The 69,820-nt window shown below is 44.4% G+C and overlaps 4 protein-coding genes across 14 annotated transcripts in view; 2 read left to right on the forward strand and 2 right to left on the reverse strand.

Moving 5' to 3' along the window:
- LRRC40 (leucine rich repeat containing 40) overlaps positions 1–6,485 on the reverse strand; it is a 22,665-nt gene extending 16,180 nt beyond the window's left edge. For 4 of the 6 annotated variants that reach the window (XM_021405213.1, XM_021405211.1, XM_021405210.1 and 1 more), the window contains exons 1-8: positions 6,278–6,484; positions 5,728–5,909; positions 5,081–5,154; positions 4,088–4,217; positions 3,575–3,698; positions 2,605–2,747; positions 1,713–1,885; positions 1,324–1,414 (exon numbers count right to left, since the gene is read on the reverse strand). In XM_021405213.1, coding sequence (XP_021260888.1) covers positions 1,324–1,414; positions 1,713–1,885; positions 2,605–2,747; positions 3,575–3,698; positions 4,088–4,217; positions 5,081–5,154; positions 5,728–5,909; positions 6,278–6,428 — 1,068 coding nt within the window. In that variant the 5' untranslated portion in view covers positions 6,429–6,484. Of the gene's footprint in view, positions 1–1,323; positions 1,415–1,712; positions 1,886–2,604; positions 2,748–3,574; positions 3,699–4,087; positions 4,218–5,080; positions 5,155–5,727; positions 5,910–6,277 lie in introns of all 6 variants that reach the window. The other 2 variants (XM_021405214.1, XM_021405215.1) reach the window with 1 other exon arrangement.
- Positions 7,878–26,572, forward strand: SRSF11 (serine and arginine rich splicing factor 11). 6 transcript variants are annotated; one of them, XM_021405220.1, is made up of 13 exons: positions 7,878–8,376; positions 8,511–8,648; positions 12,707–12,840; positions 16,845–16,954; positions 17,847–17,939; positions 19,235–19,284; positions 20,554–20,681; positions 21,410–21,491; positions 22,463–22,594; positions 22,768–22,857; positions 23,526–23,621; positions 24,234–24,372; positions 24,480–26,572. In XM_021405220.1, exons 1-13 carry the CDS (start codon positions 8,135–8,137, stop codon positions 24,675–24,677), a joined length of 1,632 nt encoding a protein of 543 aa, XP_021260895.1. In that variant the 5' UTR covers positions 7,878–8,134; the 3' UTR covers positions 24,678–26,572. The 6 variants fall into 6 exon arrangements, with proteins under 6 accessions (XP_021260895.1, XP_021260891.1, XP_021260892.1 ...); XM_021405216.1 differs by having other exon boundaries at positions 24,483–26,572; XM_021405219.1 differs by having other exon boundaries at positions 8,199–8,291.
- Positions 28,649–51,948, reverse strand: ANKRD13C (ankyrin repeat domain 13C). Its single transcript, XM_021405223.1, has 13 exons — positions 51,349–51,948; positions 45,060–45,101; positions 42,438–42,542; positions 42,009–42,094; positions 41,093–41,138; positions 39,918–39,984; positions 38,251–38,395; positions 37,373–37,504; positions 36,274–36,435; positions 35,486–35,565; positions 34,615–34,713; positions 33,890–33,990; positions 28,649–32,935 (listed from the first exon to the last, which is right to left on the reverse strand). The coding sequence occupies exons 1-13, from the start codon at positions 51,704–51,706 to the stop codon at positions 32,805–32,807; spliced, it is 1,554 nt and encodes a 517-aa protein (XP_021260898.1). The 5' UTR covers positions 51,707–51,948; the 3' UTR covers positions 28,649–32,804.
- The window catches only part of CTH (cystathionine gamma-lyase), a 16,217-nt gene continuing 2,443 nt past the window's right edge, over positions 56,047–69,820 (forward strand). The window contains exons 1-10 of the mRNA XM_021405224.1: positions 56,047–56,297; positions 58,712–58,793; positions 59,299–59,394; positions 61,240–61,349; positions 62,732–62,863; positions 64,578–64,635; positions 65,563–65,640; positions 66,530–66,682; positions 66,916–67,037; positions 68,782–68,834. Of these exons, the coding sequence (XP_021260899.1) occupies positions 56,148–56,297; positions 58,712–58,793; positions 59,299–59,394; positions 61,240–61,349; positions 62,732–62,863; positions 64,578–64,635; positions 65,563–65,640; positions 66,530–66,682; positions 66,916–67,037; positions 68,782–68,834 (1,034 nt within the window). The 5' untranslated portion in view covers positions 56,047–56,147. The remainder of the gene's footprint in view (positions 56,298–58,711; positions 58,794–59,298; positions 59,395–61,239; positions 61,350–62,731; positions 62,864–64,577; positions 64,636–65,562; positions 65,641–66,529; positions 66,683–66,915; positions 67,038–68,781; positions 68,835–69,820) is intronic.

Here is a 69,820-nt window from a genome sequence, read left to right on the forward strand (position 1 = left end):
CATCTAAAGTAATTTGGCCAGCTCCAAGAGCAAGGAAGAACTGTTCAAATGAATTCAGCCTTCTCTTAAATAAATCTCTAGCACAATTATGCTTTGAAGAAGAAATCTACTATTTGTCATTGAAATCGACAGTTCAGTGCTTTGGATTATCCTAAAATTTGACTGGCAATCCTCTCACAGCAACTTCTACTGGTCAAACCCAGTTACTATCTGCATGATCTCCAGGTAATTATACATAATCTCATCCTAGTTTTATCCTAAAACAAATGGGCTGGACTTCCTTACGATACTGCGCATTTCTCCTTCAAGTTTTAGAAGGAGAGACTGAACTAAAGCAGTGAGTATGAACATTTCTCCTTCTAGCTGACATTTACACTACATGTGAGACTGATCTGAATGCAGAGGGGATGAAGAGAATGTGGAGGAAGGAAAGAAAGGAACTCTTGTGAGGAAATGTGGTGAAACTGGACAAAAACAGAGGAAAGAAGATAGAAGAAGAGAGGCTGCAGTGCATACAGCGCTCACTTAATCAGATACACATTTTCTCCCTTACTTCTAACACAGATTACAAAATTTCATTTTAATAGAGGACAGTCAATGCTGTTTATTTTTAGAGAATTTGAGTGCTTTGTAAACATTTATTTTATAGCACTAGCAAAAGACAGAATTAATATATACCACTATTGAGAAGGGCCTGCTGGGATAAAAATAAAAGAATTCTATAGCAGCAGTGGTGCCCGAGATCCAGCCTCCCTGCTGCCCATGGACTTGTTCCTAATGCATAATTCCCACCTTCACTTTGTAGGTTATCCATAAAAAAAACACTGTACATGATACTGTCATTGCTCAAAACACACTTGTCAGCAAATACTCTTTGGAAACTGAATCCTAGATCTTTAATTCAGGCAAGCAGGAAATGAGAAACAAAAATCCATGCTCATCTAGGAAAACCTTCACATAACGTATCTGCCTAGCACTGCAATGGGCTGTGACTTGCAGCGGGATTAGGCAGCAGACAGCTGCTGGATCCTTCTTTCCCCAGACATCTGCTGTTTCATTTGTAATATATATCACAACATCTGTAGCAAATCAGAAACAGGTCTTAGGAAGTGACGACCTGCTTTATTCCACAGTGCTCACGATGTTATGCATCGCATCAGAACCCGTGGGAACAGCAACAGAATCACACAAACAAAAGTGACGGATTGAAGCTGAACAGGCTACTTCGACTCGACGTGTTTTCTAACCACGTTTTCCTACACCACTTAAATAATGTACGTCTGCATCACCACCAGCTTTTGTGTACTATCTAAACGTGCTTACTTGCAGAAGGTCTCTTCGAATGGTTCTCAAAGGATTTCCCTCTAATGCCAGGAATTTCAACTGAGAAAGGTTCCCCAACGTGTAAGGCAATCTGCAAATGGAAACAACCCATTTCAGACCAGAGCTGCTTCAATACAAATCCCCAAGCACTGGCAATTGTTTGCCAGATGGCCTGGTATTCTGAAGCTTGGATTCCAACAAAAAGATACAGAATATATCACATTTAAGAAAGGCATAGTGCAACCGTAACATTTACAAAACACAAAAACAGATCCTTCATTTCACAGTCCAGGCCTTTTTTAATTACTGAAATACATCACCTATAGAACCAGCCATCCACAGAAGCCATGAGCAAGGCCTCATCACAGACACGTGCATTTTTTTCTTACCTACTGATATCATTGTTGGCAAGGTCGAGTCGCTCCAATTTCTGAAGTAGAGTAATTTCGTCAGGAACTGATTTTATCTTGTTGTCTCGGAGTTCCAGCACTGAGAGGGAATTCAGATGCTTAAGACTTTCTGCATTTAATATTTCAATCTGATTTTCACCAGCATGTAATTCCTATGGAGACAAAGATCACTCACAGTTCCAAATGGCTTTTTAAATCAAGAAGAGACATTTGCTGCTGGATGTGCTATATAAATACAGAGCTTCACACACCAGCAGGAATTGTGGAAGAAAATGCTGGAACAGCTTGGGACTTTAAGTGCCAAGTTCAGAGCTATGCTGAACTACAGAATCCACATTCTGTGATGGATTTGGTTATTGATCATGTACCCAGTGACATCATTAGGCCAATCGAATGTTTCTATTCAATGAGTAACACATTTCTGATATTTTCAGACAAGCAATTTGCAATTGTAAACATAAGGAAAATGAAGGCTACAAAATATCTGAAGGCTGTGACTCTTTTGAATGCTTACTTTCTCTGCAGGTACAAAAAAAAAAAGTGAATTTATTCATAAAATGTTCCTAGAGATACAACACAACTGTTGCAGGCGATATTACACCTAATATTTGAGTCATTCTTCTCCTTGAATGCCTTTTTTACTTTCCAAATCTGAATACTGCTATAAAGTTGTCTTCCAAATGCCATTAAGACAGATCATTATGGACAGTAGGAATAAATGCAAATGGGTTATGTGTTAAACAGAGCTCTACACACAGATTTATTAACTTCTGGTCACAGCAATTCACGATAACTTGTATGTGAGCTAACAACCATTATTCCAGAAGCTCACTGCAAACACATTTACATAGCCCCACTATTCAAACCTTACCTTCAGTAATTTGCACGAAGGAAATTCTGGCAAGGAACGCAATTTGTTTTTTCTCAGATACAGCTGTTCCAAAGATGCCATACTTGCCAATTCAGAAGGTACAGTTTCCAGGTAGTTTTTAGTACAATCCAGTTGTCTTAAGCCTACAGAATAACAAAAGAAAATAAAAATAGTATTCTGCCAAACTATTGATACTTTTTTTTTTTTTTTTAAGTAAGCCTAAGAACATATTGTCACATCCAAACTTTGGAAGAAATCAAATCATTTGGCATCAGCACTGCTGAAAGCAAGACATTTGCTTTTCATTTCTTCTTCACAAGACATTCTGGAATGCCTTCCATGACACTGCCAAATACTAGCTCTTGTTTGGAGTACAGGACTGCAGGTAACAGGAAAGGTTAGGGCTAATGTCACAGACCATCAGAAAGCTCTGCAGATAGTTTCTGTAGCACTTCCAAAAGCTGGCAGCCTACGACCTGTTCCTACAGATCTGCCACAGCTATTAGAATACGTACTGAAACTGATGTGAACATCAACATCAGCAAGCTTGGTATTACAATAACAAAAGTTAACTTCTATCACTGACCTTCACCCTGCCCTCTCTTTCTAACGAATCCAACTAGCTCTTATTTATGCTTTATTTTCCACTTAAAATATGCACTAAACACTTGTCAAAGTGCTCACTGCAGTTCTAAGGTTAATAACTTCAAAGCAGAACAGTAATCCTTACATTTTTCTAATAGCTCCCTGAGCGTTTGTCAAGTAATATGAACCACAGGAGGACTTAAGTTTGATACATGGGAGCTGTAGTAACTATTTTTTTTTTAAATAATTCTAAGCTAGTCCTCTTGAGAATACTTTAAATTCTTCAGAACCTACTTTCTTAACCTGGAATAATATGCAACGTATTTCTGAATGTAACTACAGAACTGGCTGGCTGACATTTAACAAGCCAAGGAAACAAATTTACGTTTCATTGCACTGATATCTGCAGGCAGGCTCTTGAGTTGATTAGAGGCCAAATTGAGTCGCACCAAGTTAATGAGCAAAGCAAAACTTGTTGGAATGTCTGTAAGATGATTGTTGGACAGATCCTGAAGGGTAAAAAAAGAGAAAGAGGTTATAAATAGAGATGTTTAAAATATCCCATGGGTACTGTTGGTGCAAAGTTAATTACTGGCAGAAGATTCAAACTAGATTGCTGACATCTTCAGGATTTCCCTGGTAGAAATGCGAATGGAAGAGACAAGTCTCCCATGACAGGCAGATCACAAGGGACTTGATTTTTCTAATAATATTTGGAAAATCCAAATCAAAACTTGGTTGCAAGCAAACACACAAAAACATAATAGCTGATAAGCTCTGTAAATTATTAAAATATTCATATGGTTCTAAGACTTTTTTTTTTTAATTAGCAGTAGCGAAACATAGATAGCTTGATGTTTCTGAACAAGTAAGTATTTTTCAAGAAGTTATAATTTACCAATTCTTCTAAACTGACAAGCTGCCCAAATCCATCCGGCAGGTGGCTCAGCTCGTTGTGTTGAAGAAGAAGGCTCTTCAAATGGGACAACTGCATCAGCTCCTCTGGGATACTCTTCAGTTTGTTGTGGCTAGCATTAAAACGTGGAAAACAAAGGGAAATAACAATTGGTAAGAAGTTTTAAAGAATATAACCAGAAATAGAAACTTCTGCTACACATGATGCCGTCCAAACTAGAGCTACAACATGCACAACCATTTGAGATGCAAACTCTTTAGACCCCAGAACAAATATGAAGCATATCCAGCAACAGATGCACCTGATATTCTGCTGTTGGCACAGACCAACTGTTCACTACATCTACAAAACATTTCCACATCACAGCGTGCATGTAGGTATGCTGTCCAGGACACCATCACCTTTAAGAAAATCTCTCTCTTACAACTATTACAGCCCTTTGGAATGGATTAGCTGCCTAAGAGAAAATAAATTTCTTTGTTAAAGAACACTTTTCATCCTCATCTGAATCTACAATATTCCAGCTGCATCTAATATTTGTTTATGATATAGTTCACAGACAAAAAAGAAACATACTCTCTCCCCGTGCAAACTCATAACATTACTCCTGTAAACAGAACAACATGAACCTTCCAACCTGAATGGTATCTACAGCTATTCCCAACATATATTATTCATGAAAAAAGCATTTTGACTCCTTCAAAACAAAGCTTCCATACTGAAGAAAACGAATACTGATACTACTTTTGTGAGTATTCAAAGTATCAGTATTCAGCTTCCAAGTAAGGCTGTGACTTGAGTATTAGTCAAAATTATCTTAACCTAAGACCATCAATTTTGATCTAAAACATATAATGCTCAAAACATTAATACTCCCTATTTAAAAAAAAATTAACTTTTCCAAAATAAAATTTGTTTTACTACAATCTCTCATTCACACCTTGAAAATCAGTGCTCTAATCTTGTAACACGTACCTAACATCAAGCTTCTGAAGATTTTCTAATTGTCCTAAAGCAGAAGGAAGGGAAGTCAGCTGATTATCATGAACCTGGAAAATAAAAGTTTTGGAATACTTACTGAGTTGCACCTTGTAGGTTTTCTTCCACCCACTCTACAACAAACCAAGCAGAACTAATGCACAGAATTATTACACCTGTGTATGTCCTCAGTACCATTCAGTCCACAACCAACACCTGTGTATGCTCCTCAGTACTACTCAGTCCACTACCAACACCTGTGTACATTCCTCAGTACAATTACCAACAGCAGCACTGCAGCTGCTAATCTAGGAAGGTTCTAGTCAATTGAGAGTAAGCACTGAGAGACTAAATTATTTGATATGATGTGTGCAGAAGCATTTTAAACATGGCTGCATCCAGCAACAGTTCTTTCAGTGCCTGTGATGAAACTCCCTAGATCTTTCTACACAACAATACCCATTGCCTGTGTATAAACCAGTGTACCATCAGGGAGACGTGGAACAGCCCTTTAACCTGAGAATGCACCAATGCTGCTTCTACACATCCACCACTGCAGGAAACGGAAAACAAGGATCTAGAACTATGTTGTCCCACATCCTACAGCGAGACTGATCTCATTGTAATGGGATCCTGGTACATACATCGAGATGGGTGAGCGCGGGCAGCAGCCTGACGTCCTCAGACAGGCACTGCAGCTGGTTGGAGGCCAGGATCAGCTTGGTGAGGTCTGTCTGCTCCCACCAGCGGTCTGCAGCACCGAAGGAGAGGTTCTGGTGGGCTTCCTCCGGGGTGTCCAGGTTGATCCGCCACACATGCTGGGGCACTGCAAGACAAAACACGGGGCTCAGCCAAAAGCTTCTTACACTGATAGTCAAACCGCCAGTATCAGCAGTTTTCAGATATAAACACACACAGTTACTTTTACAGAGAGGTTTTCCCAAAGCTGACAATTCTAAGTGCATGTAAGCAGCGATTACAAGGTGGAGATCGGCCAGCAACAGCAAAAACAAAGTGGGCAGGGAATATTCATCGCAGCCCTTTTTTTCCGTTTATCAAAGAAAGCGAAAAGCACCGAGCCCACTTCCGAGCACCCTCAGCCGGGACACAGAGAGCAGCCTGCCACAGGCTCCCCGGCTCCCCCAGCCCCGCCCGCAGCACGCCGCCTCCACACGCCGGACTCCCCACGCTCACCCTCGCCGAGGCCGCGGCCCGCCAGGTTGAGCTGCCCGCTCTTCCTGGCCGCCCGGATCAGGCCCTGAGGCACGGCGGGGCTCTGCTCCTCCGCCGCCCGCCTGAAGCCGGCACGAGGATCCGCCGCCCGCCCTCTCCGAGCCGCCGCCATCCCGCGCCGCAGCCCTGAGCCCGGCTGGCACCGCCCCGTCGCGGGCAGAGCGGGCGGGGCTCCTCAGCGGGGCCGGGCGCCTGCTGGTGGGGCTCCGTGCCGGGCGCGGCCCGCCCGCTGCCGCCATTTCCCGGCCGAAATGGCCACGCCGAAATGGTGTCACGGCGACGGACGGGGAGAGCCGAGCCGGGGAGCAAAGCCGGCTTGTGGCAGAGACTGAGGGAGCTGGGGCTGTGCAGGCTGCAGAACACGAGGCTGGAGAGACCTCACTGCTCTCTGTAGCTCCCTGAAAGGAGTGAATCCAGAAATATCATAGAATGGCTTGGGTTGGAAGGGACCCCAAGGATCATTAAGTTCCAGCCCCCCTGCCACTGGCAGGGCCACCAACCTCCAGATCTGGTGCTAGACCAGGCTGCCCAGGACCCCATCCAGCCTGGCCTTGAACTCAGGGCATGCACAGCTTCTCTGGGCAGCCTGTTCCAGCACCTCACCATTCTCTCTGAGAACTTCCCCCTGACTCCCAATCTAAACCTTCCCTCCTTGAGCTTAAGAAAAACATTTTAAACATACGCATAAGGGATACCGAATAAAAAGGCACTTTTACTTAAACTCGTCGTTTGTTTTACTACTTCCCTTTAGCCCAGAGTTTGCAAAAATTCTGTCTGCTTCCTAGTGCTGGCAGTTACCAGGGAGCGGGCAGCCCAGGCACCACGGCCAGTCACCATCAGCCCTGTGCTATCAGCAGTGCCTTGCAAGAAGTGAGAAAGGCTGCGCTTCCCCATCATGAAGGATGTAACCTTCAGCTCCAGGTTTTCAAACACAACCCTTCTGGAAAAACAAGCTTTTTCTAGTAAGTTCCACTGGACTCAAAAGCAGTGAGTTTGGTGCTGAATACCAGCACGGGTCAATAAGCACACATGTGAGAACCCACCACCCGTCAGGCACTCGGTTCTGATAGATTTGGTCTTTTAATTTTTACCCACTGCTGTTTTCCTCTTTCTTTGGCATCACGGGGCAATATTCCACAGGAAAACGTGGGGCTTCTCCCAAGTGTTTCCAAAAGCCTGCTGAGCCCTTCGACTTTGCACAAAGTGCTCCAGTAATGCACAAATTTGTTGCCATGAGAGGATGGTGCACCTGCGGGGCAGGAGCAAAGCTGAAGCCGACTGACTCCACGATCTTGCCAACGGATGGGAAAGGCCCTGGGGAGGGGCAAACTTCCTGGAGTTATTAACAATCATTACTGCTAGAGCACCTTCATGCATTTTGGGAAATAACTGGTGGCTTTGCTTAGTGTGTAACCGAGTACTAAACATTCCCCTGCAGCACTCAGCACGTTCACCACAGTGAGCACACACGATGAAGCAGCTCATCCCTGTGGGACAGAACCCACTCACACAGCAGCTGACCCGGCCGACCAGAACCGGCGCAGCGCTGTGCTTACAGCAGCTCAGCGGGTGCCACTACCGAGCTCCATCAGAACACCTCGAGCAAGGCCCCAACGCGCCGGCCAAGCTCGGGCTGAGGCGCCGACACCCATCCACCCTTTTAGGGACCGAGCAGAGTCTGGAAGGTGCACAGAGGACGCTTGGGGCTCAGCAGCACCACTAAAGTCTTCAGAGCCGCTCCTCTACCCCGAGGACACGACCACGAGGCCGATCCCCTCACGGCCAACGGCCGCCGCCAGCCCGCCCCCCGCTCTGCGCATGCGCGGCGTGTCCCGCGCGCCCCCGGGAGGCCGGCGCGCGTGCGCGGAGGCGGAGCGGCGCCCTCCGCTCGGCTGCGCAGGCGCCGTCTCCGCGCCTTCCCGGGAGGGGCAGGGGACACGCGCATGCGCAGGCGTCGGCGCTCCGCGCCGTGAGGGTGCGTGGGTCGGCGGGGCGCGCGCGCTGCGCCTGCGCGGGGGCGGCGGCGGGGGATTGTGGGATACTGCGGCCCAGGCAGGCTGGTGAGGCGGCCGTGCTGCGCGGCGGAGCTTCTGCGTCAGGCCGCTGTCTGCGGGAGGCCCGCCCGGCCCGGAGGGCGCAGCCGGGGACCGCTCGGGCCTTGACGCGCTCTTCTCCCCCCCCGATGTGTTTGTAGCTCCGGCGCGATGGCCTCGAGCAGCGGCACCGACGTGATCCAGGTCACCAACGTCTCCCCCAGCGCCAGCTCCGAGCAGATGCGGACGCTCTTCGGCTTCCTCGGAAAGATCGAGGAGCTGCGCCTCTTCCCCCCCGAGTGAGTCCGCGGCTCTCGCCGTCCCGCGGGCCCGCGCCTCCGCCCGCCGCGGCCTCCGCCCCCTCCCCCAGCGCCCGCCTCCTCCTCCATGGCCGCGGCCCCGCGCCCGAGGGCCGCTCCCGCCGCGCTCCGCAGCCGCCCTCCTCGGGGAGCTGCCGGCGCTGGGAGCTGCCGGGCGATGGCAGCGTACGTGGGGGCGGCGGTCTCTGCGGAACTCCGCCTGTCAGAGGCGCGTTTTTGGTCGGGTCCCCTTGCTGTGGGGCTGACCACCAGAGCTGAAGGCAAGTTTAGGAGGGCGAGCCTTAAAACGAGCGTTTGCCATATAAATACGCAATCCTTGCGAGAAGTTCTGTGCAAAACGGGCAGCCGATCGCTAAAATACAAGTGATGTACGTTTAATTTTAGTGGGGTAACCTACTGCAAAGCGTTCTTGTTTTGCATCGTTCAGTCTTCAATCCCTCTTAGCTCAGAACCCCAGGAAAACGTGCCCGTCGTGCTTTGCAGACTGGGAGTGTTCCACGTGTCCGGGTTGGCTGCTGGAAATTTCGTGTTGGAGATGAAAATGTGGAAGGAAGTGGAGTGTGTAAGTGAAGCGGAGGGGCAGTGCCGGATGTGAGCGCTGCTTTGTTACGAGCCAGGGTAGCAGTGCGTGATGGCAGAGCCAGTGGTACCTAGCAGCCCACAGCCAACTGCCTTTAAGCACATGCAGTCACTGAATGTGCTGCTTGATATTTCCACGTGCTTGATTTTAAGGAGAGGTTATTATCGGCAAATCCTGTTTCTGAAGCTTGGCACTGTTTTAGGTACATATTAACTTAATACGTTAAGGGATCGCTTCTGTGGTTTCAGAACGGAACAAAGCTCAGCCCAGCAATTCTTTTTTTTTTTTTTTACTGGGGTGAGGCTGTCAGTGCGTGCTTGATTTAGCTCCTTTGCACAGACGTGTTGTGAAATGCTGGCACCATAGGACCTTGCTCAGTGCAGCTGAAGGATCTGCCCGGGGTTGCATTGAAGGGAAGTCTAGCATGGATATAGCCTAGGGTTGGGTTGCAGGAGGGTCGAGGTGGCTTTGGAGAGCTCTGAGCTGTATCCTTGTGTCTGTTTGATGCTAGTTAGATACTGGGGATGGCTGGTATCTTCAGGACAGCCCTCTGGCCTGTATCCTGGTGTAAAGCTGTTTGTGCACGGCTGAGCTCCTGCTCTTCCCAGCTCACTTCTGCCTCCTTTGTTGTGGCGCTGGTATTGTGGCTTTCCCAGCTGTGTCGGTGAGGGCTCTGTGCTGATGGAGGAAAAGGCAACGTGGTGCAAATAACCTGAGATTCCAGGTGTCTCAAAACACTTAACGGTCACTGAGAACGGTTGGCCTACGTTCCTTTTGTGTTTCAGATCTCTAAATGAAGGAGGATAATGCAACATCATCCTGTAGGGTTATTGTGAAGATTTTAGCCTTTGTGAAGAAGCTGTAACTATAGAAAAACCACTGAGGAGGTCGGTAGAGAACAGGAAATGTAGCATAACGAAGTGGGTTTTGCTCAGAAGATGCAGAAAATATTGACTAGCTGTTGGAGTGAACTTTATTGTATCTTAGTGGAAAACTGGCATTTTTCCAAACTGTGTATGCTGCTTAAATCAGCTAAAAGTTGCACAATTGAAGCTGGAAAAGGCTTTTTCTTCAAGCTGGGACTGCGTTTTTAACTTTATAGTTGTAAGTATTCTTCCTGCTCTTCCCTCTGTGCCTCTGTCCGTGCGGAGGTGCCGTGGTCCGAGCCGGGATGAGCGCCTGGCAGGGTGCAGCGGCAGAGGGCAGTGCTCGGCTGTGCCGGGAGGAGTGGCCGTGCTGGCTGATTGATGGCAGGAGGAGATGCTTCGGAGTCTCCGGTTTCATTTCACGCTGAAGGGAGGTGTGTTTTCCAATGCGAGTAGGTTCTTTCCTCTGTGCTGAAGGCTTTTCTGTTCCTTCTCCTTTAAACTTGAGGTCCTGACTCCGTGGCTCTGAAACGTGGATGCAGAAGCCAATGTGAATTCTGGTCCTGTTTGTGGATGAGAATGATCTGATCCAATTGTTACGAACAGAGAAGTTTATCAGGAAGGAAGCCTATCTGCTTGAAAACTTAATTGAGAGAGTTAAAGCTTAATAAAATTTGGAACGTGTGTTCCAATTTCCTAAGTTGGATGATGTGGTAATTGGCAAGATCTTTTGCCTTCTCTGTAATAATTGCAAATGACAGACATCAGAAGAGCAGCTCTGCTCGCTGTTGCCAGCGCTACATGGTTACGCTGCTGAGGAAAGGATGACAACTTTTCAATTGCAAAGTAGTGAGCACAGGTGGGTGTTCTTACTCTGGTTCTTCCCACTCCAGTATGAATATGGTAATGTTGAAAGACATCTACTTGCACAGTCTGTTCGTTACAGACCGATCCATGCTTGATGTTACAGCAGCAGTAGTGTTTGTGTAAGCGGCAGGAATATCCCTTCCAAAATAAGATGTAACGTTTGAAATGCAGACTGTAACATGGGGGAGCTTGGAAGGAGGCATGTAGGGGTTGGGAGGAGAGGGCTGGAATGCCTTGTTGACCTGATGTGTTTCAGAATTGATGTGTTGTTGAGGCACAGTAAATCGTTGTGTGTCTCAGCATTCCTTGGCGTGACTCCTCTGTGGCTGTTGACTTAGAGTGGCCTTCTCTTGGTAGCGCTTGTCAACGTTCTTTTCTCCGGGAATTTTGCTTGGCCACGGCTTGGGTATACACTTTGGGAAGATGTTTTTAAAAATGAGGTGCACCCATTTATATTCCATCGTGCTGCACAAGCATAGCCTTACACGTTGTTGGTTCGTTTGTGGATTCAGCTAGTTGTGCAGTGAGATACAAAGGTGCATGCCTGGTGTGTGCATCTAGGCGGTATCTGCCTTGTTTCATCCTCCCGTGCTAGCACAGGTGTTCCAAGGACAAGTTTGAAAATACTGTTCTGCATGTATATAGTAAAGTGTTTATTTTTATAACTTAGATTAGTTTGTCATTTGGGTATGCCCCAGCTCCTTCATTTATTTTTCTTTAAGCTTTACTCCTGTGATTTTTACTCAGTGATGGTGAAGGTTAGCTAGTTTAAAAAAAAAAAAAAAAAAGTATTAGATGCCATTTTTATGAATTCTCCTGAATTGTGGTAGTCCCTATTTTCAAGTTTTCCAGATAAAACAGTTTGGCAGTGGGATGCATTTCCAAAACTTAACAGTTTCTGGATGTTGGTTAGTAAAGACAAGTCAGTGTCGTGAAGACTTGGGACTATTTTCCAGAGCCAGCTCCTCGGGCTGATCTGTGTCTGATACTTGGGAGCAGCCTCTCTTGGATTTTCCATACCTGGAGATTTTTGCCTGGCCCTGCTGAGGTGCTCAGAGCTGTGCAGTAGGCAGGGGCTCATCTTTTGGTTACAGATTGGTTGTCCAGAAACTCTTCTCCCTTTTGCACGATTTCAGCTGCAGTGTTGCCTACATGACATTCCTGAATTTGGGTTTTGTTCTGTTGCTGTTGAATAACAGGTGTGTGCTGAGCATCGTGCCTCCCTCCGAAGGGAGATCAGTGTCTGTGCATGTGTTTGCCCACGAGAAGCAGCTCAGTGAAGTTTGGGCTAGAAGCATTTATGAAATAGAGTTAACAAGTACAATAATAATTGTATCTTAATCGTTACCTTCTTCATCGTTTACCCAAATCTAATTTGGGTGCTAAAGCAGAGAGTGCAAAGCTCCTATTTCTGTGAACTTCTGTAGTATATATGTAACATAGCTCTGTTTTGCTTGTGTAAAGTATTTGTCTCCTTCCTTACAATGGAGACTGATTTGCACTTGGGTGACTGGCCCGAGGTATATCCTGCATAGTGGAATCCATTTTCAGTTACAAACAAGGCAGCAGAACTATTTCTGTAGTTTTACAGGAGAGCATCGTTGTTCAGTGTGATTTCTTCCGTAAACCCCTGTGGCTTTCGGTGAAAGGCCAGAGACGGAAACGTAACGTCTCATGGGGTCAGAGTTGTTTTTCTCTCATCGTTTTCTTTCCTTCTTTTGCAGTGATTCTCCTTTGCCTGTTTCATCGCGTGTGTGTTTTGTAAAGTTCCACGATCCCGACTCGGCGGTTGTGGCCCAGCATCTGACAAACACTGTGTTCGTTGACAGAGCGTTGATAGTCGTTCCGTATGCAGAAGGTTTGTGACTTGTTTAATGGTCTATGAAGGCAGCATATGATGACGTTCCGTTCCAGTATAGTTCACAAAAATGAGCATTAGTAAAATGTCAAACGTATGACTGTTAACGTTTTAAAACCCTTGGTATATTGCAATTGGCTCTTGGATTAAATGCTATTTTTATGTAGTGACGCTGAATGAAAATGGGAAGCTTACCTCCTACTGGTTTTGTGTGCCTGAAGTTTAGAATGTGAACAGTTTAGGCAGAATTACTTGCAAATTATGCTCTTTATTGATGTCAGTGAGACATTTTCCTAACTGGAGTTCTGCAAACAGGTCAACGCTTGAAGGAAATTTTGCCTTAAATAGTATTCGCATCTTTCACGTACGCATAAATCTCTTCACGAGAACGGTTTCTCCCTCCCTGAGAGTACACGGGGGAGTAGGTTCACCCTTCCTTGATACATGCTGCCACTGCACTCAGTGGGGAGCTTCCCTGAAAAGCCATTCGCCCTCATTGTGAACTCCAGTATACCAAGGGTTTCAAGATTTACGATTTAATTGGAAAGTGAGATCTTCCAAGAGGTGCCAAATGGGCGCTGGTACTAGTTTTTATTCCAAGTTTTCTTGTTCAGCCATGCTATATTTTAATAGAATTTCACTAAATAATAAACTCTTCTCTCTGTTATTTGTGTGTGTGATTTTTGTAGTGGAGAAGGCAAATGCAAAGCCCTTCCAGATGACTGAAAAACAGTGGGTCCTCTGCAGCTACAGGGGATTCTAGACATTAACTAAAGGCCAGCAAGCACTCAAGTCCCCAAGTGTTTTCCTGGTGTAACCACTTGTTAACTACATTTTCTCTTCTTCTTTTTATTTTTACATTTTAGGGTGGTACAGTAATTTGAAAGGCAATGAGCAGGGTTTTTGGAACTTAAAAACTGTGCCGAGAAGACACCTCTTCTTGCAGAAGTCTTATTAAACTCTTCTAGACTTGCTTTAGAAGTAATTGATTTCCATTGTACTGTTTTCTTGTACTGATTTACTTCTGAAATAACGGGTTTTCCCAAATGGCTTGAATTGAATACAACCTCTGCAGATTAAGTCGTACTACAGTAATAAATGTGGTGTACGGTCTGGGTTCAGAGCTTTGATCGAGACGTGATAATGCTGTAAGGATGTCTTTTGAGGCCCGGGGAACTGTCTTACCTTTGTATTCCTGCCATTTAAGAAATGGACACTTAAATTACGGAACGTAGGAATCTGCAGCATGGCCTTTGATTGAGAAGTGCTGCTTTTTGGGAGCGCAGAGCACATTCAGAAATTGCTGTGGAGTTATGGCTTCTGCTTTCCCTACTCCAGGTATTACAGTATAGTGGAAAGGCATCTTATTCTCCTCTTTATGTTAAAGGATGGCATAGTAACAGTCCATCACAGTTAGTACCAAAACATTCTCCAAGGCCCATGCTGACGAATATTAGCGTTAAGCTTTTCTAATAAGGGTAAAAATAACTTTCCCTGTCGGTCCGACTTGTCCATTGCGCTTGACGGTGGATAAAGCTGGCACGTAAAAAACGGCCCAGTAGTTTCAGCTCAGATTGTATAAAGAGAACGAACGAGTTCACTGTATTCTAATGGGCCTGTTCAAGTCACAGAGTTCCTTATGGGCTGTTGTGCTATTACAGTGATTCGGAGCGTGAACAGTTCTGTCACGTTGATGTGGCATATCCCCAGCAATGTGTTCAGCCAATAAGGTTCTGCCCCTTGGTTTGTAACCGTATGCGTGGCCCCGTAAGGGAGCATGGTTTTACCTCTAATTGCGTTCTGCCAGGGTCCCAATTCAACAAGTTACTTAAGCACCCTACAGCAAGATTCTTAAAACCGCAGTGAAATTGCTCATGTGCTTAAAGCCAGGCAGATGCTTAACTACTGTGCTGAACTGGGCCCTCACCTCTCTTATTTTCTGCTGTGATAATTCTGTTGTAATATTGCCTGTCGCTAAAGTCAATGTTTATTATCTGTCTAGTGCAATAATTATCCCAAATATCACAAGCGCCCTCCAGTTTTAGCACACACAGACATTTTGGTGTTGGCTGTTGCTTTGTGTTATAGAGCTATACACAAAGTCTACGGTAAGGTTTAGTATTCATTGTAATTTTCACTGTGATATTCCTAGATTTGGAAGGAGCTCTAAGATTAAAGGTGGCTGGGGGGGTATTTAGGTTCTTTGGTTAATGTTTGTTTCTTTTGTCTGTTTCTTTTTCTTTCATTTCTACATATTCATACAGTATTTCATGGTTCTAACAAAGCAGCAGTAAAAAAAGCTCTTGAAGCATGAAAATTAACTGGTGAGGGGCCTCATTGCTTTTTTTTTTAAAATTGTAGTTTATTTATTTCTAAATACTTTTTTAAAAAACGATTAGAGGATCAGATGCATGATTTTTTTTTTTAATGAATGCAGATCTTCTATGAGGTGTCTCGAGATAAAGTCTGAGCATTTGTATTTAGATGCCAGAAATGTTGTAGCTGCACTAATTTGAAATGTTTAGCTATAATTGATAAATATCCTCTGAGACATAATTTTGCATGCAAAATTACCCCATAATCTCTCTGTAGGTATGTTAATATATTTATGCGTTAATGCCCTTTATCTAAATGACCTTTTTCCCCTCCTCTCCCTCCATAACTTTTGGTATCTAAATTGATGGCAGCTCAATGACACGAGCAAGATAACAGTGCTGTGTATGATACATTTGTTTATATTATCGGCACTTCTCAGTATAGGTGGAAGGAACCATTACCTTTATTTAACAGTGGTTTTTCTTTTTTGTTGTTGTGTTTTACAGTTCTTTTCCCTGGTTCAGCCTGAACTATATACCAGGCCCTGCTGAAAATACCACCCAACAGTTTTCTTCTGCAGCTTATCCAGTTTCTCTTAAGTGCCCTGTACATATTGTATGTTTTATGATGAGATGCAGTTTCTTAATATGTATTACAGAAACGCTACTGGTATTTGCAACTATTTAGTAAAATTGTTTTATTGAACTCTCATTTTGGGGGCTTGGGCACATTAACAAATTAATCCATCTGTCTAGGGCTTTTGCTGTTGGATAGACTAAAAAAACACCTACATAAGTACTTGTTTGGTGGTAGGACCCTTCAAATGACACGTGCAGAGCAGGCAGTAAAGTTAAGACGCTTGTCTTAGTTGGCTGCAAGATTTGGGGCCAGAAGTTTCTTCCGTAGCAGCATTCTTGGTACACTAAGCGTGGCACATATTGGAACATAAGCATTTTACTGCACAGGTAAGGAATGTGCCACCATGTACTGTACGTATGCACCCGCCCACCCACAGACACACACACACACGCAGCGTGTATGTGAAGATCTGCAGAGTCTTTCATTTTTATTTGTCAAGTCAGCAAAAGCCCTACGCTTGATTCAGCAAAAAAAAAAAAAAAATATTTCCGTACCTTCTCTTTTAAGTTTTACAAATTTGATATGGTAGGTGTAAAAGAAAACATAGTGAACTGTACCATATTATTAACCCCTAAATCAAACTTTTTTTGTCTTGTGTATCTTGATTTTTCTGTGTGCTTTATAGTGAAGCAGCCGACACGAGTCGTTGTTCATAAAACAGCTTTTGAAAGTTGAGAGCACACCCCTGGAGAACCGACTGTGCTTGCTTACGTTTGGTTCATGACTTAAAAATCGAGTACAGGTGATGAAATCTTGGCAGTGTTAACAACAAAGTAGTGTGTATTGTGCTATTTTTTTTTTGCTCTAGATACTTAACCATTTGTAGAGAAAAAGGAACAGTCAAATTGTCACGCATTGAAGTTTCATTCTGACAAAAAAAAAAAATATTAATGATAAATATTAATAGACATCGAGCTTTGTATTTTAGCAAACATAAGTACTTTCAACAAACTCAGGTGGTGTATCAGGGAGACATTTTCTTGGGTGTATTTGTGTATTTTCTGCCTTTGAAAAAGAATGCGTTCTAATGCCAGGCAATTTCTCTGCAGGAGTCATTCCTGATGAGACTAAGGCTTTGTCTCTCTTGGCACCAGCTAATGCTGTGGCAGGTCTGCTGCCCGGAGGTGGACTCCTGCCTACTCCCAACCCACTTTCTCAGGTAGGCCTTTGGGTTGGGCTGAGGGAAGGGCAGCTTTGCTTGGTGCTCCCTTGCTGCCTGCTTGGTTGGCTGCTTTGTTTCCAGGCAAGCAGACTGCTGTGCTCATGTTGACTCACAGAGTGTTTTAGTTTGGATACTTGATGGATAATGATGTTGCAGCTGTCTGATACAGTTTTTGTCAAAAGGAAGATGAGTTGCTGGGAGCAGTACTTGTGTCCCTAATGTGCTGCTGCTGGTGTCTCACGGCCTCTGTGTTTGCATCTCAGATCCCTTTTCTCTCCATTGTGTGCTTACCCACAGACCTGACAGGAAGGAGAGATCTTACAGATGGAGTTTAAATTCCTGAATTTCAAGAGAGTGATGCGTTGTGGAGAAATAACTGCCATTAATATTACAGCTGAGGGGGAGAAAAAGTTGTAGTGTGTGTTTGCTCTTTAAATACACAAAAAATCAGGTGGAAGATGAACGGTAAGAGTAGTCTATTGCAGAAGGAAAACTCAAAACAGATCTTATTAGAGCACAGAATCAGCGTGCAAGAGGCAAATCAGTAAGAGTAAGGCTTTTTAGCTCTGCATTGCTCAGATCTACTTCAGCTTGTGCTCAGCACTTCAGAATGTAACTTCTGTTGGTTCTGATGGCCTGGAAGATGTACTTCATTGAGCTGTTGAGAAGCTCTTCTACCTTACGTAGTGGGAAAGCTCTGGAGTTGAGCTTTGAAACCTGGGGAAAGTTATGGAAGAATGAGGTACCCGGCTCAGAAACTTCGAGTGAATTTTCGTGGTGACTCCTGGCAGAGTTTCATTTTAGAATATTTACAGAACACGCGGAAACTTTGGACTAGCAGTTTTGATCAGTTGAATGTAGCTTTGACTGATTGCTGTCTTCGTTACAGATTGGTGCTGTTCCTTTAGCTGCTCTCGGAGCTCCTGCTCTCGATCCTGCCCTAGCTGCTCTCGGGCTTCCTGGAGCAAACTTAAACTCTCAGGTATGTCACACGCCGTGCCGCGTTCCTTGTTGTCCCACCCTTGTTGATTGGGTAGGAGTTAGGCTGTTGTTAGGTTTCACCACTGTATTCAATAACAAGCTGAAGATCTGCAATTTGTTTCTTTTGCTACCCTCCCCTCCAGTGAAAGCAATTTTCAGTTCTATCAGTTCAACACCAATCCCATGATTGATTTTTCTGAGCACCTCTTTGGAATAAATGGTGTCTGTAGTACTTTAAAATTAAACGTCCAAAGAACCTATGAATAGTTTGAGAGTTAACGGTGAGATGCTTTAAATGTGTCATTACCATCCTATGGTATCCTGGATCTTTTGACAGATCAACAGTAAAAAATGATGTTGGCTCCTTAATTCTGTACTCGTAGAAAATACCAAGACTTGGTTGAATTGTAGGTTTGTAAAAGTGGGAAGAAAAAAAGATCTCAAGTACTAAGAAATAGTGAATAGAACGTTGAGCTAATGTCTAAGGTATAAGAACCAAATACTGTATGGAGGGCATGATCTATAGATGAAAGAAGCATTAATTTATTGCAGGGCTAAGGAAATTCCTCATTAAGTGTTCTTTTTATGCATGCCACGTGTGGTAACTAAAGCAAATAATGTTGATATGGAGATGAAGGAAGAAAAAAACATTGTAAAATGCGTATTAGAAAAATATACATTTGGAATGATGAATGATTGTTTGCTTTGTCCATGAAGCCGGTTGGACTGCAAGACTGGGTTCTGCAAATGGCCGCCTCTCTGTGCATGAGATTGCTGGGAGCAAAAGGTTTTGCTTTGTTAACGTGCTGCTGGGTCAGGGAGTGGCCAGGGGTGGTAATATCTGGGTTTTCTTAAGAACTGTACAAAAAAAAAACAACTGAATGGAATTCTTAAAGAAACCTTGCTCGTTTTGTAAGTTGACCTTGAGAACTTGTGATGGGCACGAGTCTAATTAAGTCTCTATTCTTGAAATAACAGAGAACTAACCTGTAAATACAATAAGTGTGTTCACTTTTAGTTGGAAGTGCTTTGATTCTGTCTGGGAAAGGCTGTTTGGCATCTTGGGGAGAAAAAAAGTGCTTTAGTGTCCTCGAAATGTGGTGGGCAGACACTTGTCCCCACCCTCACCCCCGTCCCCAAGTTGTAAAGCAGAACAATGCATCTTTTTGTCTGTAACTTGTTGGGGGTGTTGGTCTGTAGAGACCACTGCCGTCAGTGGTACATTTGAGGGAGATCATCTTAAGCACGTGCTTCTTCCAACACGATTTTAACTTTATCCCCTCCCCCTCCCCCCAGTCTCTTGCAGCAGATCAACTACTCAAACTGATGAGCACAGTGGATCCAAAGTAAGTTTTGTTATTTACAAGTAGTTGTACTGGTGGGACACACTTACTTTTGGGAATGACGTCTGTGATTCAGAATGCCATGTTTGTTCTACTGGATCCGATGAAGGCCGGAGAAACCTCGTGTCACGGGGGTCAGTGCTGATTGTGTCTTCTCTGGTGGGAAGAAGAGGACAGGAAACTAAGATTATTCTGCCTTGGATCTAGGAAATAACCGTAACAATAATAATTTTATATATAAAATAACCAGTTCATCTCCGGAATTTCATGTTGCTAGAGGCAAAAACTTAGTATGGCATTTTGGTCACTCCTGTGCCTGTAATGTGATGGTGCAGCTGGCACCTTGCAGCCAGAACCATTGAGAGCACCATGGCTGACAGAGAGCCAAGTTGAGCAACGACTGTAAAAGACCATAGTAAGAGTCTGCATGTGTTACAGCTGTCAGAAGGTAATAAAAGCCAGCAGATTTGTTACTTGATAGAAAAAGGGAGCAAATAACAATGAACACAAGTATTTGCTAATTTTTATTTCAGTGTTTAGAAAATGAATTTCTCCAAAATGGTGTGGCACGTGAACAGCAAGTAGGCAAGGACTCTTTTTAAATTAAGTCAAAGCCACCCAATCTATTCCAGTGAATAAAGCTGTACATGTTCTGTCTTCAATTTTAGTATTATTTTGGCATATTATTCTTTATTTTAAAGAGACATTTCTGTGAGTGCAGCAAGCGATGGGACAAACTAGTTATTGTAGGTAAGGGATTAAATAACATCGGTCAGGGACACGTTGGGTGTAGTAGGCCTGGTTGGCTTTAAAGCCACTTGTGGAACAGAACTTCTGAACTTTAATTTTCATCTCTGTGGACTTCTCAATATGGCTTATAGAGCAGAAAGTGATTTTCTGCCGTGTAATATGTTGTAGTTGATCTTTCAGGTGGTGAGAATTGAAATAGAACTGTACAAAAATGTACTGAGAAGCATCATCAGAAACTTGCACAAGACAATATGAACTCTCAGTAATTATTTATAGCTTACTGGAATTCTAAGAGCCACATATTCCAGTGCTTTGTACCACGTCTTCATCACAGACTTACTTCTCTGTAGACTTTTTCACTGCAGACTTATTTCTCTGTTACTTGAATGGTGACAAGATGCAGACAGGTTGTGGTTCACCTGGATCAGTCATCTTGGATAGGCTGCAAGCTGGCAGTGCAGCCTTGTGTGTTCTGGATATATAAATATGCTGAATACATACATTGCTGTCTTTATTTTCCAGGTTGAACCATGTAGCTGCAGGCCTTGTTTCACCAAGTCTGAAATCAGATACCTCCAGTAAAGAAATAGAAGAAGCTATGAAAAGAGTACGAGAAGCACAGTCATTAATTTCTGCTGCTATTGAGCCAGGTAATTTTAAATGGTGGAATCCTTCATTCAAGGTGGTGGTTTGACATAATATCTGCTTAATGCTTTCATCATCTATGGAGACTGAATTTATAATTCACAAGTGTGAACAAATTAATTGCAGTACGCTGTCTGTGCTGCAGTTGTCCTGTAGAACGACGCAGGGAGACTTCAAATTATGTTTGCTCTTGGCAGTTATTTCCTTTCTTTTAATTCCAGATGTGTAGAATATGGAATATCCCCTTTTTTTGGAGGGGGTTTAGTTTTGCAGTTAGCAATTTTAGCGGGTTGCAGCCGTTCATTCACAAATGTCATATCCAGTAAGTCTGAGAAGTAACTTGGAACAGACTGAACGCAATCTGAGAGCTTCCTTAGCCTTCACAAACCAGCAGAGGAGATTTTAACAGAGCTTCTCATTGCCCTCCAGCTGTCATTCTCTAAGTGACTAAAATTAAAAATTACCCAGGTTTTGACATCTTCAGTTTTGCATACAAGTTTGTGGATTTTCATGTCACGTGTGTCTTTGTCATCCGTTCATTCTTTTGAGGAAAAGGAGAGCTACAGTTTGACTTCAAGTCTCACAAATATTTCTTAGATATTCTTTATTTATGCCTACAATGTGAAGCCCAACTTGTTTTTCTTAATAAAATTTTCTTGGGCGCTAAAATAATACTAGTTTTTAAAAAAAAAAAAAAAAAAAACCAAATGATACTTTTCCTTTTTAACTCCAGACAAAAAAGATGAAAAAAGAAGGCATTCAAGGTCAAGATCACGCTCAAGGAGGAGGAGGACGCCTTCTTCATCTAGACACAGGTAGTTACTGGATTTGCTTCTACAAACAAGAATAGAACGCTGCCACAATGATGTGTTCAGAATCATTTCTTCAGAGTGATGCTTGTCTCACGGAGGCATGGAAGGGCTGTGAGGAAAGCTACGAGTGTGGTTTGGTAGTGGCAGCGTGAGATGAAAGCCTGCTCCTGTTTTTATAGGAAGGCTTGGAGAGCAATGCTCGCAAAAATACCTTAAAAATACTTTAAACTACAGCAGCCTAGGTGTGTTTGGACTGGTTTTAAGAAACAGGCTACTTCTCATTTCAGATAAGCAGCAGCTTAGCACAAAGCCTTGATTTTACATGGGTCTTACTGCTATCAGCAATTTCAGTTGTCGTAGGCAGTCCGTTTCATAATAGTTCCTTAAACCTCTCTTCTTTTTTCCGTCTCTTTCCATTGTGCTGATGTGAAAATGACAATTTGTCTCAAAACCAAGCACTGGGAGACTTTTGCGAGCACCAATATTCGTGCACACTGGAAGTTCATCTGCTGGGCTGCTTGTTTCTTGTATGTGCAGCACATTCAGCTTGGTCTGTTCAAATGTCCTGACTAAAGATGTTAACACCAACCTGCCTAAGTAGAAATACTCCTGGCTTATTTATGCTGTCAGCTTGTCAGCTCCCAGTTAGACAGTGCGTGCCAGCAGCCTTTGCGAAGCTGTTACAACTGGCCTTCTCATTTGTACTTCTTTGCAATTGGCCAATCAGTAATTGGTTTGTATTTGGTTTTGTTGTTTTAAACATTTCTTCACACTTCAATGGTGCTTGCCAGTTTTCCTCTCCAGCAGGACTGCTATTTTCTTAAAAGGAGGGTGCTAAGAGAGCTGACTGAAATATCACTTGTCTTGTTTGGTTTTCTGTATTCTTTTTCCAATCCCTGCGTTGCAATACAGTTAGCATTGAGCCAATCAACACTTCACGTATTTAACTCTCACGTGCAATGTACTTTTGGTAGACGGTCAAGAAGCAGATCAAGGAGAAGGTCCCATTCAAAGTCAAGAAGCAGGAGGCGATCTAAAAGTCCAAGGCGAAGAAGATCTCATTCCAGAGAGAGAAGTAGAAGATCCAGGAGCACGTCCAAAACCAGGTAATCCTTCCCTAACCTTACTCTTTGCTAGAAATTGAGTTGTAAAAAATGAAAAAGCACATGCTAGCCAATGAAATTGTCATCTCATCATTCATTTTTCTGTATAGCAGTAGTGAATGCTACTGGAATAGCCTGAAAATGACTTAAACATGAAATGTCTGTTTTGCTAAAAGGGATAAAAAGAAAGAAGAGAAAGAAAAGAAACGTTCTAAAACTCCCCCCAAAAGCTACAGCACAACTCGGCGATCCAGAAGCACAAGCAGGTACGGTGACGTGGGACAAACTCGTGTCCTCGTGTCTTCTCTATTTCCAGCACGCTGTGTCCACTTCAGTGGAAAGAACGTTCTTGTATTTAATAGGATGATGATTGTTGTGGATATATTGGGTATCTGCATACCCAATATATCCATACTGCATACAGGCTTGTACAAGTGCACGTGTACTCTGCACCCGTGTCACTGGATGCTTTATTTTGCTCTGATACTGTAATTTCCTGGGTGAATTGTTTGGGCTTAGAAGAGTTTCTGTGTGTGCTGTACCAAAGAGTGCAGTGCTTTGGTGTCACTTTTAAACTATTCCCTGGTTTCTGGAATATACTCTTGCATGATGTGTAGTGTTCTTTTTGAAAATCGCTTCAAAAATCAACTTAATAGAGCAGCAAGACCAAACTGTTTTGTCTCTGTTGTGGATTAAGTAAGCGTGTTTCCCTAAAGCAGTTTCAGCCGGTGGTTGCTTTGTTAAGGGGATGGTATGGTAGGAAGTGGCCTACTCTGCTGATCAGCAACTGCATGAGCTTTGCAGTACTGCTGATAGTAGGTATCAACTTCCACTTACATTGTGTATTTACTACATTTTGAGCTAACTGTGGAACTGTAGATGGGTTTGGAGCTTAAAAAAAAAAAAAAAAGGCTTTCATCACTCTTCCCTGCAGAGAAAGACGGCGCAGAAGAAGCAGGAGTGGAACACGGTCACCTAAAAAACCCAGGTCACCTAAGAGGAAAATGTCACGGTCCCCATCTCCAAGAAGGTCAGTGAGCCTCTGAAAAATGCGCCCAGGGGAAAATCCCTAACGTGAACTGTAGCAAAGACCACAGTGGGGTTAGTCTGAAGGTGGTATGGATATGGCTCGTTTCTTCTCCTTCGCCCATGAGCTGGCTTCTTGAGAGGAGTGGATCTCAGCTGCCTGCTGCCTCCTTTACCATGACTTCATCAGCTTCAGGAATGGAGCTTTTCTACCTTAGTACCCAGGAGCTCTAAACCCGAGGTGTTCAGGGCTGAGGAGCAGTAGGCACCCGGGGCGTCCGACTCCTTTGGCTCTGTGCAGTGGTGCTCAGCTCTCTTCTGGGTGGATTTCTGATGATCCACTCCCCCACAGTGTGGAAGTGGGGTTGTTCCTTAGTAAAGCACTGTCGTTTTGCCTTGCTTAACAAAAGCACAGCTGCCACTTGGTGGTGGTTGTGTTTGATCAGAGCCGAGGCATCGGGATGGTTGGTTATGTTCTGAACCTTAGTTGTACGTAGTTCTTTCTGCCTTTAGATTTTTAATGAACTGTGGGTAACAGTCTGGACGTAGTTTGTGTTCTCTTTATAGAAAGGTGCGATTGTGGCTTTCATTCTTCTACATTATTTTATCACTGTAGGCATAAAAAGGAAAAAAAGAAGGATAAAGACAAAGAGAGAAGTAGAGATGAGAGGGAACGGTCAACCAGCAAGAAAAAAAAAAGCAAAGACAAAGAGAAGGATCGGGAACGGAAATCCGAGAGCGATAAAGACGTGAAAGTATGTTTGAGGACCTGCTTATCTTCCCCCCTTTGCTGTAGCGTTAGCCCTACACCCACGGGGGCTACGAAAGCAAGTTTTAATTTATTTTTTGTATCTCGGCAAAGCAGGTCACAAGGGATTATGATGAAGAAGAACAGGGATATGACAGCGAGAAGGAGAAGAAGGAAGAAAAGAAAATGGGGGATTCTTCTTCTCCTAAAGTGAAGGAGGCTGCGGCTGAGAAAGGAAGTGGGGAATCAGCAAGGGAGTCCAAAGTAAATGGGGATGATCACCACGAAGAGGATATGGATATGAGTGACTGAATTTTGCCTTTGCAGTGAACACGGCTGCAGACGTGCATCAGTGTCATTCCTGTGTGATTCTTTTATGCTGTACTTGTTAATCCTAAATCTAGATGTATACAGCTCCAAGCTATACATGGTTTGTAAAGCTCCTGATACTAACTCACATCAAAAGCTTTCTAGAAAGGTAACCATCCTTGTTATGGCCGAAAGGGATTGCGTAGCCAAGCAATTTTTACTAACTTGGTGATGCTTCAAGCAAAAGTAAAAAGCTGCATGCATCTACAGCAGGCATGGACTGTTTGTTGTATGATCTCCTTTAGTAAATCAGCTCACTTATGATAGTGTTTCTAGACTTTGATTCATTGCAGTAATAGAGCAGTATAGGGAATGCACTGACTGCATGTTGATTGTGGCAGAAACATCCTAAATGTCCTAAAATCCCACAACGTACAGTGGATCTACTTAAGGCTCTCAAGTGTGACTACACGGAGAGAAAAAAACAATTGACAGTACATCTGAAAAGAAGCATTCTGACATAGGTAGGGTTTGTTCTGTTCTGCGCCACGTGGCTGGGCTTCTGTTTTTGGGGTTTTTGTTTTGTCTTTAGTTTTTGTTTTCCTCTTTTTTCCCCGGCTTCGACACACTTAAAATGCACTAACCTTTTTGAGGGCTTGCTTTAACCTGTCGCTTCCAGTCTTTAATCTGTCGGTCCGCATCCAGCCCAGGCAGCAAAGAAGCCACGAGCTGAAATGGTTCTGAGCTTTTGTGCTTCAGCTGGGGGAAGTGAAAATCCCTGCTCGATCAGTGCCCGGTGATTAAAAGTCGAGAATAACTGCAGTTTTCACAATCAGGTTGTTCTATTTGTTCGTGAGCTGAACACATGGGGAAAAAGGTAGTGCATTTTAAAATTGACCTTCGTATGCTTTTAAAAGCAAGTCTACTTGATAATGTACTTTTTACTTGATCTCAAGTTGTATAAACTAATTTGTGTTTACTGTCACTGCAGTAGTAATCTTATGCACACAGTGATTCCATGTTATATGCAAAGTAGTTAGGCAAGCAGTTTTCTTAGTTACAGAAGTTCAACGGCTTTTACTTTTGTGCAGGTAAAAAGACAAAAGTAGGCGACAGTCTGTGCCATGTTGATGTACAGTTTCTGAAATTGTTTTACAAAACTTTGATAATAAAACCCTTAAACTTATACTCCCGTTCCTCTAAAACTGTACTGGTATTTATTTGCACCGCTGAGTGTGTGATACTTTACCTCGTTGTTTTCTTCGCTTACCTATTTCAAGCAGGCCCTGACAGCTCCATCTGTTTCTATGATTGCTGAGTGCAGTGACAAAGCTGCTCTGCCTTCATCTGAGAATGGAGGGAACAGGCCCAGCTGGCAGGAAGGGGCGAGTGCTTTTTGAAAGAAAGGTGGCTTTGTAAATCCTCTTTGTATTTCCATTGCTCTTTCATCTTTAGGATGCTAACGGGAGATGCAGGAAGCAGCGAGCGCTTTGTGCGCGTATGGGAAGGTCGGGAAGGGAACTGTGAGCGGCACTTGAACTTCTCCAATCCCACGAGTCCGACCACCCTCTTTTTCAACTCTCCTTTTACCGTAGGAAAAGTGAACTTGCCATTTACAGATGCGGTGTCATTTTTTTAGAATTTGTAGAAATGTAAATTTTTACCAACTGTTTTGAGTATTTTGTCAATACAGAGAGGTATATGTCATAAAACCGGTTCTAGCCTTTTATTTCTGACAGTGGAGAGAACGTGATAGTTCCTGTAATGCAATATGGACACAGATGAGGTGCATGATGTCTTCATAGATGTGCCTTTTTAGTTGTCATCAGGATATTTATATGTGAAGTATAAGAACATGAAACAATTTATAGTAATAAAGTAAACCTCCTTGATCCTTAGACCTGCCTGTCGTGAAAGTCATTAACGTGCCGTATAACGAGGGGCTGAGCCCGATCCTTCACAGGGCGCTGAGCTGAAGGTGCTAAGCACAGGACTGACCTGCATTTCATTGTCAGTGCAGTAGCAAAGTGTCACCTCTCCCCTGCGTCCCCTAGGCTGCCCGAGCCCAGTGGTACGAGCTGGAGAACCAAGGGTGCGTTTGCCAAGGACGTGCACAGTCTGCTTTACTGCCTCCAGGTAAGCGTGGTGGCAGCCTGGCTGGATCCAAGGTGGGAGGCCGGGTGCTGGAGGAACAGCTTGTGGCACTGCTCCCCTGCTGCAGCCAGCACTGCCCTCTCCTGCGGCGCTTGGGCCTCTGCTGCCCTTCTGTGCCCTGCAACAGCGGGCCAGGTCTCACACAGCGCCGAGTAATTTTACTTTAGTAATTCAAATGGAATAATGACTCCTGAAAGTTAGATCTCCTGCCGCTAGAGGTGAGGCCTTCCAAGTGGTCTGACAGTCTCTGCATTACTTAATTGGTTGAACCCTTACTGAGTAGCAGCCTCTCCTGTCCTCTGGCGTTCCTCGAGGTGGCTTTAACTCACAGTAGTAACTTGCAGGACTTCTTTCACCTCTTAAAACTGCACAGAGAATGGCTCAGCAGTGGTTGCAGATGGAGGCAGAGCCATCCACTGCTGCTGGCTCAGTCACAGGTACAAGATGCACCAAAGCATCTAACAAGCATGCTAATTGTGAGCTGAAGAGTGAGAGGAAGTCCCTCTTTGCTTTTCTCCTGGTTTCTGTTTGTGGGCTGCAGGCAAAAGAGGAGCTCTATTTAGGGCAAACTGAACGTGCCTGGAAAAGGACAGCTGGGAACCAAAGCTCAGGAGCACAGCACTACCTGAGGCAGCTGTTTATGGCTGCAGTTGTTAAATCCTGCACTATATTAAAGTACTAGCTATTATTTTAAGAATGCCAGTGGCAGAAATATGTATTTCAGTACCAAATGGGATTCATTTATGTTTATGGAGTAGACTTACATTCACTACTGCAGAATTTCATCAGCATTCTCTCACTCCTAGCAGCCTGGCTGTTCTGCTTGCATGCCATTAGCAGGATGGCCTAAGGCATGTGTTCCCTCTGACCTTGAGGACTGGGACTGCTATCTTTTGCCCTAAAATGAAACAAAACAAAAGTCATTATTTTGTTCCAACTGAGCTGCATGCTGACATGGTACCTGAGCCCTCCATGCTATTCTGTTTGGAATTAATGCAAGTTACATTGCGTGTACTGCAACCTCAATGGAGAAAGTTTTGTCCTACAGTAGACCCTGGGCCATTGTAATGTGCATTGTGCATGGATGTCTTCTACTCTGCAAGGGCAGAACATGCTGCTCCACCCTGCTTTCACCATTACCAATTGTCTACCTGAAGGCCCGGGCCTGAGGGAACAGCAAGTGTTGCCATTTTAACCTGAGCGTACTTTCTCTGCTCTAGCTGAAGTCAGCCTTGTAGACACACGCTTTGTCACTACAGCGCAACCGTTCAGCCTACTCGTGCACAGCTGGCCGAAATCCATGGTGTTACTGGTGGAAGCACTCGTGTGGTTCTCTAAACGTGAGTCCCATTTACCTCTGATAAATGGAGGGTAGAAGTCAGCTGTCTCTCAAAACTGTGGCCCAGCAGGAGACCCGTTGTCACACGTTACCATGGGTGTAGTTCTGGACTTCGGAGATGAAACTCATGTAATTACTGAGCACTAATAATCAAAATTAAAAGGTCTCCTCTCAGTGCCAGGCTCCTTCACCCCCAGCTTTGCTGGAAGCTAGGCTCCAGGCTCCACCACCACTGCTACTGCACCGTGCACAAGGCAGTCAATAACATTTCAGACCTTCACAAACGGTGAAAAACCAACCCTAGACAAAAGATCGAGGGTTCTGTTTTCAATCTGACCAGTACGGTGCCCCTGCGGAACGCAGCAGTGCCAGCTTCCTCCTCCACTCAACTCCTTGCTCTGAGCTGCCTGGCCATGGCCTGCACGGACGCTCCAGAGAACCACGAAGTGAGAGTGAAACGCGACGTTCACAGGCCGAGCCGTTTCAGAATCAAACAGCATGTTTTGGTCTTTATTCTAACAAATGATACAACAAAAAATTACTATTAGTGAAGGTAAGTTAAAAACATGGACCAGACGACTAGTAAAATTCGAAGAAGTGACATCGTTTCCATGATAATTACAAATTGTAAGGAAAATAAATGTGAAACTGCAGCATTACAGGAAATTTGTTAATACAGATTAAATAATGCAGTTACCCTTGCATGAATTACAAATCAAGAACAAACACATGTAAAAAAAAAAAAAATGGACAGTTGCTTTGAATATCAACCATGTGGGTTTCCAGCACAAATACATCCAGAGGATTTTGCAACAAATCATTTCAATACATAAACCAAGAACTGCAGTAAAGTGAATACAGTGACTGGAACAGCAGCGCCTCGGAAGGAAAAAGAACACGCATTCCCTTTGCCACAAAGTAAAGCGATGTTTTGGAAGACCAGTGGAGCGGTTTGGTTAAGAAACAACCCATAGAATTCATTCGCAACAATTTCTTATTTCAGTTTACCAAAATCAGTGGCTGTCTTCTAAGACTTATTGATAAAAAAAATCTCACAGCCATCATTAAAAAAAAAAAAAAGTGGTGAGATCAGAGGGAGCCCCAGCGAAGCAGTCCCTCCCCCCGGCGGGGACGCAGGGCCTTCCCCTGCACTCAGCACTCAGCAGGGCACGGGGTCAGCGCTGTGGCTGTGACGCAGCCCAGGCAGGTCCTTGTTCTTGGGCTGCCAGGACCTTGCAGCAGCACAGGCACAAGCAGCACTGTGGGTGCCGGGCTCTGTGCTATGCGAGGCCAGCTCTGTACCACCACTGCGGATATGTTTTCGTTCTAAAGGGGACCACACCTTCCTTAATACCCAACAGGGCCTTAAGGAAAAGATAAAGGGAAATGAAAATCAAGTTCTGCTAGGTCAATCCTGCTATAAAAGGTAATTTTCCAAAATTCCGATCCGGAGATCGCAAGCGGTAGCGGGCACCGGTGCCCACAGCACAGCTGTGGACTAAGGCTACGTCTAGACTAGAAGCACTTCACCCTCGCCGGTGTCAGCACCCAGAACCCTTGCAAGCAAAACACACGAGATTGGATAGAACGTCTGCATCAGCGCGGATGCATTCCCTGCTGGAGAAGTGCCCCAGCACCGCTGCACCCACGGCCCAGGGCTGTGCCTCTCAGTGCAGGGGAGCCCTGCGGCTCAGGGGACGCAGCAGGAGCCCGTGCCCAAAGTGTCCCTACATCTCAGTGGTGCTGTACAACTCAAGGCGAGGAACGTCTCGGGCAGAAAACACAATACCCAAAGTTGGAAGGAAATGTACCGAGAAACAGTTCACCAGTTCTTACTCAGCGAGGATGACACAGGAATCTAAAGGCGGTCACTGAGGTGGGAAGGACGAGCGGAGGGAGTCGGCTCCTTCCGCGTCAGACTGAGAAGAAAAGCAGCCGGCTGCGTTCGCTGCAGTCACACAGGACTTCACTCAACAAAACCTGCACTCGCTCTTCTCTGCTGACACCCCGAATCAGAGCAAACCCCAGCACAGCGACCCACGGCAAGCAGCTTCTGCACATCTCAAGATGCACCAGCGTCAGTCGCTGTAGAATCACGCAGCGAAAGAAACCCAAAGGAAACTACCAGCAGGTCTGCAGCCAGAGGCTGGGGAAAGCACGGAACACTGCCACAAAGCGCAGCGAGTCACAGAGCTCACCGCCACCACGAGTCAGTATCGCCTCTGCTACAGCCAGAGATGGACAGGACCCCTGCTCCCACACAGGGCTACACTGCTAGTGTTTGTTTCTTGGTTCAAACCTAGAATCCATTGCCACCGTCGTTGCCATACTGCCCAAAACACCCAGCCCTGGCTATGTAGGCCTATGTAGGCCCCTTCCTGTGCCAGCAAGCTCTGTGATATTCTGGAATAACTGGAAACACAAAGTAACACGAAATACATCGTTCTTGCCTTGCGATACTGAGAAAAAAAGATTTTAACATTCGCTTTATGTAGAAACAGTTTTCTGCCTCTGCTGAAATTTCCCAGCAACTCACACTGCCACGCAGCACCCGGACCCGCTCCAGCTCCGTGCCTGCCCCAGAGCTGATCCAGCAGCACCGCCCCATCCTGCTCAGCGACAGCAACCTGAGAACGCAGCCAGAGGGGAATCGGCCCCTCCGTATGTTCAGCATGGGCCTTGCCCTAAGGATCTCAGCTGGATCTAAGCAGGAGCTTGAGGTGGGTGTCAGTTTGTACCACAGATGTGAAACACTCCAAGGAATTCATAATTACTTGGAAGAACAAGTCCTCTCATTCCTACTGGATGTTCAACATCTGCTACTGACACGGCACTCGAATGGCATCGCCATGATCGTCCACGTCCCTTTCCTTGTTTCCCTATTTTCCCTTTGACACTGACCTACCCGTCAGTCCGTAAGCGTTACCCACCTGTCAGGCCGGGCAGTTTGCAGCGATGCTGGACGGGGCTCAGCCTCCACTGTCTATCCTCACATCTCCGTGTGATGCTGACAGCGATTCGCCAGGACTCATCTATGGGGTGATTCACCAGGACTCGTCTACGGAGCGGACTCTGCGCTTCCCCGGAGCAGCCTCGCTGGGTTTTGTACAGGCAGGTCCCAGAAGCTTTGGCACATCTCCACGTTCCATCCATGTGCCTTGCTTTTATTGCCTTGTGATAAGCGATCTCATCATCACCTGCACGGTCAGTTAGGTCGGTTCCTGTGCTAAGCATCCACGGGACTTTTTGTAATCAAATTTTGATACTTACCTCTGTTGACTTCCAGAAAAAGTTTTTAACTACAGTGCACAAAGAATATAATTTCCAAAATATTTACATTTTTGTACAATTACACCACAGCACTTTAATCTAAATTTCTTAATACAAACAAATAGCACCATTAGCCTTTTGCACAGATTCTTTCTAACAAACCAAAAACTGGATTACTGTCAAATTAGGAGACTGGAACCACGTGGAATGAGAATAAGCTCAAGAAGCCAGAGTACTGGAACTCCCATCTATTAAAACCACTAAGAGGAAGAAAATTAAAATAGAAACACTTTAAGCGTTTGCAAACAAAATCCTTCAGAGCGAGCCCTATTCAATGTGCACTACAATTAACCTAACTTCAAGGAAAACCTTTTCTCATACGAAGACTCGATGCTTGAGCTTATTGTTCTAGGAACTCTTTATATGCATCCATGTTTTCCAGTGGCTGCTGATGTTCGCCCATTACGGAGCAAGTCTCCTATGTGAACGTGAAAGAAGAAGAAGAAGAAAAAACCAAGGTGATGCTTTCTAGCTGGTGAACTTCCAAGCACACTAATCGACGTGGGCACTGAGAGGACTGCCAAGCCAGCGCCGAGGAAACTGATGTGTGCTGAGCCAACGCAAGGAAAATTAACTAACAGCCCCACGAAAAAAATAATGCTTCGGAGAGACACGGATAGCACCAGAATGGATCGCACTGAGGTGCTAGAGGAGGTACCTTATTCCCTGCAGAGCGAATGCTATTTCTGAAGTGTATTGCAATATGAAGATGCAATTGTTTAATGGTTACCATTTGGTTCATTCAACTACAGAAAACGCATTCCTCCTACTTTACGCTCAACTAACATTCAAATTACTGAACTATACATAATGATACATAGTTTACACTTGTTGAAAACGAAGCTTGAAAGGATATAATATGGTCATCTTAAAGTACAGTGGGATGTTTCATAGGACTAATATGCAGCTAAGACATTTCAACTTTTATGCTAATGGTCCAAGAGTGCTTTTTGTATCAACAAGAAATGTAAAAAAATTTAAAAACGAATGATAGTCCTCACAGCTGTTAAGTATTCTCAGGGTCACTGAGGTGTCAGACTACCACGCCTGCAGCACTGGATGTATAAAAGTGTGAACGACACATCAGGAGACTTGCTGTCAATCAGGAACTAGATTAGATGCCCATTATAGCGTCAGTAGATCAGTCATTCGATGCACGTTCCCTTTTCTTCTGGATTAGTAAATTCATCCCTTTCCTTTATGACCCACTTCTGTATCTATATCTGTGGGCTATTTGCATCCATTTGCTTTCACTGTGGTACGCTGGTATTGTTATTTTGTTATTCGCCATTAACCTTCCAGTTTAATTAGAGATCAGGAAAACGGCTGGGGTCCTCCTTGTAGTCATCAGGAATAGTGAAGATGGATTCATCAAATTCATCGTATCGGAACTCCTGAAAAGTCACAGTGGCTGTGATGGTGGGAAACACAGGAATATCTAGATAGGAAGCACAACAGTACAGTGAAGACCAGAGGAATAAAGGCTTGCCCATCGTTACCAATAGTTATTTAATGATTTTTAAGTTCAGCCTTGCTTATTACGTAGAAGTTTGCTTAATATTTTCCACAATGGCAATTCAAAGCTCCTAAAAAGAATGCAGAGGTACTTCAGAAGAAAGTTCCTTCTGAACTTGCTCAAATACCCTGAGCAGGGAAACACCTACAGTTTTTTTTACTGAGTTGGGTAATGTGATCAGTTCAAGGGCTTTCCTTTCTCAGTGCAGAATAACAACACTGAAATGAAGGTGCTGCAAACACACAGAGCGATCCGTTAGGATACAGGAAGTTGAATGGAAGATGATGCAAGGCAAGATAACCTTGCCATGCTGTTGTTGCTTAACCTGGCATCTGCACAGTTTACTGGCATGCAAGAAGTCCTGTGACACTTAGAAAATGCACCATTACTTTTTGACAGATTATCCCAGGATAATTGATACCCATGAGTACGTTGTTTTACACATCTCCATGTGGTAGCAGAGGTAATGGTTTGGTTTCCATTCATCTCCAAGTGAACAGCACATCACCAATAACATTTGAGGAAAAAGAGATAATAAATACTATCAAATTCTTAACTCATGACTAAGATCATCCCTTAATGCAAGGAAACTTCAGCTTATCTACTGTTCTTAGAACAAAGCCCTCGTGGCATCAGGAAAATGCAACTCACAGGGCTGGAACTGTGCTAGGACTATTCTCCTTTGAGCTTCAGATTGTCTCTTTCAAACCAAACATTCCTTGCAGTAACGTAACCAGGTTCCCCTGAAATCTACAGCAACACACACTGTTATGTAAGAGCTCCTTTCCAAAACTCAACATAACTTCTGAGCACACTGCACGAATACACAGACATCTTCAAAAAACAAAACCACAAACGTTGTTCCAGCAACCTTACCTAACTTTACAGGAAAGCCTGGTGGAAGCTTCATTTGAACAAATTCTCTAAGTTTGTTAAAGTGCTTGAAGGGTGCAATTACTTCTAAAACATTCAATAATCTGAAAAGGAGAATGAACTTCATTACAAATCGTTTCACAAGATAACCCAGAGAGCAAGATTATGAAAAGGGTCTGAAAAATCACATCCTGTCCGTTGTGTGTCCCTAGAGCTCCAAGATCAGCAATGTCACTCCCAGGTTGTAGCGACCCACGCTGCATTACTGCATGAGTCCAAATGAACATCAAGGTCTTTGTCTCATGTCTTCACTCTACAAAAGACACTGAAGCACGAAGCCCCACACCCTCTCTTCCAAAGAAGAAGGATGTTGACATGGTTCTGTATGAATTTAGAGAACGTAACTTTGTGCTGAAACTTGTCAGGGGAGAAGATGTTTTTGTATTCCATAGAATCAGACACATGAGTATTGTGATAAGTTAATAATAAACCTGATCAAAGCTCAGGTCTCATCACATAAGAGAATTACTTTGCTTTTCCAAGAGCAGGCACACGGGCAGCGAGGTCTGTAACTGTCAGAGTGAGCTTCCTTAACAACACGACCCTGGTCACTATTTTTAAACTGCTGAAATCTCAAATCTGAAGATTTGCAGAACCCTGCAGTGCGCAGGCACGCTGACACGCTTCTTACAGGCAAGGAGCATCCACGACCAGTAACTCGGACTTACGATTCAATTCCTAAGGGAAATTCCTGGCTCATAGCTATCGTTGCTTTAAAGGTTTTCTTGCTTTCTTTGCAGACCAGTTCTCTACCCAGATGAGGAGCTCTGGAAAGGGGAAGGGAAAAGGACAAAGTCAGGTTTTTTTAGTGTCTTTTAGTGTCTTTTTAGTAAAGCTGTCCTGTAATATTATCTTCTCTGGTAACATCTGACTACAGGATATTCTATAGCATCTGTGGAGTCACAACTTCTGTCATTTACTTCTGGGTCCTCCTACACACAACAGAGTTGGATAACATTCAAGCCCTAGCAGTAAACTCAGCTGCTTGGATCTTTTACAGACAAAGCTATTAGAAATGAAGATGTAACTTTCATTACACACGTAGAGGAGAGCACCTTGCACACACGTGGCTAGCACAAGATGCTCTGTGTGTCACTGCATTCCAGAGGTGGGCATTTTTTGCACGTGGACTCTCATTAAATCATTCTTTTAATACGGAGAATTAGACTGCTTATTACCATCATAAGAAAAGATCAATGAATTACAGAAATGAATTTGACATAAATCTCCTTTAAAAGCACCAGCTAAGAGGTCCATACTTTCAGTAAGTTGAAATTTCAAGCCATAGGTACATGCCCTCCAATATTTTTATTGTTGGCTTATGGAATAATTTTGCTTATGTGCACTGCTGTCAGTTTCTCAGTCAGTTTCTTTAGTCTACAGAAGAATGTTAAATATCTAGGCAATCAAAAGCAAGATTCCTCTGCTCCTTGACAACAGCAAACCAAAAAGAACCCCCGAACTAGAGGATGCTGAAAAAACGTACCGATGAGCTAAGGCTGCCCATGGAAGCTAGCAGCAATAAAACCAACGACTTACTTTCCATTTTCAGCAGATATGTACTCTTCCCATGTAATTGTATTGGGCGACGGTGGAGTAAGGGATTGTCGTCGGACGGGCTGTTCAGAGAAACACGGCTTAGCAGTTGATCTTTCCTTACGCGCTCTTACAATTTTACTATTCAAAAGATGCACTCAGTTTGCAGCTGAAACTTCACAGGGCTTTTCTACCTCTTCCTGTTCCCTCCATGGATCCGTTTAGATACTGTGCCTCAAACAGTACTGCACCCAGAAGCTGGCTGGTGTAGCGCATCAGTTAATCAGTTAACTCAAGTGCCTGACTGACGAGCAACAAAGCACGAGCTAATACAGAAATAAATCAGCCCTCCTTAAAAGGCTTGCATGCGTGCTCCCAGATGATGTCTGGCTCATTCTGAATAGCTCTCAACTTCACGGTGATAATAACAGGCTTAATCGCTTTTAATGAAGCTAAATGAAAACGTAATTGAAAGAGGAACCAGGAAGGGCACTCCACACAATAAATATTTGGTCTAAAGAAATCAAAGTGATTTGCCACAGCTAAAAACATCTCTCGTATTAAGAGACAAATTAAGATTGAAATATTCAAGAAAAGAAACGTCCCAATACGTGCACTGATCGGGACAATACACAAACAGATGAGCAGGACTACACTTACAGGTCATATTCTTTTAAAATTATGACAATCGTAACAGAACAAAAATTATTGATCAATCTTGCTACATTACTCACATGAAAGCTTATTCCCTCATGCAACAATTCACAGTGAAAAGAATGATGTCAGTATACCTCAAAGTTTTGTTCCATTAAGTTGCCGCCTTTACTCAGGCTCTCCATGATAGCTTTATTTCGAAGAATATCCTCCTCACTGAGATGTTCTCTTCTTTTTCTTGACTCTAATACAAGTCCGTTAACCAGGTAGAAATCTGCCAAAAAGTTTCCTACTCTTTCCTAGAAAAAAGGAATTTAGACACTGAAGAATCACACTAGATAAAAACATTTAAATTTCTCTATACACAAACAATTTAATTGCAGTATGGTGAGACCAGGATTGAAATGTTTTAATGCTAATTTACCCAACTAACCACGTGAACTATCATTGTACACTCCCACCAACCTACACACAGTACAGAGTAATTCCCCCAGTAACTGCTATTTTGTATCAACGGAAACTAAAAGAGAAAAGACTGTTTAAGAACCTGAGAGCAGCCAAGGGAAATCCTACTAAAAGCCCCTCCAATAAGTTGTGTTAAATTGTAATTTACATATGTAGCATTTTACACACGTAGAACATGGATTTCCTATCTCACGGAAGGAGAAAGCTCTGAAAAACTAGCTCAGCAGGAAACCTGTGCTGAATGGCACCACATGATACCCAAGTCAACACAAAACCTGTCAGGGTTAGTCACAAAAAAGCAGTTTCCTACATAAAAATGCGGATGTTTCCATGTTCTCACACCTAAGAACTTGTGCCTCAAACAGACTGACAACAGTGGAAGGAATATGCAAAGCAAACCACAGCCAGAATGCTTTCATCGTCCTGCATCTCACAGACACAGGGACATACAGAATCCTTACATAAATCCTGGGATGACTTTTCATTACCGATATAGTCCTAGGACAGAGTCACTTTCAGCACAGTGTTTCTTCACGCACACTTCAGCTGTAGTTGGCTATTTTTTTCCAAGCTACCATTCTCTTATGAAGGCAGTCCACCAGACACACTGTGTGTGTCAAACTAGTGACAGCTGTGGGGACAGGGGAAGCCATTTTTCTACTCCACCCTTATCCTTTCACTCCTCCTTTCTTCCCAACCACATTATCACATGGCTGCCTGAACTATTTTGCCTCCAGCAATGCCAGTCTGAAAACTTCCTTTTGAGCTTACTGTTTTGTCTTCTCGAAAAAGCCATCCCGTTTGGGCACGTGTGAAGGTGATTGATTTGGTTGATAATGTTGCTGAGTAAATATCACTGCTCATCAAAATGTCAACCTCTTCCTCTGTTTCCATCTCAGATTCCTAGAAGGAAGGACAGCACAGACTTTAATGATCAAACTTCTTTTTTTTTTTTAAATAAATAATTTTAAAAATGAACATCAATAAACATATTCCTTTGGCACTTTCCCCAGAACTAGCACTTCCTGAATTTCCAATCTGTTTCACAGAAGCCCTGACCAAATAGTTTCATCTTAAATATTCATGCAAATGAAGTGTCCAAGTGTGATTTCCCCAGGGGCTCACCACCAACCACACCCTTCACATAAATCCTTCTGCCTAAGCGACTGGCAGATAGAGCTATAAAGAAAGCCTGAATAATAATAATAAATATAAAAGCCTGAGCAAATACAAGAGGCCCAGCCAGTAAGACCCTCGCACTGTTAGCAACTGAACTGGCTGCAGAGTGACTAAATGGCTGCAAAGCAATGGCAAGCAAGTTTGGAAAACCTACCTGAGGACACATGAATTATGCCCACTAGAAATACTAAAAGCAGTATGCTCCAAGCTTTAAAATATATTTATCTACCCAGAATGATACTGTATTTTCCAACAGATCCGCATTCTATTTTTCTCCGATTTATTGGTTCGTATTAAAAAGCAGTTTTTCATAATAAAATCTTATAAGCTTGTATCAGCTGAACAAAAATTTAGCTCGCATTTCTTTGGAGTTTGGGTCTAAGATGCACACTTTGTTTAGGAAATTCAGACCTCTGATAGGAAGTAAAAGGTTGAGGTATTTCACACCCTGCGTTCACACAGACCCTTACCTCATGATGTATTCGCTGGTAAACTTTTTGTTCATTGTCTAAAACTACAAAAGATTCAGAGGGTGCTGCATCACCATTAAAAATGAAGCTTAAATCCCCTCGTTGGCACTTCATGTCAGTAAAATCTATGAGAGTTGTGTCCAGCCTGTGAAAATACACCAGAACATTAGAAGACATTACCCATAAACAGTCACATACGTTGACTGGTAAGCTCTGCTTTCAATTACTACTGTTATTTATTTATTGGCACAAACAAATGAAGGTCCAAGTCTTCATAGAATATTCCATTATTTAAGCCAGGACATACAAATAAAAATTTGATAAAAAACACTCAATTGGTTTCATGTTATGCCTACCATCGAGCTGGATGGGGAGCTGGACTAGATGGCCCTCAGAGGCCCCTTCCAACTCGAAGGATTCTATGATTCTATGAAAATACTGTCTATTTTTATGCCAAGTTCATAGAAGAAGTGCCATCTATACCTTCACATTGTATTTTTAGCATCCACTATATATACACAATGTTTTCTAAAGAAAAACAGCAGGAGGAAGTGGCAGAAATGACGCAGCCAGCATGTGCTACACGTTGAGAAATGCAGCTACTCCCTGCCACAAACATCTCATGCTGCAGGCAGCAGCCCAGGAGCTGAGTAGCCCTGCTAAGATGTGACTGCAATTATGAAGAGGAGTAAGAAACAGTTTGGATTCCCACTTGAAAATTTTTAGTTACTGTTGTTGTTTTTTGCTTTCACCAACAGAAAAGCAATGCTCCTGCTGAGCTGAAAATCAAGAGATGGAGCCAAGAACAAAGATCTCTCTAGCAACTCACATGCACTATTGCTAGAGTATTTCCTTCTTTGTAAAAGTTGATTAAAGAGCCTGAATTCAGTAGCCACTTCAGTTCTAAAGGGTGATTGCTTAATACTCATCATGTATTGGCCTCTGAACTCACAAAAGAATCTGCAGTTACTTCCTCTGAGAGCCAGCCTCACAACTCCCCGCTGCTCAAGCAAAACAGAGAAATGAGAAGGAAAATAAATGGTCCCAATGGACTCAAATCTAACCTAAGAAGTCAGTTCACACACCTATGCTAAAAAGCTTTAGTAAGTAAAAAAAAGTCTATAACTTTCTGAATTGTAACTTTACTTTCCCTTGTTAAAATTTAAGAACCAAAATGGAAACGACACTTGAGTCCAACATCGCAATCCAAGCCAGCTGCACAGCCAGGCTCAGCGCAAGTCCAGGAACCTGTGACTCTTCCACAATGAGCATTTTAAAAAGAGAAACTGTATCACTCTTCCTTACCGTGCAGCCTGGAGCAGCAATACTTCTCCAGAAAACACTGAAAACCTCACTTCTTTGAAAATCTGTGTTACTAATATAAAATTCCTGTTTTTCAGTCATTGCCAAACTGCATAAAAGACTATCTACCAGACACAACTGTGCTTGCTCTATGTGAAGTGACTCAGGAACTAAAGCTAACTTCAAAGTAACAGTGGAAATAGACTGTAGATGAAAGCACTTCTGCCTCCAAGCACCTACGTACCAACACAGCAGTGTTTCACAAGCACTCAGGAATTTCTTTCAGACCATGCTGATAGCCAGCGTTTTCACCAACACGCAGATATCTGTGACTTAGAAAACTCAAACTGCAAACCAGTGCTTACCTGATATTTATACCTTGTTTGTGTATTTTACATGCATCAGAAGGCAGAATTCGGGAAAGTAAAGGCACTAGAAGTAGGTAGAGATATTGGACAATTAGAACACTGAGGTTTCTCTGCAAGGTACTTGGATTAAAACTGTACCCCACCCCGAATTTCCATGTGTTGTAATACAGAAATGCAGCATATCCATTTTCCATCATAACCTCAACACAAGTACACTAACATCCTGCTTGTCTAGTGACTAACTGCAGAACTGATACGTAGTTGTACAGAACATCTTCAGCATCAGAATAAAACTTGAAGTGTCCTCATTTAAAATGTACTGAGCCAGTTATAAATTCTAATAATTTATCTTCTAACTGCTCAGAATTTTAATTCTGCAGTTGGATATTTTATTTAAATATTAAATTTAATATTTAAATTTAGCCAGCTAAAAGCCCAGCTACAATTAAACCAGAATGTACACAAGCAGGAGACAAATCCAAAGCACCAATCTTTAAAACCTCAAGCAAACGTTAAACTAGCAGAGGAACTGAGAGTCAGTCCAGTGTTACGAGCTGGCTATAGGAGCCCGCAGCTGTGCTTATTTTAAAAAGCACCATTCATTTCCCAGCAAGAAGAACAAACACAACGGCATTGCAGCACCTTCTTCAAATAGCACCGTGGAGAAGTGAGACCACCTGCAGAACTGAGCTGACTCAGAGCACCAGTGACTAGCACTGCTGCACTGCCCAGGGCATCTTTCTCCCCTCAAGTGAGCATACAAACAAGGGAATGATGCAAGCACAGGTATGCTCTCCTGCACGGTGAACTCCTGGAGAAGACGACCACTATGGGCTGGCATCAAGCAATTCAATGCCACAGGTCCCATCCTTCAGCTGAACTGCTCAAACCACTGCTCTGCAGTGACACCAGAGGACCAGATAAAGGCACTTTAATATTTTGTTCTAATAACTACTTTCTTAAACAGCGTGTTCCCCCCATCTCATGTTGTGTGCCTAGATTGCAGAATTAAACCAAAAAAAAGTCTGTCCTTTATTTGCAACTTCAACCCTCAGAACAGGATTATGAATTTTCCAAAATACAAACTAGGAACAAATTTCAGCTTGAGACAACAAGCGTGTTGAGGACTGATAATTTTATCTCCCAATGAAAAGGGATATGCAGCCACTTACCCCAACTTTGAAAATCCCAGTGAAGCTCTAGATAGAAGTCACCTAGCTGAGATGAAAAGAATACATTAACATTTTGGTCAACTGTAGAATTTGCTGAAAGTTAGGCAAAGTTTGTGTTTTGCCAAGAAATACCTTTTCTCCCCTCTGACGTAAGCAGTTGAACTTATACTGTAATTAAAGGTTTCTGAAGCTTCCCCAACAGCAGAATCAGTAATGCTAAGTGTGTGTTTCATTCTAGCTACCATTTGGAAAAAAGTTACACGGCTATCAAGCTGTGAATTTTAAAAAATAGATTGTAAATATCAGTGATAAAAGCCTACAGAGCTCTTTGTTTGCTTTGACTGACCACATCTAACCACATCAAACCGTGTGTTCTGGCTGAAATCAATGAGTGAAGTTTCAGCTACCAGCATCCACATATACAAATTCTGATTTATATTCTAGGAATACATTAGTCAGTACTGATGATTGACTTAGTGTGCTCAAGAAACACTGGCTGCTGCATGCAGATGGAGAACTAAACTAGAAAAAAAAATCTCTTTCCTTACCAAGCATTAAACAAACAAACAAAAAAAACCCATCACTTGTGATTGGTGACGGGACAAAACAGCAACTTCTTCACCAAACCAAGACTTAAGGAAGCTTTAAGAATCCAATGAAATAAGCACAGATTATAACTTTTAGGTTGCAAAGATGACAAAAAGGTCTCTCTTATACAAGGCTTCTTTCTATCTGAATTTCTAGAATTTGAGGAGGGTGCATCTGAGGAATGCACATCGTTCTGTGACCCCTTGAAATGGACAAAAAGCTTCTTTTCTTTGATCAATTTGCTAAAGCATCCTTACTGTATGAACAAAAGCTACTAGTTTCTATCATAATCTATTTTTGCCAACAAAGCTGCTTTCAGTTTACCTACCTCTTTCAGGGCTTTTAATAATCGAGGTCGCTTTTCTTCAACACTTTCCCTGGACTGCTGTTTAAGCTTCCTTAGGAGTGCTGTAACTAAAGAGAAGTTAAACAAAAGGTAAAAGTATGCTACTTAAGTTAACTGCAGGTTAGTGCTGTCATGCAATAGATTTAAAAAAAAAATTGAAAAATAATCGATGTTATTAAAGCATTTCATCAGACTTTGGAGTAAGGCACTTCAAGTTACAGTAATTATAAATTACTCACTACGATCAAAGCAGGAAGAAAAGCTTCAGAAACTGCTTATAACATAAGGTATTTGATTATGTCAAGGTATTTACTAATACTTGTATACACATGCAAAAAGACACGTGGGTACGCATGTTTATTACTGAACGTGAGCCTAAGGATATGGAAAATTCTCCAGCAGTGCTCTTACTCATTTGTCTGTCTCCATAGCTGATGGCTTCTGCAAGAGGGCTCCATCCCTGAGCATTTTTCACCTTTACTGGAGCATTGTGGGCTAAAAGCAAGTGGGCACATTCTGTAACAAAGCAGTAATAATTACTTTCAGTAAGCATAATGGGTATTGCAATAACGTCGTCGATGATTGAGGAAATAATAAAGGAAACAATAATAAAATACAACTGGTGGATATTCAATATATTAAGCCATCCACTATAATTTTTGTCCACGCATCAGTAACAGCACGCCTTGATGCTCTCCTGGACTCTGAGCACGTGTGCATTGTGCTAACAGTGCACACCAGCATCCCACGAACACCACACCAGCTCCCAGTGTAGTCTCAGCTCAACTTGCAGTGCCTTCTCTATCTAAGGATAAAAGCTGATGACTGAATCAGGAGAAGCCCTTAAAATTCAGAAGAGAAGAAATCTTTCAGTATTTCCATGTTTTGAATAAGCTGTCCTCATTTTAAATTGTTCTTCCACGTCTAACTATGGAAAGTTTCCTCACCACAACTCATCAAAATCAACCTGACCCACCTGCAAATGATACAGCAGCATCGAGCTGGAGCTGTAGGCTAAAGAAACAACTCATTATGAATAGGATGGGCAGGAATTGCAGATAGAGGGACTTCCAGATTCTTTGCCTACAGGTGTTACAGGAAACCTGACCGGTCACTCAAGATGCAAAAATCATGAGTCACTGGCCAACGTGGTGCAAGAAAGGAAGAGATGCTTTACTGGTGAATACGCTATCCTTTGTGATAAACAAACAAAAGCCCTAACTACTCTGCCCAGAAACACGCAGTGATATTTTCTGCAGTTGCCCAACGCAATGACAACACATGGAACAGGCATTTACCAGCCAGATCCCATTTTCAGTTAAACAAACAGGATGTCCATTCACCCTGCAGTTCACAAAAGCCAAGCTGTAATGCTGCTACATGCAGCCAAGCAGCCTATATGCATCAACCCCAGAAAGAAAAGCTGACCTTCAGCATCAGTGAGACAGGCTAACATGGCAGCAAAGGCCCTGGGGATCTCGGAGGATCAAAGACCAAGCAGGAGTGAAAGTCAGAACAGTAAAACCAGGTATTGTTCTTGACATCATATGCGAATAGTCCTGCTCCAGCCAAGCTACGTAAAGGCTTACCATAAATATCCCAAGTAATTAAGGGCTTTACACATGGGATGGCTGACAAAGAAACCAAGAGGTGAACTACAAAGCGAGATCTCAAATACACAGCCAAAGAAAAAAGGAGTAATGGGAAGAACTGCTTCTCCTCTCCTTGCTACGCTATGTGCCATGATAATCAAGCAATCAGACAGCGCTGAAGAGCAAGGGCTTTTCATCCTAGAGCTGAAACATAAAATAACCAAAGTTCAAGAGAATAAGTATTCAACTGTACCGAATCAAAGGTGATAAATTCTTTTCTATCACTCGTTATCAAAAGAAGCATCTCTGATCAAAATCACCTGTACTTTGGTGATACAATACTGCTGTAGTTAACAATAGCCCAGCTATGGAGCAGTAGCGCGCACCAGGTGCAGGACTCACACAGCCTGACAAAACCAAGGCATTCTTTGTCTTGTTTCAGTAGTGAAAAGGAATTCTACTGTCACGGACACTTAATCATATTCCAAGTTGTTTTTTTCTTTTTCCCCCTAGTCTTAAAATATGCCTACTTCGATGCTTTCTATTTCAAGTAGAAATGTGAATCCTTTGCCTTGAAATGCTGCTGCAAAAAAAAGTCCCCCAAGGATATCTGAAGAGGTGCCAGCCATCACAGATCAACAGGCAGCACAGCCTGGTAGGCTGCCCTGGACCCTGCAGAGAGCAGCCAGTCCTGGAGCACAAAGAAGCAGATAGGCAGCAGGCAGAAATTTGAATCAAGCAAAGAAATGAGTATGCAAAAGGCACGTAAGTGATTATGTTTCCACTCGCACAGTCACTTTATTGTAGAAAATATTTTCATTCATAAGGGGAAAAAAGCTAAAAGGGGTCATTCAAGAGCTCTAATGTGCAGATCAGTAACAACCACAGCAAAACTATTAACCAGGAAAGCGGCGAAGAAAAAGGGCCCCATCACACAAACAGGAATCAATATGCCTTCTGTTAATGGCACACTAAAACAGAGATCTGCCTGGATGAAGTCTCCTGCCTACCCAGACTGAGCGTGTCCCACCACTGTTTAGACACCATGGAGGACACAGGCATGGAAACACTTGCCTCCACTGCTTAAAGCTGTTTCTTGTTTCACAATCTTCTATGACATTCCAAGTTCCTTCTAACTCTGCAAGAAGAGAGAAGCTAGTTCTTGTTCCAGGCTCACAAAGGAGTCCAGCTGTCAGAACTCCTCCTCTGCCATTCTCTCCTTCCAACCTAGCCCTCTGCCTGCCTAGCTCCCTGATTTTGGCCTAACTTCTTCGCAGACTTTTCTCTTTCACATCTGGGCTACCTCTACTTTGTAGAAAACCTCAACTTTCAACAAGTTTGGAACACAAGATCACATGCACAAAAACTGAACAATATATTTGCTCTTGCCTCTAAGTCCTCAGGATAACTTAAGAGTAACAAAATTGATGGTTTTACCAACCTTTATGTCCCAACATCACAGCAAGATGCAATGGAGTGTTTCCTAAAATAAACAGGAAAAAAAAAAGAGATTAGATCCAACATAACAGAATTCATTGCAACTCCTTCAGGAGTCTGGACACACAGCTCCAATGCTGTGTATTAAGAAATTCTACAGCCTAAGACAGGAGCATGTACACATACACCAGAGCAGGTTCTAAGCAAGTCTAACATACAGTGTATTACAGCTTGTTAAAATAAATATAGCTGAAACACTTCATGGGCCAGCAGGGCTTCTTAATTTTACCTTGAAACCTGCTCCAGCCAAAGTGATACAATTATATCTTCAAGAAAGCAATAATGCAAACCTCTGTACTCATGGTCCGAGAAGTATGATACTTTATAAAGAATGACATATCTAGGGTAAAAGCTACTCAAAGATATGATACTTATGAAAGTTTTAGGAGCGTATTTTATTAATTTTTCAAAGACTGCGCATAAAATTTTTACTAATACAGCAATGGACACGTTGCAAAATAAAAGGCATTTCCCCCCCCCCCCCAAAAAAAAAAAAACCCAACCATCCACCACCACCTTTTGGTTACTTCTATGATACTTATGAAAGTTTTAGGAGCGTATTTTATTAATTTTTCAAAGACTGCGCATAAAATTTTTACTAATACAGCAATGGACACGTTGCAAAATAAAAGGCATTTCCACCCCCCCCCCAAAAAAAAAAAAACCCAACCATCCACCACCACCTTTTGGTTACTTCAATGCCATGTTTCCAAAGAAAGCTTCCAAGATGACTAGCAGATATTAAAAACATGACTATTTTCCTGGCTACACATGACCCATTTTATACTTCTGTTCTTAGATAAGCACAGTAAGGTACAGAGAGCTGTTTTTCTGGATTATTGCTGCTACCAGAATTCTGATGCATTTTAATGTGGGGGCTCAGGGATACAGAAGTCTTCCATTTAACTGTATCACCGTGTATGTTCAAATGTTTCCTGGCAAAGTTAAGAAATATTACTTGTAAACAAGTTTCTTTCGCAATTATAACAAGCATTGATTTTAGAGTTATCTTACAGCATCAAGTCAGCAATAAGCACTTGCTGCATGCCAAGGATGATGCACTGCACGTCTCAAAGATGCAATCCAGAACATTCATAGGTCGCTGCACGACGCAGTTACCAACATACCATGGTATCGTGGTATCTCCGATCAAGATAGGCAAGCAGCCAAAGTCAGAGTTCGTAAGTGGTTTTGAATTAGCTATCCAAAAAAAGAAACCACCACCACCCAACAGCAAAACAAACGACACCTCTCAAACACTGCATAGGAAGAGCCAGGCAGCTCCAGTACCTACAACAGCTTGACACACTGGGGAGAACCAGCAAAATGAAAGTTAACCAAGCATTTGGCAGCCTTCCTGAGAGATGTGGTGAAGCTTTCAGCTGATACACGGGAAATGCAGTTGTGCAATACCACAGCATTTCAAAACTCCTCTGCACGAGGTTCTGAGCAACCTGAGCCAACTTTGATGCTGCCTCTGTTTCGTGCAGGATGCTGGACTATAGCACCTCCAGAGAGCTCTTCCAGCCTAGATTTACTTTAATTCTGTGATCTTCACACCAAAAAGTATGCAATTCAAGAAGTGAACAGGAAACTTACAAACAGGGTGGAGTAGGAAAAGAAGCATGCAGAACAACAGTCATTACAGTAACTGAGAAAGCACAGACAGTAGAATCTATCAATTCCAGAATGAAAAATAAAAAGCTGTTTGTGAGGGAGATGAAAAGAAGTAATATGCTTCTTGCTGGTCTTTAACCAGTAGGACTCTAGCAAAGAGGAGCCTAAGTTTTCACTGACATCTGTGAGATAAAGCAAGAGGTTTGCTACAGCACCAGTGGGAGAGGAGCTGCTGGTAAAACCTCAGGGAAGGGAAGAGAAGGAAAAGCAAGGCAAGCACAAAGGAGAGGGGCATTGTGGCACATGGGAACACTGCTGCTCCTATAGCACTCTGGACCGGCCCAGCCTTTTGTCACCGCCCAAGACAAGTCCTTGTCAAACACCACTGGATACAGAACAGCCACACACCCATGCACCTTCTCATTCCAGCACAAATCCATTGCTACTTCACGAAGAACGCTCTCATGAAAGTCAGGCGCCCAAATATATTTGTGGGTCTGGGCCTGGCCCAGAGTGAGACCTGTTCTCACTCCCAGATCCTCTCCCTAAACAGTCACCATCTCAGCAGGAACTGAGAAACAAAGCCAGCTTTGGCACATTCAAAAAACAAACACGGAGCAGCATCTTTTTATTCCGTCACTAATCATTCTTCTTAATATCTGATAAATCCGCAGAGGTGTTGATGGCCTTTGAGCCAAACAAAATGAGTTTTCCCAGTAGCAAATTTAAGTCTGCGTTATCAAACTATTTAAGGCTAGATGCCACAAAACAGTGAAATTATGTTGAGGAGTTACTCGGTACACAGAATGCCTCTGTGCAATCTTCAGCATCTCCACTCCAAGAGAAGGGAGAAGGAGAAGAGCTGTCCAAACAGAAAGGCTCTTCGTTTGTCTAACCACAGCCTTAAGTGCAAGGAAGCCTCTATTTTGCATGGGAAAACTGAGGGAAGGCAAAGGTCTCGGGACAGATGTGCCCAGTGCAGCCAGAGCCTGCCATCCAGCACTGGTCACCAAACACCCCCAGGCAGAGGCAGAAGTGCTGACTGTGCTCAGAAGTGGGCAGCAGCCAAAATCTTCCCAGAGGTTTCATCTCCGAAGCCTGGCTGGCCAGCAGGCACACCGGGACATCTCGCTGCTCCTCCTTCAGGAAGGCTGGGGATATGAAAGTGTAAATACGGCCCCAGCCGCTGTGAGGGCAGAGCCACACTATTACACTCCCTCTAGCACTCAAGAATTAAGTAGCACCAGCATTTACAGGATCCAAGTGGAACTGTCCCACTGGAATTCTACAGTGCTACAGCCTCCAGCTCCATCGACTCTAAAAGACAAATCACAAATCAAGTTTAGTTGCTTAAGCTTGGCAACCACAGCTAAGGCTCTAGAACAGCTCCTATCCAGAGCATACAGACTAACTCCAGTTAAAATTATTCTCATGAAAAAAATGCTTTTAACGCTTATCAGTTTCTTCTGCCCTTTAGGACACCTAAAAATGTCTGCCAGAACAGGCATGAGGGTAGGACAGGGGAATTCCACTTCTTACAGCTGCAAGCGCGGCTGGAACAGCTCGAGGTGTTCAGTGAACAACTACAGCATAACCACAGCAGCAAGTGCCAGGAACACACGTGGCTTTGTGTGGGACAGCTTCTGGTAAGACAAAAAAGGGTGCAACTTCACTGTGATGCTGTTTACCTGCATGATAGAGCTGTAATTATTTACAGTACTCTTCTTACTGAGTGGCTGACGTACACTTTTGATGACTTCCTTGCAATGTAATCATAATTTGATGTGATCGTTTCTAGACTTACTACACTATGCATGTGCATATACTTGAACAGTCGCAACCAAATTTCTTCACCTTTAGGTTTCTTTTTTGAAAACGGCTTGATTCACCTTAGAAACAAATCTCACTTATCCCTTCCATCTGCAGAAGGTTTCTTCAATGTCAACAGCTTGGGAAACCAGCATTTCTATTTCCCTGCCCAAGTTTAGGCTGAGTAGCCTACAGGGCCTTAACCTGAGATAGCAGTGATACAGCAGTGCCTGAAGTCCTGCATCTCGCCAGCCAGGCCACGCAACAAAAATCATCTGTACTTTCCTAATCAAAGAGTAGAAGTTACACACGCACATGTAGCCAGATGGCACACCTATGAGGCAGCTGAGCACTTTCTGATAGAAAAAAACCAACAGAAATACAATTCAAAAAAAACTATTTTCTTCTGAAAATATGTTTAAGCTTTTAAATGTGGGTTACAGCAAAAATAAAAGTAATCTAAAACATATAGAAGCTTCTGTCTTTTGGAATAATGATACTGGCCTTACCAACAAGAAATGCTTTTTTTGAGGTTAATTTAGAGAGCTAGCCAGGCTGTTATTAATACAGCCAGCATTTGTTTTATCAGAACACCACAAGTTTAACGTTCTACAAGATGTGGCTTTCCTACTTAACCACTCACTAAAAACGAAACTGAATTATAAACAGTAATTGTCCATAGAAGTTCTTCCTCTTCTCTGTCACTTCCTTATCATAGTCTAGGATTCTTCAGGCTTACTTCTGAGTATAATTGTGAGCTGAAGTTATCTACCCCAAATAACTCACAATTCAAATATGTAAACAAGTGTCAGACTGATTCAGGCAGAAAGAAAACAATAACAAGGAAGTAATAGTCAGGTCTTTGGTATGTCCAGGCATCAAGGGTTTGGTTTTGTTGTTGGTTTCTGGTTTTGTTTCGGATTGGTTTGGGTTCTTTTGTTGGTTTTTTTTTCTTTCAAAAATTTAAGAGCAAAAGAACAGTGAAAGTAAAAATTTGGAGGAAGATGGGACAGAAATCCTGTTGTAAACAGTAATAAAAATGAAGAAAAATTCATTCAAAATATATATATACTATAATATGTATATATACATAAATTAAAAAATGGTATCAATGTTTGTGATAGACATTGAAGATGACAGGGCAGCAAAGGTGGGTCATGAAGTGCCTTCAAAGTAGAGATACTAAGCTTACAGCGATGAGTTATGTGATGAGGAACTGGAAGAGAAGTAGGGGAGAAGGCAGCAGAAGGCATATGGGGAGAAGATTTCTTTCCAAGCCTGTTGCTTTCATTCTACCAGACTTTGCTGCAACTCTTGGAATGAAGATGACAGGATAAATATATCTGTAGCTATATTTATAGCAGGCTACTTAGAAAAATGTTATGACAGTTGTAAGAAATGCTTCTTCCTATCTCAATTGAGAAAACTGAGCCGTAAGCTACTCCAGCATACACTAGTTTGTGTTTCAGAGTTTTATATTATCATGGAGATAGTTTTCAATTTCTAATTACGTTATACGTCCCATCGTATCAATCCTAAGATCGCCCTATATTACTATTTGGTTTTATTTTACACAATATAATTAAGTAAAACAAAGGGAACACTTATCTCATCATCAGAAAAAGAGAGTAACTCTACCCTTTAATCACAACTTGCCCAGACACCACATGCAGTATGACTTACACTCTCCTGCACAAACGTATCATCTTTCTCTGGAAAAAGGCAGGAAACATATAGACGAAAGCTAACCATGAAATTTCAGCTGACTTCACAGGCTAACTTATTTTATAACGTAAAATGTTCCCCAAATTAAACGTACCATTATAAAATGGCCTAGCAAGGCTTTGAATAGTTACACATTTTAAAAGTAACGTGAGCCTTATTTTCCTACCTCTGTTACAATTGCCTCTCTGTCCAAAGCTGGAAGGAGAAGCAGATGACAAGTTTTTGCCTCTTTCAAATCCCAAAACTAAACTTTTTTTTTTTTTTTAAATTTTTGTTTAAGCTGGGGAAAACCTAAAGATAATCCCACCAACAGCCAGAGGAGCCACTCCCAAGTGTCCCCTAAGCCCTGCCACCTCCAAAAGAAAACAGGTGACAGTTTACACACTTCGGAAAAAAAAAAAAGCGTTGTCTCAAAAATGCATCTTCAGATCTGAAGCAAGACTTTGTAAGAGGAAGTTCTTCCAGGATAACACAGACTACAGCGATGCACTCATTCCTAGTACTGAAATTCCAGGAAATCCTGGTGATAGGAGGTACAGCCACACTGCTCCACGGTACAACTCCCACCACTGCTAACTACTCAAACCTCAGGGAAATTATATGCACAACAATTAAAACCAGAACCATCCTGGCTGGAAAAGCCCTCTGAGATCCCCAAGCCCAACCCCCACCCACCCTCCGTGCCCACTGCCCACGTCCCTCAGTGCCACATCCCCACGGCTCTGGAACACCACCAGGGACGGTGACCCCAGCCCTGGGCAGCCTGTGCCATGCATCACCACAGCCTGGACCTCACAACCTTCTTTACAAAGAAACAGATGAGAGCCTGAGCTAAGCAGAAACGAGAGAGAACACTTTGCAACACCAAGGCCTGATGAAACTCTCTAAAATATGACAGATGAAGGAAAAAGCAGCTGACGCAAAGCAGAACGAACACCGTACGCACCAAGCGGTGCTGCTGGGCCCAGTGAGCCCCGCGGGTCCGGCCCGGGCTCCTGAGGCAGCTCCCCACGGGGGAAAGGAAAGAAGGAAGGGAGGGAGGAGGGGAGATGGCACCGTCCGCTCCCAGGAGCCCCGCTCACCGTGGCTGTCCTTCTGGCCGATGCCCTGCGTGCGGATGAGCGCCGACAGCCGCCTCACGTCCCCCTTGAAGACGCACTCGTGCACGGGGAAGTGCGCGGGGCACCGCTCGGGTTCCGCGGCCGGGCCCGTCCCGCCGCCCGCCGGGCCCCCCTTCAGCGGCAGCCGCTGGTGGTGGTGGTGGTTGCTGAAGATGCGGTGCCCCCCGGCCCGGCCGCCTTTGCCGCTGCTCCCGCGCCCCCCGGTGAAGATGGCTCCGGGCGCGGCGGCCGCCTCCTCCTCGCCGGGCCCCAGCAGGTCCCCGTCCTCCTTGCTGGGCTTGTGGTCCCTGCGCAGCGAGCGCAGCTTCTCGCCGGTCATCGCCGGCGGTGGCCCCGCGGGCGGGGGGGGCCCCGCCGGGACACTAGCCGCGGCCGGAGGGACGAGGCGCTCAGAGCCGCGGCGGCGAGTCCCGTCCCGTCGGCATCCCCCGCCTCAAACAGCAGCGGCGCTGAGGAGCCCGACGCCCGCCCACCTCCGTCTGATGCCTCCCGCCCGCGGGGGCCCGCTCAACGGCCCGGCGCCGCCGCCATCTTGGCCGGCTACTCCCGCGAGAGGCGCGGCGCGGGGCGAGACTTGGCGGCACCGCGAGACAGCGGCGCGACACCGCCCCTGAGCGCCCTGTGAGTGCGGGCGGGGGCGCCCCGGAATGGGCGGAGGTGGGTAGTGCTGCTCGCCCTTCTTAGTGGAATTACCTCATGGAATATAGAATCGTGGCGTCATTACGGTTGGAAAAGCCCTCTAAGCTGACCAAGTCCAACCCCAACCCATCTCACCATGCTGGCTCACTGTGTCCCCTAGTGCCACACCAGTCACCTAGTCCCACGGCTCTGGAACACCTCCAGGGACCGTGACCCCCGCACTCCCCGGGCAGCCCGTGCCAGTCAGTGCCTGACCAGCACGGAAGGCAGCACCTGCCTGCAAATCCCACATCCCAGCTGCTTGAAGTGCTGCAGTTCCAAAGGAGGGAAGATGCATCGGTTTGCTGAGGAGAAAACCACAGTCTCTAGTGCCATTGTAGCAAGAGGAAGGGACCCGGATTCTTAGTCCATGGCAGACGTTTTCTCAGAACATAGCATCACAGAATGATTGGGTTAGAGGGAATCCCAAAAACCCCTACCCCTGCTGTGAGCTAGGGACCCCCCACAAGCTCCGACTGCCCAGGGCCCATCCATGGCCTTGGCCCCTCCAGGGATGGGGCACCCACAGCTCTGGGCAGGAGTGCCAGGGCCTCATTGCCTCTGGGTGAACAACTTCCCCCTCATATCTAACCTAAATCTCCTCTTTTTTAGCTTAAAGCCATTCCCCCTTGTCCTATCTACCCATGTACAAAGAAGTTCTCCTGTTTATCAGCTCCCCGCAAGTACTGAAGGCAGCAATGAGCTGCCCCTGGAGCCTTCTCTTCTCTGAGCTAAATAAGCCCAGCTCCCTCAGCTACAGAATGATTCCTTTCAGGTCCAGTTGTGAGGAGGCAAGGCAGCTCCAGCAGTGGCTTGGTTTGAGGTTTAGTTACTCAACTGTGGACAACAACGTCCACTCTTGCTGCATGCCAGAGGTGTATACAAACCACGCAATGCTGCAATAAACCTGAGAAGCCAACTCACCTCCCCTGTAAAGAGCAAAAGGCGACTGCTGGTTACAAAAGGTCAGGTAGCTTCATACAACACCATCTCCTCAAATCACTGTTCTTGCGTGGTGCTTCTGTGAATCCTCTTGTGGAACAAGAGAACAAAATAGGCTGCTAATGCTGTTCTGAATAAAATATCGCTCAGTCCCTTCACTACTCAAATGTGTTCGTGTGGCTGTTCCGTTCACCAAGGGAAAGGGAAATTGAAGGGAAAAACCCAACAAGATACATGACTGTGAAAGAGGAGGTTTTCTGGAGAATGAAGGGACCTGGACAAATGGTCACCCTTAAAAGCACACAGAGTAACAGGGGAGACAAAGCAGTTGTCCTGTCCGTATGTCAGTACTTGCAGATGCATTATTGTTTTAAAAAGCAACTGCATTACACAGGATTGGAGTTTCCCAAAAGCTGCTTCTTCAGCATCAGTTCTGCAAGCATGTACAATAATGCAATTAATCATTTAGAAAATGATGATGTGTCAAATTCCAGGAAGACTGCAATTTTTACCAATGATTCCAGGGAAGACAACCTGCAAGCTGTCAGAAAGGTTAGATCTGCAGTGCTGAACAGCCTACCTTTCTGGATGCCCTCTTTCTTTACTCAGTTTGCATCATATTAAGTGACTCAGAATAATTCTAGAAGGAGATAAGAAGTATGAAATGTGATTTCTGTACCTGTTTTGTCAGTGACAGCTCAGCTGCTTCTGGCGTGGCTATTTATAATTCTAACAAGGAATTTAAAATAAGTAAACATGTCACTTCATTCTATAGCCCATTGTTCTTTCCTTAAGATTTGTCTGGCTTTCTTTACTTTTAGAGGAAATTGAAACCCATTTACCAACAGAATTTGAGAGGCTGACGCTGTTGGTGCTGTTAGGTGATTGCTGCTGGCAATTCTGACGTCTCTCCTCTATTCTCAAGTGCGGCACAAGGGGCTGTTTGCATGTATAGTTGGTCTTGTGGGGGAGGTGTGCTAGCTCAGGTTTTGGCTGCCGCTTCTTAAGCGTTGGAAGCTTCAGGTTACACTTCTAATTACTGAAGGGCAGCTAAGAGTAGACAGAGGCATGAAGTCACTGTTTACCAGCTTATTATGGAGTCCCTTATTCAGTCCAGAAAAATAATGAATGCATTACTGATGGAAACTGCTCTGTGGAAACTGGAGTTGGTAGTGATTCCAGATGTCCTCCCTCACTGGGACTGTACTGAATTTTGGTAAAACACTTAGAAACCCTTGAGAAAGTTTGTTTGTTTAACAACTTGACATTGGCTTGTTTATGTTCTCTGTTGTCCTGAATTACTTAAATTGCTCTCTTCCAAGCAAGCAAGATAAAAGTACGAGGATCAGATATTGTGACTGTGGAACTGCATTTTCTACACTGTGAGCCTATGGAAACTTCACTTACGGAATTCCTCAAGCAGGAAATAACTAACAGAGATGCAATTTCTCATGGGTATGTTCCTCAGGGAACAATGCCGGCTTGTGTAGTATATAAAGGAACGGGCCAAAAAAGTAGGGAGGTATAAAAACCTAAGGCAACATTTTTTCAAAACACAAAGGTAGGCAGCAAATGACAATGACGCACTGTAGGTGTCCGTATGCATTTCTTCTAGCTGTAAGTCTAACAGTAACACTTGAACTTGTAAAGAGTGCTGAACGGAGCACTGGAGGCACCGAGGAATGCTCTCCTGATGCATCTTTTCCTTATTTCCACACGGCAACACAAAAATAAATGAGGTCCAGATGGACGGTGAATGGAACTTGCCAGCTTGGAGAAATTAACCTGCTTTTCCGAGGCATTCAGAACGACTGACTCGAGAGACATGCTGGAGAGCAAGATATTTTTCAAAGTGACACCACTCACGGAAATGAAGCTTCACAGGAAAAAGTAGGTAAGAAATGTTAAGACATCGAAGCCTCCATGGCTATCTCAATGAAGTAGTAATTGTCTTCTCTGCTGGGCTGGTGTCATCCTGAAGCACCTCAGAAATGCTGCATCTCTCTGCTAAAAAGAAAAAAAAAGCACGAGCACTTTTCTCCTGTTTCCCAGGCTAATCCATGGGACTAATCCATCTGCAGAGCTCCTTTATGTATTTACTCAGCAAAGTGCTTCAGCTGCCAGATGGGGGATATGAGGATGAGGGTCTGGGTCTGTGAAAGCAATAACATCCAAGAACTGTATACCAACAGCACAGCGTGCTCCAAGAACAGCCACAAAAGACTCTAAATTTACCTCAGTTTATATAGGAATTATTTCAAGTCCAGGCTGGAATGTAAGAGAGGCTGTCTTTAACCAGAAGCACTATGTTCTGGGCTGCGTGAGCTCAGCTGGGCACATCAGCTGATGTGCTGGGGCTGCTGCGGTGCTGCCATTCCCCAGGAACTGCCTGGTGGTCACCGGGCCCCTCGTTAGGGCTGCACCTGCCGCCCGATGCATGTCCCCTATTGCATGCAGTGCTATGTGAGGAATGTGGGCAATGTTTTCACCCGCATGCCTGTCATTTTTCATCCTCAGGATGCAAGCTGCTGTAATTTGGCCCGCAGAGCAGTAATATTTTTCGGTGAAACTTTTGAAATCGCTTTTCGGGTGACTTTCCTGTGACATTGTGCACGTGAGGCCATGCGGGAGCTGGGTGCGGGTACCGGGCCCTGCCACGTGCGCAGCACAGCACCGAAGGAGCACAAAAACCAAGTCCAGTGCAATGCACAGGCTTCAGCTTCTTCCTTCTGACCTGGCTCAAACCGTGCCGGAAACAAATGAGAAGCTGAGGAAACGTGCAGCTTCTTCTGAGTTTTAAGCGCGCATTCGTACAGATGCAGCTCCTGAGCACTGAAGGCGGGAGGCCGACGGACGGCGGTGGCACAGAGGCACAGAGGCACAGAGGCACAGAGGCAGCGGTGCGTGCCAGGCGGGGCTGCAGCGTGGGGAGCGCGGTGACACCGGCCCCGACCTGGCCCGGGCCGAGCCCCACCCCAACTCCGCGACCCCGCCTCGTGGCGAGGCCGCTGCCCAACGGCTCCGAGCCAATGGGGGGCGGCGGCGAGGCCCCTCCCGCGCCGTGCCCCCGGGCGGAGCCGCGGCCGTGAAGGGGTGTGGGGGCCGCACGGGGCCGGAGCGGCGGCAGTCGGAGCGCGGCCATGGAGCGAGGCTATCTGGCACCTTTCGCGCACTTCAGCACGCAGGCCATCCACGCCGGGCAGGAGCCCGAGCAATGGCGCTCGGGAGCCTTGGTGCCGCCGGTCTCGCTCTCCACCACGTTCAAGCAGGAGGCGCCCGGCCAGCACGCGGTGAGTGCGGGCGGGGACGTTCGGGGTCGGACACGCGGACTCGGGGAGATCCGGGCCGCGCACCCAGCCGGGGTCTGCAGGCGCTGGCCGCGCTGGCTCCGGGGAGGGCGATTTCATCAGCCGCGCCGGGACGGGCTGCCCCCTGCAGGGCTTGGCGCCGAGAGCCGGGGGGTGGGAGCCGGGGGTGGGGCTCCGCCGCCCCTGGTCAGCGTGCAGCCGCTGTGCACCCGCCCGGAGGTCCTGCAGCGTGTGGGACAGCCCGGCTAACCGCTGTGTGTCCTGAGATAAAAGATGCCGTGTCATGCGTGCGTGCCGTGCCACGTGCCTTTCGCGCATCTCGGGCATCTCGTGGCTGCTTTGTGCTTGAACTCTGTCTGATACCAGTGTTCAACCTTGCCGCTGGACCCCGGCAGAGTGTGCTTTCTCATTTGCTTAGATTTTGTGAGAGGCTGCTTCCACTGACCTTCCAGATCAAGTAAATATTCCTTTGCATTTTATAAAGCACCGGGAGTGTTTGCATTGAATGGTCATAAGGTTTCTGATGGCCACGATGCGTGTGTGAAGGAAGTAACACCAATTTGCAGCTCACAAAGCAGTATTTGTCCCAGACCTTAGGGCAGGATGTCACGCTTTGCTGCGTGGGCAGTTGGAATTTGCCTTGTGATCTCTGATGCCGTGCAGAATCACTCCGGCATAGTGACACTTTGCGTAGTTAGGGGTGGGTGCTGAAGGTCACGGGGGAAGGCACGCAGTGCTGTACCCGTGTGCCGATGCCACAGCGGTCCTGCAGGACGCTCAACGAGATTCCTGACCGTGATGAAATTGTCATTAAACAGAATTCCTGAAAGCACGCAAATACCAAGATGGCCCGCCACATTCCTGGAGCGTCGGTGCACGTGTGCATATTCTTCTTCTTGTTAATTTTTTGTCATCATTCATATAAAGCTGTTGTGCTGAAAGATGGCCCTTGGCAAGGTCACTTTCCAGGGTAACATTTGAGCTTCTGAGAACTTTGCATCTGGTGCAAAGGGGCACTTGCTGGTGCCCTATTTCACCCTTCCAGCAGGGCATTGTGGAGATAGGGTGTGCCACGCTGCTAGGGACTGTGTCCCAGCAGGGCCTTTTCTCCAGAAGTGGACAGAGGTTGGTATCTAGGAAAAACGGGGGAACATGGCTAGGCATGGCTCCTCCCTTGGTGTTCGCCTAGGAACCATCATCAGGTGAGGGATGTCCATCACAGGCTTGGAAGACACTTTGGGGTCATTTCATTTCTGCTCTTGAGTACTTAAGCACTTCCAGCAGCCCCTCAGTTGATCGCAAGTCGTCATCGTCATTCCAGTGTTATTTCCTGGGTGTGTGATCAAGCTCAGACTACACAGTTTTGGGTCTGACAGGCACAGGCTGCTTCCTGTGGAGTCACTGTTGTGAAGAGTGCTTGGGCCCTAGGCGTCTCAGTGCAGTTTGGGGTGAATAATTGGCTTTCAGGTTCGTTAACTCTGAACAACATGATTAGTATCTGCTTGGATAATCGCTATAACAAGGCAAGTAATCAGAGAGCAGTGTTACTGTCTAGAGCAAAGGTTCTTCAAAGAACAGGGAATTTGTTTCCTCTAAGTTCTTTATTCGTTGGGATACAGCCTACAGTTTTAGCCAATCAGCAGTGGCCTAGATTTTAATTAATTAAAGCTTTAGTTTAAGTTGCCCGACGTTTAATCGTGCTGTGGTCTCACAGCTCTGAGCTGTAAAGCACAGTTGGCTTTTTGCTCCAGGGTCACTTAGCACAAACTGTGTCAGTATCTTTTCAGTATCTCAAGGGGCTGTAAGAAAGAAGGGGACAGTCTCTTGAGCAGGGTCTATTGTGATAGGACAAGGGGAAGCGGTGCCATACTAAAAGAGATTTAGACTGGATATAGGGAAGAAGTTCTTTACGCTAAGGGTGATTGGCCAAGAATGGCCCAGAGGGGCAGTGGTGCCCTGGCCCTGCAGACACCCATGGTCAGGGGACAGAGTCTGAACACCTGGTGGAGCTGTGGGTGCCCCTGTTCCTTGCAGGGAGTGGGACCAGATGGCCTTCAAAGGGTCTTTCCAACTCAAACAGTTCTATGGTGCTATGATTCTATGAAAGTTTGCCCTGGCTAAATTCAGGTAAAGCTCACGTAAATGTCTTGTAATGGCTTGCGGGAGTTTAGCAGCAAGTAGAAACTCACAGGGTAGAAAGGATGGATCCCAGCAGATGTTGTGCGAGCAGCTTGGCTCAGCCAGAAAGGCAGCCCGCTGTCACTGGAGAAGTTGGGTGCATGACCTCCGTGCTGAGAGTGATGGCTTGTTAAGAAACCCAGCAGTGTTATTGTCATCATCCAGAATGTTCTCACTGCATCCCCTGAAGTTGAATTTGTTTCTTCCTTTCATAACAGGGTTATGATTACAGCCGGTGTGGAAACCCTACCCGGACGTGCCTGGAGAAGGCTGTGGCTGCGCTGGATGGAGCGAAATACTGTAAGCAATTCGTGCCCTCCTTGAGCAGGTTGGCAGCATGTGCATCTTGTGATGGTGGCTACAGTAGCTGTAACCTGGGGAGACAAGGACACTGGGCTGCCACCAGCAGTGTGGCAGCAAGGCTTGAACAGTGGCTGGCGATGGGCAGAGCTGCTCCGCACTTCTCCTCCAGGGCAGCCCAGCTTGGTCTCTGGTCATCGTATAAAGCCTTTGCTTCTTCTTGCTGTGTTTAGTGCCTAAGGTGTTTCCTGTTATGAACTCATCCTTGTATCACAGCACTGAATTTGGTGATGTGAAGGTGAGCCAGGCAGCAGCTGTTGCAGTGCCCATGGATGCTCAGACCTTGTATGATACTTCTAGTGAAGCTGCTTAGAGAGGGAGATAGCATAGGTGAGGGTGACAGAACAGGTTCACTTTAAAGGCAAAGTAAAGAAAGCAAAGGCAAGATTGACAGGTTTGTATCTTATTAAAATATGATCTCTCTGACCCTACTTTCTGTTTTTAGGTTTGGCCTATGCTTCTGGCTTAGCTGCTACTGTGAATATTACTCACCTGTTAAAGGCAGGAGATACAATTATCTGTATGGATGATGTCTATGGAGGTAAGTAAGGTGCAAGTGTGTTTTTGATCGTAATTCCTGCTTAAATGCATCTACGTGTGTTTCTCATGAACTTTCTGGATTTAACTTACTGTTCTTCAAAGCCTTTTCACTTCATGAGAAGACAGAATACTCCTCTCTAGGTTTGGTGTTAGAAATTCAGACATTGAAAGATTGCTGCACAATATGAATGCTTCAGAAATATACCTAGCTAGTAATGTATGCTACAGTGAGGGGAAAATAGCAATATCCTAGCTTTTCACAGACTTCTTTGCAGTCCAACACAGTACAGCTTTCCAGCTTGTTTTTTTCTACTGTTCCCTTCCTGAGCTTGACCCTTTACCAACCAGTGTTTGGGCTGGGCTGTTTCAGACAACTCTATTGTCATCTTCCCTGAACACACAATTTGTATCTGCTATGGCCGTGTCTTCTGAATGCAATCCACTATCAGGCTGTGAATGTGCATAAGCTTTTTGATCCAGGTACCTTCCCTGCTAGCTTTCCTGCTCGAGTCTGGGCTTGAGTTTTATAAGAATCCTTCTTGATTAGGATAGCAGTTCTGTGTGTGCTAAATCAACTGAGCTTGTAGTATTCAGGGTTGTAAGAAAAATGCTATCTATCTATCTATCTATCTATCTATCTATCTATCTATCTATATCTCAAAGGGTTTTTGCAGTACACTGTTATTAAAAGTGCATAAGACTAAAAAGTGTGTAAGATGGCAGCTGCCATCTTGTCATAAATGAATAAATGTTAAATAACCTTGGCAGAAGACTCACTGAATTAATTTTTAACCCAAGCGGTCAATATGTTGTATGTCTAGTGTTTAGTTGTCTGCCTGAGGGTAGGAATGCTGTACAGGGGGATCTTGACAGGCTGAGGGCAATGTTTGAGCTGCAACACCATCCAGGCTGCCCAGGAGGTGGGGGAGTGGGGTCACCATCCCTGGGGGTGCTCCAGAGCCGTGGGAATGTGGCACTGGGGGATGTGGGTGGTGGGCACAGGGTGGTGGATTGGGGATCTCAGAGGTCTTTTCCAGCCTGAACGATTCTGTGATCAGGTAGTTGCTTCTGTTTCCTGCTTGAAGCTTTCCACTGAAAGGCTTTGAAGGCAGGAAGGAGGAATCTCTCTTTTTCTGTTCCTTATTACATGATTATTTAATGGAGTGATAAGGAAACAGCAGCTGGCATCTTCCCCTTGATTCTTCTTCCAAGTTTTTCACGAAGCTTGTTAAATAGAAGGAAGACCTTGAAAGTGCAGGGCAGAAAAAAGTTACTGTAACTAGGGTGGGGGGAAAGGTGATATAAAGACTGGAACAGTGCATAGCAAAGTGCTGGGAGAAAAGTGAGAAGCAGAGAAACTAAATGGGGCTGTAGGTCACAGTTGTCCGCTATATGTTTATGTGATTGAACTACACATGCAGAGCCGTTCTTTGACGCAGCAGAAGAGGAGCACCAGGCACAAATAACACGTGCAGTGTGTTCTAGGGGAGCGAGGTTCAGTGGGAGGAGGCAGGAGGCTCAGGAGTGACCGTGACTGTGTTTTGGGCTGCAGCCAAAGCATTTTGTTTGCTTCATTTTCCAGTTAAAAACCTGAGCAGCTGTTAAATGGGAGTACTCCTTAATCTGTGTGATTCCACCTTCCCATTATTGCTATTCCACGACGTTTAAAAACACAGCAATCTTTAAACTTTTTAGCAATAAAAATGTACTGATCTGCCATTTGTAGTGTGCAGCATGGAACTGTGCGGTCTTAACTTCCATGGGTGCATACAAGAGGCTGGAGATCAGTGAAGGAAATTTCCTAAAGTTGTTTCACTCTGTGTCTCTGTCTTTTCCTTTTCTAAAGGTACAAACAGATACTTCCGGAGAATAGCCATGGAAATGGGTTTAAACATAATTTTTGTTGACTGTACAAAACTGAAATGCCTGGAAGCTGCAATTACACCTGAGACTAAGGTAGGGGAGGGAGAAATCACTGAGTTTTACATGCTGAGTGTCCTTAAATAATTTTATTCATGCTTCTGCTGGATGAGGTACATGTGGCAAGGTTATGGTGTTGGAGGGGGCTCAGGAGTGGTCTCTGAGGGAAGAGGTCGGGGCACAGCAGTGATGGGATCACCACAGTGCAAAGCTGAGCCCGGCACTGGGGTTGGTGGTGCCTCTGAAAACACATTAAAGGAGGGCAAAGCCACTGGGTGGAGAGAGGAGGGGAAAAAGAGTAAGAAACAACAGAGGGAACCCCAAGATCAGAGAAGGAGGAGGGGGAGGAGGTGCTCCATGACACAAAGGAGAGAAGTTGCCCTTTGGAAGGTGGGGAGGAAAGGTGTCTAATTAGCAATAAATTAAACTAGCTTTCCCCAAGCTGCCCATGATAGCAGTTGGCGGTCGGTCTGCCTGTATGTTGTGACCCACAAGTGTTCTCATTTGAGCCCCAGGAGGAGGAGTGAGCTAGCGGCTGGGTGTCTGCTTGTTTCCTAGGCTGACAGTGCAGGGATTGTAACTGGCCCTATGATGGGCTGTTATTTTTGTTATTACTGTATAAAATAAAACAAATGCAGTGCCTAGGCATTTTCACTTTAGGACAATTTCCAAATGTTTTAAGACTAGAAATAGGAGAACATTCCTAAGCAATAAGGGCTTGTTCAGAGAAGTGTGTTGTCTCCTCCTGTTGGGGAGAAGAAAGAAGTTTTTTCTTATACCTGTATTACTGTTGAAAGTCTAGGAAGCTTTTTTGCTTTTTCTGGGGGGTAAGTAGTTAGTGACATGGTAACTATGATGTGAAAATGGGTAAGCAGCGTTTTGGAACAGTAACGCTTCCTCTTGGGCTTAAAGATTTTCTTCTGGTTGTGTCAGGCGTTCTTCAGCTGCCGTGCACTTACATTTTCAAAGGGTTTGGTGCTCTTCTCATGTGCCAGTTCTTCTCGGGGAAACACTGTCTCTCCCAAGAAGTCCCTCCTTTCTTTAGTAATCACACCTGGTCTTCACTCTGCAAACCTACATCGGGAGCTGACGCTCCACAAGATAGCCTTTAGAAGCACTTACATCTTCTGAATCGATTTTCTTTAAATAAATACATAGTATTTGGGATCGTAGAACTGATAATAATAAAATTGTCCTAAATGATACCGATGGTGATGTTAAATGGTGGTAACTGTACCTTGTGTTCATTTGTGAAGAGAGAGGCCTGGATATTCCTACTTTGGTAGGTTTTTAGACGGGTACCTTTACAAATACATAAAAGATGGGAAGGGTTTGCTTTAGGCACTGCCTTGTGCATGTCTCGTCACCAGCACTGTAGTATCTCTAAAGAGATGTTTTGTGTTGTTGAATTACTACAGCTCGTTTGGATTGAAACGCCCACAAACCCCACGCTGAAAGTCATTGATATTCAGGGCTGTGCTGATGTGGTCCATAAGCATAAAGATATTCTGCTGGCAGTAGACAACAGTTTTATGTCTGCATACTTCCAGGTAAGTGCTTGCTTTGCAGTTACCCCAGCATTTCAGTGTCTTCAAAGATGCATTTTTAAAATGGAGCCACTGCCAAAACCGTGGTTTTGACACGTGCATTGTAAAATTGCCTCTTCTGTTTCTAAATACAAGCAGTGCACTGCTTCTTTATAAGTTAGCAGGGATGGCATGCAGAATATTTTATAGCTGGGTATATACCAGTATGACACCTACAAAACCAACATAGCTCACAGGTTAAGTAAGCATGCTTATGCAATCGAGAAGGTAAGTTGAGCCATTGGGAGGAAGGCTTCTCTGTCATTCAAAAGTCTTATGTTTTGTAGATCTAACTGATGGGAATCCTAGCAGACCTATTGAAAAGTGTTCTGTTTTCCACCTTTCCCCTTCTTCTACCAATTCTTTGCATATGCTGCTTAGAATCTGTTTTGAACCATCTGATATTCCTGTTTAGGTCTAAAGAGAGACTTCTTTTTGAGAGCCAGTAGGGAAGGTGTCTTTGTTTTTTTATTAAGGACACTGAGATCGTTAGAAATTAAGAGAGCTCTACAGGAAGTACTAATGCTTAGCTAGAGCAGCTCTTGAGCTTGTCTTGCATATACCAAAGACTTTAGTTTTCTTTCCTTTTACTTATTTTACTGTTGGAAGATGCGTGCGAAAGGAGAAAAGTCAGCATCTGTGTACGTGAGCTAGTTAATGTACATTTTATTGGATTGGTCCTAAGAGGGAGTCGGTAATGATTAAGCCCAGTAAGCATAATAGGTAATGTCTTTAAACTCCTCCAGACTCCCACTGAGACAGTGTACTAAGAAAATTATAATTTTAGAGTGATTTATCTAGTAATATTGAGTATAAGAGGCACTGGTGTTTATGCTACTGTTCCCTTGGCTGCTCAACGGGAATGCACATTATCCGTGTTCCTGGAGTAGACTTACGTGCTTAAGCTGACAGCAGCACTCTTTTATTCTAAATTTGCTTGCTTTGTCACCTTTTAATGTATTAGTACTTTCCAGTCTTTATAATCTGTTTATCTTACATGCAAAGTCCTTTACTTAGGGACTAATTAAAAAAAAGAAGCTCATAGCTTCTTGCCCGACACAGTCTTGGTTTGCCTCTCACCTGAAAGGGGCTTCTGGGCAGAAAGCTGAGCATGCCAGGGAAGGGAGACTTGGCAAACAGCGCCCTTTGTGCTTTCCCCAGGAGTTCAGCTGTCCTTCCAGTGCAGTAGCAGCAATGTGGTTTTCTGGAGAACTGAGAAAAATTCTGCTTTGTGTGGAGGCCTTCCTTTTCTAACGAGATGCCTAAGGCAGCATTACTTTGCCCTGCCTCAGCTAAGCGATATAACTGGTTTTTCTTTCATAAGTATTAACTTGTGGAGGATGTAAGATACACTTGTTTCGTGCAGATTTTTCTAATTTCTCACTGAATCCAGTGGGAATTAGAGTAGTGCTTTCAAATCACGTTTTAGTGTGGGTTCTTGTATTGTGTGTATCATGAACGGAGTGCTTTCCTGTACTTCTGGTTTTTTTTGTCCCACATTCTATCTCTCTTCACTCTCACTTTTGTGTTTTATGTTTTTTTTTTTGCTTTTGTTTTCCTCTTAGTTTCTCTTTTTACTTTCTGTGCTTGATCACAGTGTTTCTGGACAGCTTGGAAGGAACCAGAGTGCAAAAATCACTTCACTTCAGTCAAACCTATTATTTTCATTTCTTTTTAGCGTCCTCTGTCCCTGGGGGCTGACATCTGTATGTATTCTGCAACCAAGTACATGAACGGTGAGTGCTTGGGGTTCAGCACAACTCAGGCTGTTATATAAAAGCCATTTAAAAGCTACTGGGGAGCCTTTCTGCTCTCACCTCTTGAACCACTTCCGTGTCTCAGGGATGCTCTTAAGCTCCTTTTGCCACGGATAAATCCATATGTAGCAAGTTGCCAACTTGCTGCTCTTAGCACCAACAAGTGGCGTTGTGCAAACACAGTTTGCACAGTGACGGTGCCCATATGGTTTGCATTAATGAGAAGAGCAAATCCACAAGATGAGAGTCTGTTTTTCAAACTCGGGCTCCCTCCAAGTTCAGCTGGTCTTACAGTGTCCCAGATGGAGCAGACTTGAGCAAGGAGAAGCCAAAAGTGGCTTTTGGAAATGCACCGTGCACACGCACTGAGCCATAAAACCAAATGTGAGACTTCAGTACGAGGTAGCTGCTGGAAATGATACTGAAGTTCAAGGCAGGTTTTATGTGGCAGTGCTGGAGCCTGTTCAGAAGCACATTCTGTGTTGTTTCCCAAACAATCCAGGCTAAGAGCTCGCCCAGCTGTAACAGCTGCGCTGTGAGCACGTGTCTGCTTGTGGTGCAGATTGAAGTGGAAGTTTTCTGCTTGGCTGCTGCTCCCTGGGAGCTTGCTGATCGCTGGACGAAGTCCTGCTTCCTGGCAGCTCACTGCAGCGTGTGTGGTGGGGACCTGTGGCACGAGCATGGTGTGCATCAGAGCATGTTGCTGACCCTCACTTGAGAACACACAGAAATCTGCCTGTGTTCCGTGCAAGGGTACAGCAAGGGCAGCTGTGGCAGTGAGAAGGCATCCAGCATCTTGCCAAAATGGGATTGTCTTAGCACCAAGACTAAGAAAAGAGGGGGTTTCTGGGGAACCCTGGGGGAGATAAAGTGGCTAACTTTCTTGTTATGTTCTTGCATTTTTAGGGCACAGCGATGTTGTAATGGGGCTCGTTTCAGTAAATCGTGATGATCTGTATGAAAGGCTCAACTTCTTACAAGGCTGTAAGTAGTAAATGTAGGAAATACTTTTAAATATATTGTATTCTGATGTACCAGCTCATGCTAGGAAGCATATGGCACGCGCACGAGTACGTGGCGCATCCAGAAAGCATCAGATGCAAAGCAGCTCAAATCTCTCCCATGTGCAGTGCCTGCAGTTAGAATCATAGAATTGCTCAGGTTGGAAAAGACCTTCAAGATCATCAAGTCCGACTGCGACTTAACCGTACTACCCTAACTCTAACAACCCACTGCTAAATCATGTCCCTGAGCACCACATCCAAATGGTTTTTAAACACATTCAGGGATGATGACTCAACCACCTCCCTGGGGAGCCTGTTCCAGTCCTTAAATTCCAGTTACATGGGGCATGGCTCTTCACCAGGTCTCTCTCTTCAGATTAGGCTTAAGCTTATGGCAGAAATGGCACAAACTTTTCCTAGATTTACCTGACTTCTCTCACAAAAAGGTTTGCAAACCTTAACGTATTTAGTTAATTTCATCTAATTAGTGTGAATTGTATTTAGTTTTTTTCTGAACTCACACATTGGAGGATAGTATCCTCACACACTGGAGGATAGTTTTAATTATTTTCTGCCTCTTAATTATAATAAATAAATTTCTATGCAGTGTCCCCTGTACAACAGAAGGAGTAAAGGTACGTTGTACCTAATAAATTTCATGCACAAGTCTTCAGCATGCTCATTCATCTCATTAATTGGCTTCCCATGTATGCAAAACAAGGACAGCAGATCATATCAGATGTCTTCACTCTTGTCTTGTTGTAACTTAAGACATTTGGGAAATTAGGACTGTGGTTTCACTGAAAAACGACGACAACAACAAAAACCCTCTTTGTTTCACGTGTAGTTTTGTGTTTCAATTTCCATAGCTCTTGGAGCCATTCCGTCTCCCTTTGACTGTTACCTGTGCAACCGGGGTTTGAAGACTCTGCAGCTGCGGATGAAGCAACACTTCCGCAATGCGTTGGCTGTGGGTCGCTTTCTTGAGTCCAATCCCCGAGTGGAGAAAGTCGTTTACCCTGGTGAGTTGGCAGGACTGTGGAGGAGGTGACGTCCTGGAGCGAGGCAGGGTTTGGGTGCTGCGCTGCTACGTGCCACTTGAGGAGCCCTCGCGTCGGATGACTCTTAGTTAGGTGTCTCGGCAGTGGGCTTTATATTCCTTCCCATCTGAAGGGTATTTTTTATAGTTCAGGGCGAGCTGCTGAGCTCTTTGATGTGATGGTAATTAACTGACAGCAGCTCCTTCACATTTCAGGGTTGCCTTCACACCCTCAGCACGAGGTGGTCAAGCGGCAGTGCACTGGCTGTCCTGGGATGCTATCATTTTACATTAAAGGAAATCTCAAACACGCTACTGCCTTTCTGAAGAGTATAAAGGTAAATGACAGTAAATACACTCTACCTTAAAGTGAGCTGAATCTGTCCTTCTGAGGGTGGTGACAGAAGCAGGGGTTTTTTCTTGGGCTGGGTAGAGTCTTCCTCTGTACTTTTAAAGCTCCTAATTTATTTTGGGTGTAACCATCTCTAAATAATAGATTGTGCATAAATTAGACACTAATGAGAGGGAAGAAAAGGATACTTCAGCTCATTTGAGGTGTCTGTTTACAAAGCATGGTGAAGCATCTTCAGTCTAGCCCAGGCATTGCTTCCAACCAAGAGCTGGCCTTTTGTAATTGCCTCCAGTATTTGAAGGCAGAGAAGTCGTGGCTGGTGTAATACTATTGTAATATTTCAAAGCACTTGTCAGGAGAAAAAGCCATTGAGAAATGGCAAGGATCATGAAGCAAAGAGGGAGTTCCTTGATTTGGAGAATGTGTTTGTTTTACCTGAGCCGTAGGAATTTTGCTTTTGTCTTTGCAATACGTTAATTCTGCCCTGTACTCCTTCACGTGTTTGCTAGTCTGAATCTCTGGTTACTTTGCATCCTGCTGTTGTGTTTTTGTTGTTTATTTCTCAGAAAAACAAATCAGTGGTAAGAGATGAATTACAACTTCCTTCTCCTCCCTGTTACACTTGCTTGCCAGTTAATGTCATCAGCTGAAAATAAATATACTTAAAATAAGATTTTCCCACAAAATATCCTTTTGAATGAGAAAGAGCCTGTAATCTTGGCACGGGAAATCAACCAGCTTTGACAAAAGGTATCAGGTAGTACGTTCCAGAGGAGCACTATGCGAGTGTGGTCACTTCACCCTTTTGGCTTGGCCATCTATCCATTTGTCACTAGGTTGGTACAAAAGTAATGTTGAGGGCAGGAAGTGCATTCACAGCAGATCAGTCATGAGTGTGTATCTGAGTACAGTTGACTCGCTAGAGAATCATTCTATCATCTAAAAATGCATGTCTGTAATTTAAAGGTCAATGCTAAAAAAACAAAACATCTAAGTGAACAGTATGTATTTCTCAGACACCTGTCCTGTTAGACACTGGGAAATTTAGGCTGTTGTTGAAAATACTAAATGAACCTTCAGACACAAGGAATGAGTAGAGAAGCCAGTGCAACTTTACGGGAGGGATCTTAATTTCCATCCCTGCTCCCCACCATCAAATCTACCAGCTTGAAAAGCCTAGGTGTTATGTATGAAAATAGGAGTGTGGTGCTGGAGGTGGAAGAAGAATATGTAAGGGCAAGTTATCATCACTTAAACCTTAAATGAAATTTTTTGGATGTGAGTTTGGCTTTGTTGAGGCAGCCTGCTCTATCCTTCCTCAGAGCAGAATGAGAGCTCTTGGTGCCCAGGAAGGCTCTGTGCCCTAATGTTGTATATTTTCCCTTCTGCTCCTCCTGCTTTGCTGGCCGTGCTGTGCCACAATAGGGACTAATGCGAGTTACATTTGCTCAGCATGGGCATATTTCAGTTTTGCTTCAGCAGTTCTTCAGAGCTGTTTTAAAGTGAAGTCTGTTTCAAATCTTAATGGCCCTTAACTACTGAAAGTACTTTTCTTTTTTTTTCTTTATTATAGCTAATACTTCTTAAAATACGGAAGTTACTGGAGAAAACCCTAGGGAAAAAAATGAGAAGCGCTAAAAATGGAAGTTCCTTTTACTTTCACTGTCTCTTTCTAAGTATTCATAACTTTATGCTTTTTATGTTAACTTCTGTTTACTGTTTCCCCGTAGGTGTTCATGCTGGCTGAGAGCCTGGGAGGATATGAAAGCTTAGCAGAGCTTCCGTAAGTCGTTCTTCATCTTAACAATCCTAAAAAAGCTGCAGAGTAACAAAAGAATTCCTATTTTTGTGGGAGTTCTAAAATGTTCTGGTGTACAAAGCTAAGACGGATTGCCTACAATTCTGATCCAAGAATAGCGTGTTGTGTAACACAAAAACCAGTGACTTCTCCAGAAATGAATGAATTTTGTGAAAATGGGAAGGTAAACCGGTGTGAGGTGGGCGTGCAGACCTGTGGCTGTGCAGACATCTTCATTGCTGCAGGCACTGGGGTCGAGGCCTGGAAGGTTCCTCCTCCCTGCCAAGGCTCTGGGTGTTGGCTGCGGTCACTCATCTGCCAGGGTGGGCGTCAGTAGATGCAGCCCTTCCCTGCTGTGGGATTCTTCCAAAATCACCTGATACAAAAGCCTCAAAAAGCAAACGGGTCAAAAAGGGAGGAAAAAGTGCACGTGGAGACATGAACGCTATTTAAACTGTCCTGTCAAAGCTAAACCACTCTGCACGGCCTCTCAGGGCTCTGCAGTGAGATGCGGTTGCGTGGCACCAGCTCCATTTGTTCACTTGTGGTCTCTGCTCACGCACAAAATGGCGCTGCCCACTTGCATTCAGTAGGCTCTCCTGAATGTGTTGTGGGGAGGGAAGAAGTACGACGTGCATTAGCAGGAGCAGAAGGGGAGCAGCCCATGGAAGCTGCCCCGGGGCAGCACTGGGGAGATGCAGCGTCTGCAGAGATGGCTCCAAGTGCGGTGCCTGCATCCATCTTCTTGGCTGGCTCTCCTGGCTCTAGCTAGACCTGCATTTTAAATCAATATCCAAGCATGTTCATCTGCACTCCCTTTTCTGTTTCCTAAGAGTTGCTCTATGGTGCCACTGGTCGTGGCTGGGATTTCCCACGAGCTCTTGGTTCTGTTGAACAAATTGTTCCACTGTGCATTTTAGCAACACCTTTACATTACTTTCAGCAGTACTACTGCTGATACTTTCTGCACT

Source organism: Numida meleagris, chromosome 7 (genome assembly GCF_002078875.1).
Source record: "Numida meleagris isolate 19003 breed g44 Domestic line chromosome 7, NumMel1.0, whole genome shotgun sequence".
In the NCBI taxonomy this organism is placed as follows: domain Eukaryota; kingdom Metazoa; phylum Chordata; class Aves; order Galliformes; family Numididae; genus Numida; species Numida meleagris.

Excerpts from the sequence above, each read along its gene's own strand:
- ANKRD13C (XM_021405223.1), bottom strand. The coding sequence starts at position 51,706 with ATGACCGGCGAGAAGCTGCGCTCGCTGCGCAGGGACCACAAGCCCAGC. Across the intron at positions 42,095-42,437 it reads CTATGGAGACAGACAAATGA|TTACAGCACTCCTAAGGAAG; the intron begins GTAAGAGCACTG and ends ACTTCTCTTTAG. Across the intron at positions 41,139-42,008 it reads TATTAAAAGCCCTGAAAGAG|CTAGGTGACTTCTATCTAGA; the intron begins GTAGGTAAACTG and ends TTTTCATCTCAG.
- SRSF11 (XM_021405220.1), top strand. The coding sequence starts at position 8,135 with ATGCGCGGCGTGTCCCGCGCGCCCCCGGGAGGCCGGCGCGCGTGCGCG. Across the intron at positions 12,841-16,844 it reads AGTCGTTCCGTATGCAGAAG|GAGTCATTCCTGATGAGACT; the intron begins GTTTGTGACTTG and ends ATTTCTCTGCAG. Across the intron at positions 22,858-23,525 it reads CGATCCAGAAGCACAAGCAG|AGAAAGACGGCGCAGAAGAA; the intron begins GTACGGTGACGT and ends TCTTCCCTGCAG.